This window comes from Lactuca serriola, chromosome 8, assembly GCF_051521515.1.
Source record: "Lactuca serriola cultivar US96UC23 chromosome 8, Lser_US96UC23_V15, whole genome shotgun sequence".
Lineage (NCBI taxonomy): Eukaryota > Viridiplantae > Streptophyta > Magnoliopsida > Asterales > Asteraceae > Lactuca > Lactuca serriola.
The window spans coordinates 108,568,379-108,640,467 of NC_136415.1; the positions used below are offsets into that span (position 1 = coordinate 108,568,379).

The 72,089-nt window shown below is 38.2% G+C and overlaps 4 protein-coding genes, 1 long non-coding RNA gene and 1 pseudogene across 9 annotated transcripts; 2 read left to right on the forward strand and 4 right to left on the reverse strand.

Moving 5' to 3' along the window:
* Positions 1–6,781: 6,781 nt before the first annotated feature.
* Positions 6,782–12,242, reverse strand: SLOMO (F-box family protein). Its single transcript, XM_079012759.1, has 17 exons — positions 11,419–12,242; positions 10,636–10,858; positions 10,417–10,549; positions 10,239–10,338; positions 9,957–10,154; positions 9,586–9,856; positions 9,349–9,447; positions 9,185–9,273; positions 8,997–9,096; positions 8,746–8,916; positions 8,497–8,649; positions 8,261–8,421; positions 7,981–8,179; positions 7,497–7,903; positions 7,340–7,403; positions 7,166–7,252; positions 6,782–7,084 (listed from the first exon to the last, which is right to left on the reverse strand). Exons 1-17 carry the CDS (start codon positions 11,769–11,771, stop codon positions 7,004–7,006), a joined length of 2,889 nt encoding a protein of 962 aa, XP_078868885.1. The 5' UTR covers positions 11,772–12,242; the 3' UTR covers positions 6,782–7,003.
* A 6,882-nt stretch (positions 12,243–19,124) lies between these two features.
* On the forward strand, positions 19,125–42,964 carry LOC145065432 (uncharacterized). 4 transcript variants are annotated; one of them, XR_013688422.1, is made up of 14 exons: positions 19,125–19,465; positions 19,641–19,725; positions 20,030–20,082; positions 20,148–20,235; positions 20,342–20,472; positions 20,559–20,729; positions 20,825–21,076; positions 21,190–21,236; positions 21,327–21,417; positions 21,504–21,696; positions 21,806–21,928; positions 22,022–22,635; positions 22,835–23,053; positions 42,477–42,964. XR_013688422.1 is itself a non-coding variant. In XM_079012419.1 (12 exons), the coding sequence occupies exons 1-12, from the start codon at positions 19,288–19,290 to the stop codon at positions 22,560–22,562; spliced, it is 1,953 nt and encodes a 650-aa protein (XP_078868545.1). In that variant the 5' UTR covers positions 19,125–19,287; the 3' UTR covers positions 22,563–22,810. The 4 variants fall into 4 exon arrangements, 2 of the variants coding, with proteins under 2 accessions (XP_078868545.1, XP_078868546.1); XR_013688421.1 differs by lacking the exon at positions 42,477–42,964 and having other exon boundaries at positions 22,835–26,601; XM_079012419.1 differs by lacking the exons at positions 22,835–23,053; positions 42,477–42,964 and having other exon boundaries at positions 22,022–22,810.
* A 2,508-nt stretch (positions 42,965–45,472) lies between these two features.
* On the reverse strand, positions 45,473–47,174 carry LOC145069373 (transcription termination factor MTERF6, chloroplastic/mitochondrial pseudogene; annotated as a pseudogene). Its single transcript, XR_013689465.1, has 2 exons — positions 46,839–47,174; positions 45,473–46,562 (listed from the first exon to the last, which is right to left on the reverse strand). The product of XR_013689465.1 is annotated as a transcription termination factor MTERF6, chloroplastic/mitochondrial pseudogene (transcript).
* Positions 47,175–52,624: 5,450 nt separating this feature from the next.
* LOC145067262 (uncharacterized) lies at positions 52,625–53,449 on the forward strand. Its single transcript, XM_079014442.1, has one exon. It carries the CDS (start codon positions 52,625–52,627, stop codon positions 53,447–53,449), a length of 825 nt encoding a protein of 274 aa, XP_078870568.1.
* A 13,993-nt stretch (positions 53,450–67,442) lies between these two features.
* On the reverse strand, positions 67,443–68,846 carry LOC145069153 (ran-binding protein 1 homolog b-like). The gene is made up of 4 exons (XM_079016115.1): positions 68,566–68,846; positions 68,335–68,486; positions 68,130–68,255; positions 67,443–68,036 (listed from the first exon to the last, which is right to left on the reverse strand). Exons 1-4 carry the CDS (start codon positions 68,709–68,711, stop codon positions 67,783–67,785), a joined length of 678 nt encoding a protein of 225 aa, XP_078872241.1. The 5' UTR covers positions 68,712–68,846; the 3' UTR covers positions 67,443–67,782.
* A 506-nt stretch (positions 68,847–69,352) lies between these two features.
* On the reverse strand, positions 69,353–69,713 carry LOC145069804 (uncharacterized). Its single transcript, XR_013689685.1, has 2 exons — positions 69,528–69,713; positions 69,353–69,445 (listed from the first exon to the last, which is right to left on the reverse strand). It is a non-coding gene; the product is annotated as an uncharacterized LOC145069804 (long non-coding RNA).
* Between the last annotated feature and the right edge of the window lie 2,376 nt (positions 69,714–72,089).

Below are 72,089 nucleotides of genomic sequence, written 5' to 3' on the forward strand. Positions count from 1 at the left end.
TAGTTAGTTAATGCTAATGGGAACTCCTAAAAGCACAAAGCAAGCAACATTTGAACATTGAGTAATCAGAATCAAGGCATAACCTAAACATGTCATCCTATCACCGACTGATCAATACTAGCATGCAAGTCTATAAGCTCATACAGTAGGCACATAAAAGAATCTCTCCTAGCATTCTATCATGTAATCCTAAGCAGATCCTTAGCCCTAATCTAGCATGCGATTCACAAGTTCACAATTCAAAGCATATCACAAAATCATGTATGGGTATTTTGGGAAAACTTACTTGGGTTTGGTCGATTACATGAACCACACCCCTTTATTTTATTATAAAACTCTTTTATAAAACATTTCTTTTTATTAAAATCTACCAAATCCTCAGTTTGAGTTCAGGCACACCCGAGAGTATGCCCAAATCCCTCAAACTAAGGCACTAATACCAACTTGTAACGTCCCAAAATGCAGAACCAACAATTTTCATTTTTATATTAAATAAACCATCAACCAAACATGTTTGTCAAAACCATAAAGTATTCATAGTAAATAAAATATCATCCCAAAAGTACATCAGAGTCAATAAGCTGTAAAATCATGGTGTGTGCAATGCGATCATTCTGATCCCTTCCCCTTCGATCTGGAAGCACCTGAAACATAAACTAAAAACCGTAAGCACAAAGCTTAGTGAGTTCCCCAGAGTACCACATACCATACATATATGGCAGCTCAAGGTTGTGTCGAGTCTATTTCAACCCGGAGTCTATTTCAACTCATGTGTCGACCCAAGGCTGTATCGGATCTATTTCACTCCTCAGTCTATTTCAACTCATATGTCAGCACAAGTCTGTAACGGGTCTATTTCACCCCACATACATATAGCAAACAGTCACAACACATACATCATGTGTCATAAAGACTACAAGCACATACAATCCCTATTGTCCTATAGTATAGTGAGCAAACTCACGTCAATCTGATGTCAATCAAATAGATGTTCAGGTTGCTGAACCGGAGAATCCCTACACTAACCAATCAAATAAAAATCTCAATTAATAATTGGGCCATAAACCATAACCGGGAATCTAATTCATTAGACCCAACACCCAAGGTAAAAGACCATTTTACCCTTCCCTTACTTGGCCTAATAATCGAGACTCAAACTCAATGGCACTAAAAGCCCAATAATAGCCCAAATCCAAAAGACAATCAAGGCCTGATATGGGCCCAATTCCAAGAAGTTCCCAGCCCTAGTAGTGGCCCATAATAAGAAAGACTTGTGCCCCAACAAGGGCCCAAAACCCTAAAGTCCAAGGACGACCCAACATCAAATCCCATGGACTGGTCGTGAACGCTAAGCTTCCCCTAGTACGCCCGACATACTAGTTCGCTACACCGATTCGGGGATCCAGGCGCGTACGTATAACGTACGCATTCGTACGCCCGACGTACACTGCTTTCAGGCATTTCCTCCATTAAGTCCTAATTGCTTAAGACCAAATGTTCAAACTTCAGATCCAGACCTTGGGGAACCTCTTAACCCATAAAGTTATTATCTTTATGCCTTTGCATGGCACAGAAGGACTCAAACCCTATATTTAGCATCCTACTTTCACCAAATTAACATAAACTCATGCATGGTTGATCCTCAACCATCAAGATGCTAACTTTATGGACTAAGGATCTCAGAAACATAAATCGGAGTAACTCCTAACTTTTGGAGTGAAAGAATCCCAATACATCTCCTTCATGGAACCAAAAAGTGTCCAAAACTTCACAACAACTAGATCTAAGCATAGAATGAGCAAGTTCCAAGCTTTATACCTCAACGAAGTTGGAAATGATGAATGAAATCTTGATCTACAAGCTTCCCCTTGATCAAAGCTCCTTCTCCATGTTTCTTCTTCTTCAAGGTTCACTAAACACCCACTAAAACACACATAAAGATGTCAAATCCCTCTAAATGAGCTAGGGTTTCGAAATGAGGCTCAAAAGGACAATGGAGGCTAGGAAATGAGAGAACCTTGAGACATAAAGTTTCTTAAATAGGTTCCAAACCCTAAAAATTAGGGTTTGCACTCTGGCCACCTACGCCCAGCGAACGTACCTAACTCCCAAAATTACGAAAATGCCATTTTGGCCCAATTTTGCAATCAAATCACATCCAAGGTCTAAAATGAAATAAATTCTCATGCTTAGGGTTTTAAATGAAAATACCTCTATATCGAGATGTTACAGATAAATGGTTGAATTGATAACACATGTTTGACACGTCTGTTGTTCCTCTAGGATTAAAGTAGAATGGGCTTCCAAGAATGTAGGACAAGTGGATCGATGTTGAATAAGTCTTGTGATGTAGTTATACATAAGGGACAAGCTATTGATCATATAGGTGAATGTATTCTTTTTAGGAATTGGATACCCGATGTTGTTTAAGAGATCTAATATTGTATTAATTCAAATTCGGTAGTTTGTAATCAAGAAATAAAAATTATAATATTTTTGAACTTGTTATCGAATTGAATAAGTTTTACGTATTCCTTGTCACAATTTTTTCAAATGTGTCCATACTTGTGAGTTATGGCGTTTCATTTGAGAATCATATGGAGCAAATATTGGGAAATTATACCATAGATACATAGTTTAGCGACAAAGTCAATTTTGTTCCACTCGTACCATTAGTTTTTATGTTTGGAGGCATCATAGGAGTTTTCAATGTGATCAAATACCCCAAATCTGATATAGTGAGTTTCAAAGAGTTCCTACCAAGCGTCGTAGTTAAGGTGTTCAAGATCAAGAATTAGTGGAATGTATGTTTTAGTGTTGGTGATCCCATAGCATTCTTCGAGTGAAATAAAAGAGGAAGGGTTGGTGCCCCTTGCAGTCGGATCTTAAGATGAGAACTCGAGGTAGGTGTAGGTTTCAAGAGCAGCTAGGGTTTCTTGAAAATGGCTAAATGTCATGTAAGTTTGTGTTTTCTCCATAAAATATTATATATATATATATATATATATATATATATATATATATATATATATATAATATGCTTTATACTCTATTATAAAGCATATAAGTCATATCTCGAATTTTAAGAGGTATAAATTAGAAAGTTTTGTGTACAAATCAATTATGTATAAATATCGTTAATACATGCAAACAAATTTGAAGACTTGAATTAAGTAAGGTTATTAAGAAATTTAATTTGGAGCAAAATGATAATATAAAATTATTAAATTCATGTATGTAAATTAATTTAAATTTCTTAAACTAGACATCAGTATTAATTTTTTATTGATAAAAAAAAAGACACCGGTATTAATTACTTTATATTAACCGTATAAACATACAACATAAATATAAAGTCTAAATAAACACACTGATATTAATTACTTTGCACGTTTGGTCCCTAACTTATTTTTTTTTAACTCGGAAGGTCCCTAGTATTTGTTTTTGTTGCGCGCTTGTTCTCTGTTTTAACTAAAAAGACTATTTGCCCTTGATTTTTTAATTTATTTAAATAAGGTGGGTTAGGTAAGTTAATGTAAGGTGAGGTGCAGGTGGGGTTGGGATGTGTTTATTTAAATAACTTAAAAATCAATGGCAAAATAGTCTTTTTTAAGTAAGACATGGACCAAATGCACAATAAAAACAAACAGGGAACCTATTGAGTTAAAAAAATAAGTTTGGGACCAAACGTACAAATTATCCCAAACCATAAGGACCATTCATGTAATTTAATATATATATATATATATATATATATATATATATATATATATATATATACACACATCTATAAAAATCATGCTAATTTTAAACTTTTTAAAACACTTCAAAACCAATGATTATTACAAAACTTGTTTTCAAAATAGTATAGTGTCAAAGTATCCCAGAATCAAAACATGAAAACATAAGGAGGTGTATGATCACGCCTTCGCCTTCCCGTAATCATCATAAGTACCTGAAAGAAAATCAACAACTGTAAGCCCGAAGTTAGTAAGTTCCCCCAAAATACCAACACCATAAAAACATATCAATAACATATAAGCAAACAACATGCATAATGAGCCTTCAGCCTGACTGGACTGCCTCACAGGCCTTCAACCTATATGGACCGTTCTTCGAGCCTTTTGCACGTCTGGACCGCCTCGCAGTGCCTACAGCTTATCCGGACCGCTCGTCGGGCCTTCAGTCTGAATGGACCGCCTCGCAGGGCCTATAGTCTATCCGGACCGCCCTGGGTATGTTGGCCTTCAGCACAAAGCAGGATCGCCTCAACCCAACCCCCAATCAAACAATCATGTGCACATAAATATCATACGCTAGCATATATAACAGTTAAATCGATCTAACAAATCACTAATCAGAGCAACATTCTATAACCAGGATACAGACCTAATCGGTCACTAATATAGCATCATCTTATATACCAGGATACCGACCTAACCAGGTCACTAAGCATATCACCATCCTAACTACCAAGATGTAAATCAATAAGTATATCATGCAATAACCCGGATACAAATCCGAAAAGGGTCGGCATTGGTGCCTTAGACCTTGTTGATATGGTGAGAAGAACTCACCTCACAATGTTGATCGGAACTGAAATATCAAACTCCCGCAACACGGTTCCAAACACCAACACCTATAACCACCAACAATCCACTCCCATAAATTCCCAATTTACTATAATTCCCTCGGAAGCCAAACTGGTCAACCCTTTGTCAAAGTACACGGTCAAAGTCAATGGTCAACTTTCCTCATTATTCCATCCTCACGTCGTGACCTTCCCTGGCTCCCGTCGTGAGAGTCAACTCATCTTGGGTCGACACAGCGAGTCGAATCGGTTCACTCATTTCAGGGTTTTAGATCGGGGCAAGCTCGTGCTCACGTCGTGAGACCATACATCTCACGTCATAAGAACTGTTCTGTGAGTATTAAGCTCTTAATCCTTTTTGATGCACGTTGGGGATTTCCAGGATACCATATCTAGCCTAAAGGATCATAAAAATCATATCTTTTCAGTCATGCATGACCCATGCATGGCTTAAACACTAGTTAGGTCAAAAGATGGGTATAAGCATCAAGATTCAAACTTTGAGTCCAAAACTTGCACCAAAATCCAGATCCAAAGGTCCTACCATGGATAATGACTTAATAGTCCATAAAGTTGCTAACTTTATGAACCTCAAGCATGATAACTCAAGATCCCATGCAAAGAAGGTAACCATAACCTAGATCTAGCAAGATTAGAAGAGAAATGTGGAATCTTTGAGACTTACAGAGGCTTATGAGCTCAGAAATGACACCAGGAGGAGCTTATCTCGTCCAAAGGAGCCTCCACAAGAGCTTCTTCTTCTTCTTCTTCAAGGAAATCCACCACCAATACCACCAACAATGGCTCAAGGGCTCAAGAAGGCCAAATCTAGGGTTTTTCAGTGACTTGGGAGTGAAAGAGGCTAAGGATGGATGACCCAAGCCTCCTCATTCCGTTTATACCCGATTTTTAGGGTTTAGGACCATCAGGCATGACTCACGTCGTGAGGTCTTATGCCTCATGTCGTAAGGTCCGAGAACACGGATCAAATAGTCAAGGGTCCTACTCATGAGTGTGACGACTATGGCTCACGTTGTGAGCCTCTTCCAATTGCAATTTAAATTAATATTTTTAATACCTCAGAATTCGGATGTTACAATATATATATATATATATATATATATATATATATATATATATATATATATATATATATATATATATATATATATATATACATAATTTGTATGTTTTAAAAAACATATTTAAACACGTCATGTTGTCAAGAAAAGTATTCAGGTCTTTTATTTTGTTTTAAAATAGTGACATTTTAGCATTTTGCATGAGAAAAATATCAATTTAAAAAATTAACATAATAGAACTAGTTGCATAGCCATAAGGGTGGAGAAAATTATGATAAGGCAAAATCTTCCACCTCAGCTCCACGTAAACTTAACATGGCAGAGGAAGAAAAGAAAGAGTGGGTGCCTATGGATGTCATGATAAGAGAGAATAGAAAGAGGTTGAAATAATTAAGAGAGTATGGAGAAGAAAGGAGTGAAGCCTGCCATGGGGATGCCGAGCTACGTTCATGCCACAAACCGGGACGTTGTCCGCCACATCCACATCAGCCATGCCAGTTTGTCTCACCCCACTCCCTTCAAGGCTCAAGCCGGATAAAAACTTCAAGTCCTCAAAATTTATGTTGAAAAAAAATATATCAATATTTTATTTATACCAACATAAGGAAATTTTAACATCATTTTGGATGCAATAATTGGAACATTTAGACGATACGTCTTGTCAATTAGATGTTTTTAGGAGGTTTTGTCTACATATTGTGTGGATTGAAACTGTCTCCTTCCATATGTACATGAATACAAATATGTTTCTATGTTTTTTATCTAATTAAAGGCGATTAAATCTATATTATAAAGCCTCAAAATATTCTCATGGCCTATAATTCTAATGAATCGACAAATTAATAGGCCTCCCTCAAAATATTATATGATATTAATTTTAAGCATTTAAAGTGAGAAAACCGTATAGAACTTATTTTTGGTCCCCTACAAATTATTTCTCCCATTTAACACCAATTATATCCCCGCATTTATTCATACTCTGCTTCTATCTATTCCAATCATTGCATTTCACATTAGATTTTTCAGAAAATACTACTTTAGATTAAAATATAGTTTTGATAGATCTTTTAGGCCGAACATCGATTATAACTTTATAAGCATTCAGACATGACAAAACTTAAAATCATTAAAATACGGAAACCGTTTATTACAACACTCTAGGTAACCATCACATCAAAGCTTTTATATGCTTTAATAAATTAAAAAGAAAAAAAAAACATACTTGAAACAAACAACACCACAACACTTGCAACATCCTTAATTTAATACTTAGAATGTTTGTAGAGATAATTCTTCCAGAATCCAGAGTTCCAGACATCTTGTAATCTGCTCAAATTGGCACAAGGCTGCTGAATATGCGCTTCAAGCTCGGGCAGGCTGCCCGCAATCTTCCCATACTCGATGGACTTATCTGTTAAAAAATATTAAACAATTCAATATCATAATTTTAAATACATTAAACTTAAGTATGAAAATAAAAAATATAATTCACCTTTTGACAAAAGCGGACATCCAGAGTCTCCAGCATGTTACAGTGTGATATAGCAGATTCAACCGCTTCTTCACTAATATTGCAAGACTGGTTGAAAGAGAGAAAAAAAAAAGGTTAAATTAAAAAAAAAAAATATCAGAAATCTAAATAGAAATATGAACATTTGATTGATACCTGGAGAAAGAGGCTAGTTAACCTCGGACAGTCGAGCTTCAAGATTTCCAACGAGCTGCAATTGCTGAGGTGGCAATAAATATAAACTTTATTTTAAGTTATGAGCATTTTATTATACAATAATAAATTATTAACAAGAGAAAGTAGAAAGGCATACCTTAAATTGAGGAAGCATAGATTACAACACGCGACATCAACTTCCTTCAAGTTTGCAGAGAGTGAAATGTTCAAAGATGACAAATGAGTAAAACGTGCAACTGAAGGGATCAAGACTTTCTTAACATTCGGACACCCAACACAGTTAAGATTTTGTAGCAAACGTTCAGGCTGCTGTTGTTCATCTTGAGAAGTACTAAAACTCCAATTCAAGTCATGCATATTGACACACCCGTTTAAACTGACATGAGTCAAATGAGTACAACAAGCAAGAAGCTCTTCAATGGAAGCCTGACACAAGCTTCCATATGACAAGTCCAGTTCACGCAAAGTAGGAAGGGCCCCATCTTTGTAAAGCGGCTCCAGTGACGTGTCAGTCAGATACTTGCACGCTTGCAGCTTCAAAACCTTTTTATACAACAACTTAAATTACATATCATCATAAATTCACAATACAAATATAAAAAGTACTGTATTAAACTCACCTTTAACTGCAGACATGAATCGAATACAGGCTGTAAGTTTGTTAAAAAGGTGTAGGAGAGATCGAGTGAGGTCAAATTTGGAAGCCAACGAAGAGATAGGAGGCCATCGGGGCCCACGGATGGGCATGACATTAAGATTAGTGAGTCGATCAGAGGACATGAAGCAGCGGTTGCGGATAAACAGTCGTCTTTCAGTTGGCTGAATTTTTTTTAAAAATAAAAATTTAGTATATTTAATTAATAAGGTGAAGAATAAAGTACATTTGATTATTTAAATGACCTGCAAAAGGAGGCATCGAGAGAAGTTAATAAAGGGCAGTTTATTAAAGCTTCTGATAAGACACCGCATCCTTTGAGTTCCAGTAACACCATTGTTGGTGCTTCGATTTTCAGGGAGTTTAGTTTTGGACATATTCCCAGATTGAGAGACCGAAGGCCAACCTACCAAAGAAAAAAGAAATTATAAATTACTATAAAATTTAATAGATAAGAGAAGTTATTGGTTGGTTTACTTACTGGACTGAAGGTGGCTCTTTCAAGATGATCACATCCGTCTAAAGAGACTTGTTCTAGATAAGGACAAGTTAGCTCAAGTGAAGTAATGGCACGACATCCAGCAAGTGAGAGACTTGTTAAAGAATTGCTACAGAATTCCACCTCTGTCAAGCTCTGAAACAATTTTTTAAATTATATAAACATTTGAAAATCTCAAACTGGTAGTTAAAAAAAAAAGTAAAAGACCTCATATGTTTATAAAATATGAACCTCGCAGTTATCAAGGATTAAGGATTTGAGCATGGGGCATCCACTGCCATCGCTAAAAACTTCACAGATTGAATTGGTCAAAGATTCACAGTCTGTGAGGTCAACTTCTTGTAGACGTTGACATTGCAGCTCTAAGGAAGTCAAGCTTTCTTGTTTTTGTAAGACTAGTTTCTGCATACAAATAACAAAAATTAAAGCAACTACAATAACATTATATAAAAACTATAAATCCAAAAGACTAAATCATATACTTGTAGTGAGTTTGATACGATGTTGATTCGCTGCAGTGAAGGGCAATTCGAGACTTTGATTGATGATAATACAGCACTTCTTAAACGTAAGTCCACAAATCTGCACCCAAAAATAGCAATCAATTTAATGATTCCAAAAGAGTTTTTTTTTTTAATGAGGGATTATAGTTTGGAATGGAGAATTATACTTGCGACAATGTACAAGTCTGATATTTTGCAAACGAGGAAGATCCAAGAAGACTGATGTCAATAAACTGCAATTATCAAGCTCCAAAACCTGTGGGGATACATTAAATTAAAGGATTTATTGAAGTTGCAGAAATTATGAGAAAAGATAAAAACAGGTGATTACCTCTAACATATAACTATGAGAAATAGCAGCCATAGAAGCAGAAGTTATGCCTTCACAGCTATGAAGCTTGAGAACAGTCAGCATTGGCAACCTTACAGACTTCAAGAAACCAAGAAAGGGCATATTAGGAAGAAAAAAAAACATGATTATTTATGATTTGAATTCATGAAACTAGTGTAAAGATTCCAACTTTGTTAACAAATTGATGGGATAACACCAATAATCAACAGAAATTACCTCAAGGGAGATGTTTGGGCAGTATGATGCATTCAGGATATGGAGATTGGCACAAGTTAATGAAATCTCACGAAGTGTCTCATCACTAACACAAGAACAGTTCGACATGTCCAAGGATTCCACAAGAGGACACGATGTTACTGCTGACCGAATTGCAGCATCTAGAAGCTTATGACAAGATGCTATATCAAGATCATTAAGAAGAGGACAGTTTAGTACAGCATGTGCCATGCTGCTTCTCTTCAATGACAATGTCAAAAGTTGGGGACACCTGTAAATGACACATTTTTACCCATTCTTAGCAAAATTATATCATGAAGCCATATAAAATACTTATTAATACAAGCTATAAGAGTATATTATAATAATACCTGACAGAAATACGGACCACGCGGCATTTAACAATTTGAATGTGTCGCAAAGTGTCATGGTATATGGGTATCTCCTGAATGCCATTTCCAAGAATAGCATCAGTCACAATCAAACTCTTTAGCATAGTGCAATCGGTTAAAGCTTGAAAAAATGTCTCCCCTAACTGTCCTTTTCCCAAAGTTAAGAATTCAAGATTCCTGAAAACAGTCGAATGCATAACCGGTTAATGTTACAATTCATGAAGGTATTGGATATGTTCTTGAGCAATAAAAAATCATCACCTTAAGGAAGAGATTGCTTGCATGACAAGTGTATGTATAGCAGGAGACCCGTTAATGTTTACTTGAGTAGCATTTGGATATCGATGACACATATCTTCAACTGAAAGAAGTCAAGAAGCAAAGTTTAGTAGGAATTTGGATATGGAAATTATAGAAGAAAAAAAAAAGGTCATCTTACATTGTAGTGGAGATATATTTCGGTTTTCAAAGTTCAAGATTCTCCAGAAATCTTCATGTGCACTAGCCATGCGCCACTGCCTACAGACCTCAGCTGCTCTACAGAGATCAATGTGGCCCAAGAAAGAAAAGACCTAACAAGCCAGGACAACAGCCATCAACATATAGTAGAAAGAAAAACAAAACAAAAAAGTAGAGGTGAAGAAAGAAGAATAAATACCATATGCAACAGGTCATCAGTAAGATCCATTCGAATTTCTCGATCATCCATCTCCTCTTGTACATTTTCATCTTCCTCCATTCTCCAAATATTAGACATTAAAGGACTTCCTTCGTCTTCAGATGCTGAACAAAGGTAGTTACCTAAGCTATTATGCATTCTCTCATATTCATCACTCATGTTTTCTTGAAAAGGCATAGATAGAAGAAAGCTATCACAATCCCTGAAAAAAAAAAAAAAAGACCCCATGATTTATTAAATATCATCGGGTCCCTAAGGTTTACATGTGTAGTAAGGTTAAATGTGTATTTTTTGAATGTGATTTTCTTTTCGTGAAAATTGTAAAAAGAAAATTCAAATAGGCCCAAAACGCTGACTTGACAGAACAAAAACAATTTGGTCTGTTTGGTTTGGAAATTTGTCAAATTAAGCTTTGCAAATTTGAAAAAATAATTGCCACTCAAACCAGCCAAAACCAAACCCTGCAGTAGGATAGAAGAATAAGCTTTTCAATTGACAAAAAAGATCTTGACTTGACCATCAGAAATGGCATTTTGTTTATTCTTTCATATATTTTCAGTGCTTCATCCACTAACTGAAGTAAATATCTGAAAAAGGCATTTACGCATATGACTTATCTTCATCCCACTAAAGCAAAAGACAGTCACGAGATTTAATAGAAGAATCAGAAAACCTACTACCAGTACCAAATGGTGATTGAGTAGTTAATTGATCAACTAAAAACAAATATTTCTTAATGAAGAAAAAGAAAGATGGTCTCACAGTGCAAGAGAATGAACTTTGGGACGTTTACTGTGACTATCACGATCAAGACCATCTCTTTCAAGCACTGCAGCAGCTGATGAAGACGAAGGGTCTCCTCCCAAGCTCAAATTCAAATTGACATCCACGTTACTACCTCTAGAAGTGCCCTCCCCAGGCTGCAATCGAAACTTTCCTCCGTCATCTTCATCCCTTGGTTTACCAGACCCTAATTCCTCGTCGTGTCTTATTTCTTCAGACTTACCCTCATCAAAATCAAGATTTCCCAAAATGCCCTTCCTTTCCCCCATCGTCTCTCGCTTCTTATATTCTTCTTCTTCTTCGCCGAAGCATAAACAACACCAAATCTTCATGCACAACCGAAGAAACCCCAAATTTGCAGCTTGAATTTATAAACCCTAGGTTAAGGTATTACACGTTTTTCTAGGATAATCCAAATTTCTTGCAGAATTAACCTAAACCTAAAAGACGCACAGAAATTGCATTACACAAACCAAAATCAAATTTTTTGACACGCTTCACTCATTCCATCGGGAGAATTGAATTTGCAACATAAATGGAGAAATGTATTCAAACATATGTAAAAAGGGAGAAATTTCCAGGTGAGATCAGATCGGATCAGATCAGATCGGATCTTCCTCCGGTAGTTGCTCCTCGTCGTTGACGGTCGATCGGCGGCCAGAAATAGAAATGAAAAGGTTGAATCCCCCTCGCTTTCTCTGTGCGAGAGAGAAAGTGAGAACTTCGTTACTTTCTACGTTGATTTCGGGCTTTCGGGTATGTCGCTGAGAAGACTGATGGAATCCAAAAGCGAATACTCGCGAATATTTATTTACTTACATTTATATATAGAAATGGAAAGAACTTGTCCAAAATATCCATCTTATCCTCGGTCACAATTAAAATATTTATCTATATTATGTTTATATTTTGTGGGTTTTATTTCTATGTGGTTTAGAACAAATAGCCATTTAAAAAATTATAAATTTTATTAACTTTAATTAAACTTATTTAAATATTACTAGATATGTGCCCGCGCACAGGCGCGGTGATAAATAATTTTTAGGCAAATAGTTTCTTACATAGAAATAATTATTATATTTTTTATTAGTTATTATGTAATAAAAAATTACAACTTTTATATAAAACATTTATGTTTATATTGTTTGTTTATACTATTAATGTAAATTAATTAATATTGGTGTTTAGTTTAAGAAAATATAAATTAATTTATGCATATGAATTTACTATTTTATAATCTTTATTTTGCTTCAAATTGAATTTCTTAATTATTTTTCTTAATTCAAGTCTTCAAACTTTTGACATGTATTAATAAATTATTTATGTATAATTGAATTGTACAAAAAGTTTTGTAACATATTGAAGGGTTATGGGCATAACTACAACCTATGTGTTCATCCAACCCTAATTGTTTTGAATCAAAGTTTTTCACTAGTTGAACATGTATGTAACATCCCAAATTTCGAGTCCAAAAAATTCATTTTTAATTAATTGATTTATAAAACTTCCATAAGAAAACATAATGAAGACATATCATTTCATAAAACTAATATATCATGTCTGAAACCAAACCATAAATATAACAATGTTAAAGTACAATCCCAAGAATCTCATAATGCGGAAATCCAATGTGTGTGTATGATGTGCAGCTACCGCACCAGTTTTTTCCCCTCCGTTGAAGAGGTACCTGAAACAAAACTGAAAATTGTAAGCACGGAGCTTAGTGAGTTCCTGCATCGTAGCGCATACCATACAATCACATAACATAGACATACTGTCAGGTATATCTGGGTGCCCGACCTACCCCTTCGGTCCTCTCGACCGGATACTGCCTAGCATACCTGGGTGATGGCCTCCCCTTCGGTCATCTCAACCAGATACTGCCTAGCATACCTGGGTGTTGGCCTCCCCTTCGGTCCTCTCGACCAGATACTAGGGACTATTTCACCCATCTACTAATACCACATAACATGTAACACATAATCATATTCTATCTAGCATGATTGGGTATGACTACCCCATTCGGCCCTATCGACTGGAAATCTTGGGGACTATCTCCCCTACTGCTACTAGCATATAACATTATATCATACTATCAAATAACATATTAGGTAGTAGAAAACCTAGATGAATATCACAAAGACAATCATCTAACATACGACTCCTACTGGTGGGTCGATATTGGTACCTTAGACCCACTTCTACTGGAAGGTAACTCACCTCGTAAGGTTGACTGCTGGAAAGTTGATTGGCAGATGTCTGACTGCTGCTCCGGTGATCCTCCGGCTATAAACCCATAAAACACTTAATCAGACACTGATAAATACTCTTAGGGTAAAATGACTATTTTACCCCTGACCAAGTCAAAGTCAAAGTCAACTTCCAGTTGACCTGACTCGTCGAGTTGGGCCGCCAACTCGTTGAGTCCCTATCCTTTCATATGTCCTTCTTCGAACTCCTGTTTGTCGAGTTTATGAACGACTCGACGAGTTCTCCTTCTAAAACATCCTCGAATGAACCTTCATCCAACTCGCTGAGTTGTATGAACAACTCGTTGAGTTCATCCCCATCCTATGATCAAGTATGCCCTTGACTCGCTGAGTTGTATGAACAACTAGTCGAGTTCTATGATTTCCAGGTCTATGGCTAAGTCTAATGTGTTGGGTCACTCCCCCGGACCCCTCTAAGACCACTCTAACACTCACTGGGTTCCTTCGAACCACAACAGAAAAGGAAGTCAAGCCAGGACTCGTCGAGTTGAGAATGACCAAGTCTCATTTCTCGATTTCTGATGTACAACACATGACCAAAAGATAGATCTAGGCTTCTAAGATCGATCTAGCACGTAAAGTTACAAACTTTACGTGCATGCATGGGATTATGAGCTTAAATGGCCCTAAATGAGACTCTTACGATGCATGGGGCTCTCTAAGGCTCCAAAATCAGTCCCTTTCTGGCTTGTAACCCCTCAAAGACCTTGGATCTGAAGTCTGAGCCCCCAATCATGTTGCACTCATGATTGGTCACCAAGAATGGCTCCTAAAAGCCCTAAATCACCCCAAAAAGGGATCTAAACCATGAAAGAGCAAGGTATCAACTTTATACCTCTAAAGAACTGCAGAGGGTGCACAAAATCGAACTCCTCTGGCCTCCTCTAGATTCCTCAAGCCTTTCTTTTCCTTCTTATGTTCCAAAATCACCAAAACCACCACAAAGGCCTTAGATTTTTACACAAATGATTAGGGTTTGATATGGAGAGTTATTGAGAGCAATAGGGACGAAGGGAGGCTGAATGAGATGATTAAATAGGGTGCAATCCCTTAAATTAGGATTTTGTCTAGTCAGGGCCTACTCGTTGAGTCTGGCCGCCGACTCGTCGAGTAGGTCATTAAACTCTCGGGTCCAAGTCGCTCTTACTCGTCGAGTTGGCCATCAACTCGCCGAGTTCTATGCCAAAAAAATGAATAATACGTGAATGAAATTCATACCAAGAACCGGGTGCTACAATGTAATTGAATACCAAAGTACTAAACCCTAGATCTAACATATATAATTCGAAAATTACATCATAAAAAGGGTTTTGATGTTTACCTCGCTTGTTATGTAGTAATAACAAGAACACGTTGTAGATCCTTGACTCTTGAAATCTTAGTGTCTAAAATGTTGCACCTCTAATGGCTTACAAGCACCGCTAGCAAGAGGATGAGAGGAAAAAGGTAGGTATACTTAGAAAAATCGGCTCCACTAGGGTTTTTAGGCATAGGGCCGAAAAATCTAAGGGTTAGATCCTTGACCCATGGTTTTTGATAAATAAAAAATAATCAAAATATAATGATAAACTAAATACTAATATTAAATAAATATAAATTAAAAGTATTTAAATTTTTTTAAGGGTTGGTAGGTTGTAAATGGGTTAGGAATTTCAACCATAACCCACCCCAATTAATTAAACGGGTTGAACCATTTAATTAAATGGGTTCAAAATCTCAACTCAACCTGTTATTTATTGGGTTGGGTTCGGGTTGGGTTGGGTTGGCGGGTTTGGGTTGACATTGCCACCTCTAATGGATATAAACCATCGAAAATGAAGTTTGTATGCGAAAGTTATGATTTTAAGAAAAATATTAAATTTGGACAACCCAAATGATAACACGCGTCAAGATCCGGTTGAACCAATTCTCCCTAAGTCTTGCAAGAAGATAGCGACACATAGCTTAAAGAGAGGCTGCCATGTCACCAGACACGATGCACCCCTCTTGAATTGCTATAAATAGAAGCAATTTTCTTGTTCATTCGTTGTTTAATTCATTCCTTTCTTTCTCAAACTTTCCCGAGGCCCTAAGGCCCATTCTTAGTAGTTCTTGGGTCTTAGCAGCAAAGTTCTGGAGGGCCAAAGAGCCCCGAGAAAATGGAGGTATCAGTTTCGAAGTTCTACCCATGTAATGTCCGGTTTTTTATCAGACAACCTGTAAGTTGAGTTATGCTTACTGTACTTTAAGTATAACTTATATTTATGTTTATATTTGTTATTACGAACTTATAAACAATATCTATCAATAATACTAGTCATTATATTGATCGATCTACTTACGGTAATGATGATAAGGCTAGATAAGCGAGGTGTTTCAAGTGGATTTTTCAAACAATATATATTTATATACCAAACGGACCCTACTTCCGATACGATCTTACCTGATTGTTTCTTATCAGCTACACGACAGTGTTTCGTTTAAAATTAATAATAACTCTAATAAAAACTTTATAACAATTAAACTTTATAAATACGAACAAATTCTAAATGCTTAGTAATATTTGTGTTTATGTCGTTTTAAAAGGGAGTGTGAAGTATCAGTCAAAGATCTAATTTTGTTGTGAGTCTTTCATCTATATCATGTGAATGCGAGGTTACTTTTATCTTACACATAAATACAATGTATTTAGACAATTAAATGTTATATGTGCTTATTATCTATGTTCTTGATACACGTGCTAGATGCAATAATTTGATATGATTTACTTGTATATTTATTTTTATTATATTTAAATTGTGTTGGGTAGTGAATGATTGTGGTAAAATAAAATAATGGTGATAGGCCATGCATAGTACTATTGTACAATTGAGACCAATCATTTATGAGAGTATAAATGACGACCACTGACTATTCCAGACAGTCTGGTGGAACACAAACAGACTTGTCACCCGTAGGTATCAATGATCATGTTTTTTTCAGAAAAAATAAAGAACGTTCATACATGTACTTCATCCTCATTAACACATGTTGCTATAGAATCCACAAAGCATCATTGTCTACTCATTGCTTGTAGTGATCCTTTAGGGTAGGTCTGTTGAGATCATCATATTAGGATCATGGAGTGAGACTATATGGAATGGGTATTTGGGTTATTTGTTGGGAGAAAACTATATATCTAAAAGATTACAATTATATTATTGTAGGTTGAAAACCCTATGTGCTCATCAAACTCATAAGCTCGACCCACTCAATATATTCTTCACAAACACGGACGTTGGAACAACAACGGATAAGATACGTAACAGTGAGTAACCCTAGAAAATATTAAGGGATTCTATTCATCAAAATCTAGTACAAAAACAAAGGCACAATGTCTTTAAGTTTTAGATCGGTAACAAAAAGTCGATTGTGGAATAAACATATAAGACAATGATGGAAGAAAGCAATTAATGTGACGATTAATAAGTTTCAAATTAGAACAACCACACAACGATATGAAACAACTGAGATGTTTATAGAAGGAAACAATTAAGGTGGTGGCGACGTAACGAAAGAATGATGACGGTGGCCATAGGTGTTCACTAATTAGATAAAACTAAGTTGTCTAATTAATTGAACAATTTAGATTTAGCTATATAGCTTGGTATTCTCATTTGGTTTTGTTTAACCAAATGTTTTACCCACTTAAATGAAATTTAACCATGGGAGAAATAATTAAATGTGGAAAACCTCTAAATTAATATAACAAACATGTTAAATGAGCTTGTTTTGAAAAAAAAAAGATGTAATTTGAGGATAAGATTATTACATGTTGAATTTTATTGCCTTTTAGACTCTATCATAGCCCATACTAAGAAATTGGTATTTTATGTTCAAAAATTTGGTGGTCAAAGATTTTTAACATTATTGTTAAATAAATCTCAAATGTGTTGTTATTATTTGAAAACCTTGAAGATATTAATGAATACTCAACTTATGATGTGCTATGTATATGTTGACATAACCACTTGTTTAAATTAAGATGCGATTTTTTTACATATATTAGTAAAATGACAAGTATCGAACAAGATTTTTTTTGGAAAACTTACCCAATACCAAAAAAAATATGACATGTTAGTATAATGATAAATTATACGACGACACTTAATAAAACATTTAAGTTTGATAAATGATAAATTAGATAATTTTAGAAAAAAAAGAACTTTCAAGGTTAAGAGTTAGAGATGAAATTTGATAAAAAATTTTGTAAAATAAAAGTTGGCGGAAAGATGATGTCACAATTTTTTTTTCTTTTTTTGAGTTTAACAATCGGAGATGCCCTTAATTAGTATAGGCACACCTCTATTTTTGATGAGTTTTATGGTTGATAAAAAATATTGTTAGGTCAATATGATTCCTTAAAAAATTGTTATTTTCGACAACTCATAGTTCTTTTTGTAGATATTGGCAAAAAGACGATATTTATGAAATATGGTCGACGAAATAAACTGATCAGATTATACATCATTTATCACAAACAATTATCAACACATTGACAATAGTGTCCATGCCTAATGACTTCGTGTGTTTTCATTACCATTAAGGGCAATGATTCCGCTCTCATCGTTCATTTTTTAAACTTCTCAATCTTTTTTTTTGTATGAACAACAACATTCCTATTCATTTTACAAGTATTGTGCGTCATTTTAAAATTATTAGTCACGATCGCCCTAATGTTTGCGTCTGTTTTCTTTACCATCAAGGGCGGGATTCCAACCTTAACATGTTTTTTAACTTATTTGTGTATCTTTTTTGTATGTTTTTATGCTTTATCTCCAATAATCTTCTTTATACACTTCTTTATATATATATATATATATATATATATATATATATATATATATTTGTCACTCTCCATGCTTTCTTTCCAATGGTATTTTTTATCCCCTTCATTTTTTGTCTGTATTTATCTTTTTTTCAACTCAACATCTTTTTTATTGATACAGATTAAATAAAGAAACTTTATATGAAAATATTACGATAATAATTTATCTTTAAAATTTTAATATGGACATGAGTTTCTTCTAGAAATGGATTCTTAATCTTAATTAGACCGATTTGTTACTACTTTCAACATCCAAGTCGATTTTAAAGACCGAATCAATTGCTTCTCATGGAATAAATACATTTCTATATCAACATCAATCTAATACTACTACTATAAAAACTCATACTATACATATTAGTTGTTGTACTAACCTTGCATTAAGCCCTACTTTGTACATATTTGGCAAATCACAAATATCTTTAAGGATGTGAATTATCTTGATATATAAATCTTCAAAAACGATTATGACACCAATCTCGCTTTGATATTTTTGTCATTATCTTTTTAAATGGAATGCCAAAGTATAGTTGGTCAAATGTTTGTTTGACGAAATAAGGTGCAACATGTTGCACGTGTCACGTGAAACGCACCTTAGTTCCCATCTCCTCTATCGACAAACTGAACAGTTCCTCTTCTTCATATTTCTCCTTCTTCTTTCCTCCTTTCTCAAGTTCTCATTCCAAATCGTATAGCGACATCGAATCGTACTCATCAGAAACAATATAGATTATGTCTATCAGATTCAAATTCAGAAGCTCTGTCAATTTCGATACAATCGAAATCGATGGTGGTAAACCCTACATATCGGTGGGAGCACTCAGATCTAAAATTCTGTGTCAGAAGAAGTTAAGCGGCATATGCCATAAAGACTTTGATCTCGTCTTCTTAGATGACCTCACTGGTCAAGGTTATTTTCTAATTCTATTAGTCTACCTGCTTTTAGTTTTCATATTCTTGAGCTACAAGTCCTCTTCTGTAAATTGTGTTGGCGTACAGGTGCAGCAGAATAGTGTGTTTTCATGTATCATTAATTGGTTTCGTTTTTTTATTTTTGATTCCGTGTTTTATTTTTGAGTTATTAGAGTACAATGACGATGAATTCAAGATTCCTAGTGGTTCGAGTGTTATCATAAAGAGAGTTCCAGCAGAACCGGTGCCTTTAGCTATGTAAGTTTTACGTTCTTCTATTGAATTGAATCTAACTCATAAAACCCTGTTAATATATCTTTTAGCTATATGATATCAGTTAATCGTTTGATGAGTTTTTACAATATGATTTCTTTGGTGTATGTGGGTGTGTGGGATTGTTCTGTTGGAAGCTGTGGGAGTATATGTAATTATGTATGAGTGATAAGCGTTTCACACTGTCTTCTATTTCATTAATTGATATGTACTGTTGATTAACTAATACTCTAAATCATCTTGTCTTTTCTTGTTATCAACTTGGCATCTGATATTCTACTTTCTTCAGGTTAAGACATCATAAACCTGAAGCAAGTGAGCTTAGTGAGGATATTCCGAAAGGTATATAACATTTTAAAGCAATACATTATAATTTTTTTGATGGGTGGCTCTAACTAACATCACAGATGCAGGTATCAATCGCAATAAACCTGAAGAAACAATTCTAGAGAAGAAGCCTGAACCTGTAGATGTTGAACACATGGAATTGGAAAAGTAAAGTTTGTGCCATATGATTTTTTTAGTTTCTGATAAACTAATTCCTTCAGATTATCTAAACAATCTTTTTGTTTCCTTTTCAAAATTTGACTTGACATCATAGAGTGGCGAACACAAAGGGTATTGATTTGGAAAAAGTTGACTTGCCATCAGAACTAAGATGTCCTATTTGCAACACATATTTCAAGAATGCTGTGATGATACCATGCTGTCAGCATAGCTTTTGTAAAAAATGTAAGCCCTTAAGTTGTTAATTATGTTGATATTATTGCTGGAACTAATTCCATATATTTTTGACATGTATTTTTGTGCTTGAACAGGCATCTGTGATGTACTTCCATTGAAGGCAAGGTGCCCTAAATGTTCTTCCACTAAGTATAGGGTAGAACACTTGCTACCAAATTTATCCCTCAGGCATGCGATTGAGCATTTTCTTGAATCCCAGATTCTTGCCACTGCTCCAGAAAATGATTTGCAGAAATATGTCCCAGGTGAGACTTTCTGATATTACCTGGCCAAAAATAATAAAAAAATAAAAATAAAATCCTCTATAGCTTATATATGATTCTTTGAAATTTTATTTCAGATGGAGAATCTGGTATTCAAGGAAAAGAGGTTTCCACTAAAAGGAAATTGGATTTGCTTTATTCTGAGAAAGGACCAAATCAGAATATGGGAGAGTCTGTGTACGAGTCACTAAACAAGAAAAATGATTTCTTGAATTCAACTCCTTTGCTTAAAGTTAAGAATAGAGATGCTCATAAAGATTTGACACCTTCTGTGGACTCTGAAGGTGAAAACCAACCTGTTATGCCTCAAGTTTGCATGCCAAATGAAGGTTTTTCTCATTCCATATATGTTCACAATTTCAAAACACCGACTTTTTAAGTTATTAGTATTAACTCAACCCCCATCTTTAACAAAATTTCCTGAAATGACTTACGTTGTCAGGTGGAGATCGAGGCTATGCAGTTAACAATAGAAACAACATCAATATGGTACTTATTTCAAAATCCATGATTTTTCATTTTACAATTAATAATCATACATACGATATGAATTATGAAATCTTATCTTGTTGAAATCAGGGAGGGCGAACTTGCTACATGTGTGGCTCTCCAACCCATTTCATAAGAGATTGCCCTATTGCTTCCAATGAACATCATATGTATCATAAAGGTAAATTCTTTTTTTTTTTTCTTTAACATGTTAAATTTTTTCAAGACTATCTTTTGATGATCTAGTTTTGTGAATTTCATTTTCAGGAGATCATATGTTTCAAGGAGGTGTGTCAGGCTACCCGATGCCCTACTGGAACACTCCCACTCCCATGTTTCCTCCATTCAATCCTTACATGAATATGTATGGAAATCCAGGGATGCTCCCTTTTAGTCCTGTCACACCTTATGGAGTTCCACCTTATGTTGCATCTACATATGCCGCCTTTCCTGTCCCTAGGTCAACTTTCTTATATAAACATTTTTGTTGTTCTTACTTCTTACTTCTTACTTTTATTCATTATATTCAAGATCACTCTACAATTTCATGTTACCTTATTTGGTTGCAGTGGAGTTACAAGAATGGGAGGTATGGCACCTGTAGGACCCAGAGCTGAACATTCCACAAGACGCCCTGAGAATTTGGATTTTCAGAACATTGATAACCGAATGAAATATGGCCATGAAAAGAGGTAACTTTTTAGCCATATAACATAAGTATTGGCCTATTGGGATCAAATATAACAATCAGAAGTAATAAGAGCTTTTTTTTTTAATTATTATAGACAAAGGTCTTCTGATTATGAAGATGATGGAAATGGAATCCCAAAGCGCCATGAGTCTCACTCCCATGAGCTTTCTAGATCATCAGAATATAAATCCCATAGAAGCAGGGGAAAGGCTGTGAGCAATTCAGAAGAAAGCCATGGCAGAAAGTTACAAAAAGATCATCACTATGACAAACATCAAGATCTAAACATCAGATCTAGTCATAATAAAAGATATGAAAAACGTTCTCATTCCACAAACGATGGTCGAGAACATGGATCATATCATACAGATAGATCGATTTCAGGGGTAGAACTAGAAGTAGAAGATGTGCATAGTGGTAACCATAGGTATGATGAAGCGAGGCATAAAAATGACAAAAGGCATCATCATCATCATCATCATAGTAGCAGGGATCAATCAGACAGTGATTGTAGCTGTAGCCGTCATTCAAGAAAAAGAAGGGATGATAAAAGGAAGGACACGTGGCAGATGGTGAATGGTTCTTCAGATAATGACTATGATCATCATCAGAATAAGAGGAAAAAGGTGCATTAGAAGAACAAGTTGAAGGTAAATATGTATTTGAATTTGAAGCTGCAGAATGGGCCCACTTAGGCAATCTTACCCGGTACACTTCTATTTGCTTTTTTTTTTGTTTGTATCAACCTGGTTTTGGTTAGCGGTTTATGATTTTATAATTTTATAATTTTATATTCATACAACAATAATATAAAGTATAAACAGTTGGTTGTGTCGACCAATGGACAGAAGAGACATACATATATATATAGGCTGATTTTTAATCTTGTTTTGCTTTGATGCTACAGATTTAATAGTGTGGTGAGCTGTTGGACATTAAAGCCATCACTAGCTTTTTTAACTTTTGTTAACTAACGCTTTTGATGCCTTCACCACAAATACAAAAAAAAAAAAAAAAAAAAAAAACTTTAGACCCTCTTCATATTCTTGAGTATGAAGTGTGGATGAGGCACTTATGCATTGCTGGACAAACATTCTGAAGTGAAGACTTATTGGAGCCGATTGAGGTATGTTTTATATAATATGCATCTCTTAAAGCTTTCTTGGCATATCCTCTTTTTTCTAAAATGGTTTTGGGTTACATATTTGATGGGTCAAATGTAGAAACTTAAAATTACCCATTTGACCTTATATGTCTATGAATCACCAAAAGACCCCCTTTTGACCAGTATTAAAAATTACCCATTTGACCTGGCCATTTTGCCATCTCTGTTTTGGAACACTATAAAATGGAGGTAAATCAACTTAGTTTATATTGTTAACAAATAGTTATTTCTAATCATTTTATTTCATAATATTATATTATGGGGCATAATGGTTGGGAGGTCTATATCTACTTTAATATTTACCTACTTAAAATGAAGCTCAAAATTTTAATTGGGGGGAAAAGTTCTCAACTTGAGTTCACCCATGTGCATGCCTTTGCACACACACACACACACACACACACACATATATATATATATATATATATATATATATATATATATATGTGTGTGTGTGTGTGTGTGTGTGTGTGTGATGTGCGCACATATTTACCGTATGTATCTGTCTGCAATCTGCATACATATATGTGTGAGTGTACATATATACCCGTATGCTTATCTTTCACACAAATGTTTTTGGGTAGGGACCACATCAAATTTATTAGTGGTTTATTAGGTTAGGTTAAAATCGATGAATATTATGAATCATTTAAACAACAAAATGGTATTACCTCATGGCTATATAGTGACATCAATTTAATATGAAAGTGATACTTAAGATTTTATCAACCAGAAATGACAACAGTTTTATTAACAAATATTATAGAGATGTACACATATATTCATTTTGATTTATAAATTATGTTTTTGCAAAAAAAATAAAAATAAAAAATAACCATATTATCAACCTTGTAGAAAGAGTAATTTTGACCAACTTATCTGTAAGTAAGTTGATTCTGATTTTTGCTATATTGTAAACGGTCAATGAAGTAAAACTAAATATTGAGTAAAAAAATTGACCAAAATAAAGAGGCATTGATGGCTTTTCCCTCTCACAAATGTCGTTTTTGATATCAATTTCAAAGTTTTACAAATAGCTTGCAAATTAACCATACCTATCTATTATGGGTAGTTTTTAGCTAAGGTGACGTTAGTTTACTTTGTGCGACTCCTTTATTTGTTGTGAGATGTGAAGATTTTAATCATGCCATGTATTATCTTGGAAAATGCAATCATATTTTCTTGAATCTTGAAACGTTTTGGAGTATATGATGTTAGGAATAATGAAACGTTTTCTAGATTTGCCCTTTATTTGGAGGAGAGAAAGCTATGCTTAACGTATCATAACATTAAGTTTAGGTTGTGTACAAAATTCGTGCTTGTAGTTATGTTGTTTAGCTAGCGGACAAAAATATTATTTTGGGGGTTAGAAGTATTGTTTGTTATAGAGTACAAGAAATAGTTTTTCTCTATACTATTGTGACTTTAGATTGTGTGTAAGAAACCCTCGAGTAGCGAGTAGGCTCTTTGATAGAAAAAATAAGCATATTCATGAGTACGAGGCCACATTTGAGTTTGGTGCTTCAAAAAAGCCTATTATGGTTTTCAAATCAAGGTATGATTATGGAGATAGAATGATTTCAGTTCAAGATTCGAAACTATTTTCATAACACTGAAAACAATTTGGGGTTAATATGAGCATGGATAAGAGGGTTGTTAGGTAAGAGATGTCACGGGGAAGGGGAGGGGGAGGGGTTACTTTTTGCACAAAATAGAAAAAAGTTAAATCATTACCACAAAATTTCGCTTGAAAAACACTATTATATGTGTTAAATCCACTTACACAAATATATAATATTGTTATTAACATCTAAATTGTTATGGACTAATTGCACCACCAAAGGGTGTTGAAAAATATACCCCTCAGTTACCACCAAAGGGTTGAGGATTCAAGTCCCTTTTAAGCTAAAAGGTGTGGATTTATGAGTATAGCATGAGGTATGTGAGTTGTTATAAAAAATGAATGACTAACATAAGCAATTGGTAATACTAACCAAGTTTTTGTATTTTCAACAACTAAATACAAATGTTTGGAATTTTAAGTTATAAGGGAAAACTACTTTGTCTAATCACATTGCATAAGTAGGAAATCACTTGCTATTCGATACATGAATAAAAAAAGATGAATCCCTTAAAGATAGGTTTAAAACCTTAGTAAAGGGCCTATAAGACCATCGCCCACACAACACTATTTAATATTTTTACACCAAAATAATGTGAAAAATGATGCAAATAATGTTCATCTTTGATCCCACACCATTTTAAAGTATATTCCTTGCCTCCTCGGTGTATCCAATTTTTTATAGATCGTCAAAAACATTTTTCAACTTATTTGATTTTACATTCTTATTTATATCTTTTTTGTTCTATAACTTTCTAAAATATATTATCACAAAACTTATAACCAAAAACCAAAGTACCAATATAACATATCAAAATTGGTGCTATAGTATTCTTTTATACCAAAATAGCGTAACATATCAAAATTGGTGTTATACCAAAATAGTGTGAAAAATAGAGCGAGGTAGAAAATCAAAATAGAGTGAAAAACAATCTTTGTAGTGGGGTTGGTTGGAGATGCAATGATAACCTTTTTCCAACTGTCACAAACGTAAAAAAAAATTCTCACACATTTATTCATGAGTGCATTGTTATTGTCATAAAGCACAAAAAATAAATAATTCTCACGTTTATTCCTTTTTGATTATTTTTCCCTTTTCATCGTGTGGTATACAAAAAGGGGAAAGTGACTTTCGCGACTCCCCCTATATTATGAGGTTTTGAAGTAAGGGATCACCTTTGGTGATTTTACTAGGCACAACTCTTTTTAGACCGTGTCACACACATTTTCCTATTGAACCACAATGCATGAACTTGAGACATTTTATATGGGACGCCTAACCCTCACCTGACGAGTCACCGCAAAAATATTAATATTATAATTAGGGGTGAGCAAAAACCGAATCGCAAACCGAAAAAACCGCATAAACCTAAACCGAAATAAAAACCGATGATGCGGTTTCTATTCTTGCAAAAACCGCAAAAAACCGAACCGCACCGCACGTGCGCGCGCGCGCGCGCACACACACACACACATATATATATATATATATATATATATATATATATATATATATATATATGGTTTGTGAGATTGTTATTTGCTTTAACAATGTGCTTTAAAAAAACCTAAATATAATTTTCATTGTTAATCTCTTATTTTTCTTATTATAACTCTGACAAAATTGCAAAAATTGTCATGTTAAAAATAAAATATGTGGTTTAGGTAAAAAAACCGATTGGTGGTGCATCGGTGTTTCGATTTTGAATATTTTGTGCATTTTTATCTATATCCTGCCAATTTTAACAACTCGGGTGTAAACTTTTTTAAAATGATAATTACCGTCAACGACTATTTTTGAAATTGTGTCTTCTTACCAAATTACACAGACCAATTTTGTATCTATTTTTTTTAATTTTATTGAATTATTATATATTATTTTTTTTAATTTTCTTTTTATTGGATTATTCTTTATTAATAGATATTATTTATTGGTTTGTTAATTTCTTAATTTCTTTATATTGGATAATAATAATAATAATAATAATAATAATAATAATAATAATAATAATTATTATTATTATTATTATTATTATTATATAAATAAAGATTATTTTGTTGGACTATTAATTTCTTTTAATTATTTTTCTAAGTTTTTTATTGGATTATTATATATTAATAAATATTATTTATAACTTAATAAATACTTCATTGGTTCCATATTTATTGTTCATTTTTGACTTTTGAAATATGTTTTTTTTTTTTTTTTTTCAGTTTTTTCCTTAAATATTTTTATTTGTGTTATAAATTACTTAATGAAACTTATAACAATGAAAAGACATTTAAAATGCAATTTATTAATAACTTTTGCATCAGGTATTATATATCAAAAACAAAAATATTTAATGTTAAAGTTGAAAAATAAAGACTTCAAAAGTTAAAAGTGAACTAAAGATATGGTATAGAGTGAGTATTACTTTATTGGACTATTAATTTCATTTAGTTATTTTTTTTTAAAATTTTATTTTTATTGGATAAATTCTTTTAGTTAAATCCCACCCACCTACCTCTCTTACTTTATTTCAAATATTTAGAAGATAACCTAGTTTAGACAACACCACCACCAACATTGGTCCGACAATTGTGTAGTTGGTGAGATTTTTTAAAATAAATTACGATGGTGGTATTGTCCAAAATATGTTATCTATCAAATATTTAAATAAATTAGGAGAGATGGGGCGGATGAGATTTTTTTTTTGAAATTTATAAAGAAAACAATTAAAAGAAATTAAAAAATAAATTTAAAAAATTAGTAATCCAATAAAATAATATTTTTAATATATAAATATTATATATAAATAAATATTTGTTAATATATAATAATAATTAATCCAATAAAAATGAATTAAAAAAAGTAACTAAAATCAATTAATAATCCAATAAAGTAATATCTATTAATATATAAATACTATATGCTAAAAGTATTATTTATTAAAATATAAATATAATATATTAAAAGTAAATTTATTGATATATAATTATCCAATAAAATAATATTTATTAATATATAATAATCCTATAAAAAGAATTTATAAAAATAAGCAATTAAAAAAAATTAATATATAATAATTCAGTGTAATGCAAAAATTGTCGTTATAGTTTGTCAAAAAGATAAAATGATAGAAGTGGCCCCTTATGGTAAAATTATCTTTTTAAAAAAGTTAATAACCAAGCTGTTAAAGTTAACGTGGTAGGGACCAATATTGCACAAGGTATCCAAAATTGGACAATTATAACCATTTTTTCAATTTTGTCTTGTAAGTATTACATAATTTATATAAAAAAGGATGTGGCCCCATGCATGTTCATGTTTTTTTATGGGTTGGAAATTTCTATCATACTTTCAATAATTTTCTGTGTTTGCTTATTTAAATGTAGACAAAACCTCATAAATGGTCATGTGATTTTCTAAAATCTTGGATGCAATCCTTAATTTTAAAAATCCCATAGATGGTCTATGTGGTTTTCAATTTATATCATGGTTGGTCTGTCATCCACCTAAAAAGACTTCTCTTTTTCTCTCTCTCTCTCTCTCTCATAAGAGAACTGATGAACCCCAAGGAGGTGGTAGATTGGTTTGAATGAATCTTGCTTACATGCAAATACTTTCATCACTAGCCATAACCAAGGACCTCAAGCAATGAATGCATCTATTGGATATCCTAAAAAATGGAGAGAATTTCATCGAGAGAAGAAGATGAAAATGCATGAACTAACTGAATACTTGATCTAGGAACCTTTCAAGTTCACGATCCAGTGGAGATTTAGAATCGTTCGCCTCCTCCGTATGAAATTTGATAATGATCGTTTCTAAATCCCAAGATTGATCGGAATGCTCCAAACGACATACTAGATCTTCTTGTACACAACATTTCAATTATATATCGCTAAATTGATTCTATCGACGAATAATAACCATCACGAACAAGCAAGCAACTTCAGATAACTCAATTTTACCTGAAATTATACAACGAAAACAAAGTTATCTTGTAAAACCGTAGCTAAACAATTCTCAAAAAATTTCAGAAACCAATAACTCCATCACACGATCACGCATTACATACATACAATTCAAAGCATGTTTAACAACAAATTCCTAACTTCTCTTGTATATTAACAATCGGTATAGAACGATTTCAGAAAACTAGATGAATACTACTAGAAAAATATAAGAAAATGTATTCCGATGTGGGGGAAGAAAGGGGATAGGGAAGAAGATTGGTAGCGGTGTTATTTATTTTATTTTATTTTTTCTTTTTAAATATTTTAATTAAAGAAAAAGATAAAAGGAATGAAAATGGTATAAAAGTCTTTTTAGGTGGGTGAGGGACCAACCGTGATATAAATTGAAAACCACAAAACCATTTATATAAGGTTTTTTAAACTTTAGACTATATCCTAGATTTCGAGAAACCACAATTACCATTTATGAGGTTGTCTTAAATGTATATTATTGTTGATATTTTTTTGTAATCGAATTAATATGAAATTTATAAATAATAATAAAAAAGATATTTGAGCTAAAACCATATAATTTTAACTTCTTAAAAAGCTAATCGTGTAACTTATAAGATTTTTTTTTCCGAGTCATATTTATCTGTTTTTCTATATCAAAACAAGAACATCTTAGGTTAAAAAATGTTTTACTTGTTCCTTATTTTCGCCCACCTCCTCTGTAGATAATTGTTTTGATTGAAGCTTTTTTTTTTTTTTTTTTATATTTTCGAGGTATCGCCATCATGCTATATGTAGACTGTTGATATTTGTAAATCGCACCATGTAGACGATAACAAAAGGGTTACCCTTGTTTGTTGGGATGACAACAAAACAATTTATGCACTTTTGACAAACATCAAACAAACTTTGATGAAACTTGCAGAATAAAACTTCTTAAAAACTTAAATAAAAAACTGAACACAATATTTAATGTGGTTTGGTCAAGGTGATCTATATCCATATGTGTGTGTGTGTGAGAGAGAGAGAGATGATTTTATTAAACTTCCAAGGACAATTACAATCACACACAAATGTTACACCTCATTTGAGCTCTCAAAACAAAAGAAACTCTCTCGATTACTAACTACTCAGAAGGATGTGAACTCAACCTCACAATGAGTGTTCTTTTGAACTTATTGTATACAAGCACTCACACACACTCGCACAAAGAATATTGAATGGGGATATGTGCCTATTTATAGACAATCATGGAAAACCCTAATTCTGACGGGCCAAGCCATCCATAATTAGCCCATAAAGGGGATACCCTAATTTTCAACCAATCACAGAAGGCCATGTAGACGCTTTTGGAATCTTCAACCTCATGAACATCATCCGTAAGCATCTTCCATAAGCATCACTCGTGAGCATCATCACATGAGCATTTTCCATAAGCATCATTCGTGAGCATCATCACATGTGCATCCCTAGTGAGCATCATCCCACGAGCATCATCCGCGAGCATCTTCCATGAACATCACCTGTGAGCATATCTCTTGAGCATCATTCGCGAGCATCTTCCATGAGCATCACTCGTGAGCATCTTCTAGGAGTGGCTCATCAAATGATATCATGGCTAAACAAAGAACACATGTGACACACCTTCATCATGCAACATCACAAGATGCTCCATTCCATTCTTAGGTGCTCCATACCCCTTATTAGAAGATCTCATCCTTTGTCTGATGACCCATTTCCTTCTTAAATGGGTCGTTCCTTTATCACATGCTCCATGAACTCCAAGTGCTCCATGTTGATTTCTGATGCTCCATTGCAACTCCAAGTACTCCATGTACCTCCAAGTTCTTACTTGTGATTCCTGATGCTCACTTGCAACTCCAAGTGCTCCATGTGTTGGACACGACTTCATACCCCCAACAACCCTACACATTAAAGCTAACTTTTTTTGTCTGTTACATAATTTCTTTTTATGGTTTTTGTTTTTATAAGTGCAAATGAGTTCTCCGCGACAATGCACAAGACAAGTTCAATACTTGTTTATATTTAGTTTGCTTATTTGACCGTAATTTGAACACACACACATTTAGTATTAATTTCTTGCATCAAATGCCCTCGATTTTTTTACGATGACAAATATCATTATGTTTATTTTGATAAAAATGATTTTATAAAAACATCAACCACAACCGAAAACATTAAAATAATAAGATGACACTTAACTTCCCTTGTTGAACCCAAAATATGGGAAACATACTCCTTATACGGGAGTAATTTGTACAGAACACTTTTTAGCCGTACACAACAATTTATGCTTAAAGGAATGTATTGTACTACTATAAAGCATAAATTGTTGCTTATGGTTAAAAAGTGTTGTGCACAAAATTATCACCCTCGTTTATGGTTAAAAAGTGTTGTGTACAAAATTACCACCTTATACAGATATGCCTACCCTCAAATGGAGTACCTCACAATGATGATGTAATAAAAATAGAAGTATGCAGGGTTTAAATAACAATCAAGGAGATCATATATAAACATGTCTTTCACCATTTTGAAAAATAACCAACTCCCAAAGACAATTAAAAAAAACTCATTTTGCAAATATTTATGCAAAAAAAGTGAAATCATATACATCCATATCAATAATCTTGATAATAAACCACTCATAAGCATGCATAATAAGCATAAATGTCAAACATGCACATGAACTCATGCAAATTCTGGGACAATTTGAACAACACAAGATGAAAATGGATGAGTTCGTTTTTATCTCAAGTGTTATAGACAAGTTACCCCCATCATGGAAGGATTTCAAGCACATTCTAAAACTATAAAAGGAAAAGTTGTCTGTTATACAACTTGGCAACCACTTATGAATTGAATAGGGCCTTCGGGTTTAAGAAAGTGGAGAAATTAAAAGAAAAGGATGATCATGGATCTTCTTGTTAATATGATGGAAGATGAAAAAAAAATAACAAAGGAAAGAGAAAGAAGAAAGATGACCATCACAAAGGTTCCAACAAGAAACCAAAACTCGTGTGTTGGAATTACAACGAACCTGGTCACTTGAAACATGATTGTGGTTTGAGAAAGAACAAGAATTGTGCAAGCACATAAGGACAATGATCTCAAGATTAAGGTCTACAACCACAACAAGGTTAGAATTTAATTTTTAGAACTACTTTTTTTTATATATCATGTAACATTGATTCTTGAAGCATATTATGTGTAGGATGATGATCACACATGGTGGATAGACTAGGGGGCGACGAGTCATGTATGTAAAGTTTGTCACTTGTTCAAAGATTATGAAGTAGTAGATGATGGATCGGTGCTCTATATGGGAGACCATAATAAAGCTCCGATTTTTTGTCGTGGTTCAGTGTGTCTAGTTTTAAGTTCTCGAAAAAGTCTTATTTTTAGAAATATTATATATGTTCCTAAGATTAGGAAGAACTTGGTATTAAATAAGTATGATTATAAACAAGTGTATTAATATGATAAGTATATCTTATCAAAGCGTGGTACATTTGTAGGATTTAGATATTTTATTAAAGTGTGATACATTTATATGACAATGTTGTAGAATCGATATATATGGCTTGTTCTAGTATTAATGAGTATTCTCTTTGGCATGCTCGCTAAGAACATGTACATTATAAACAAATGTTTGAAATGTCTGAAAATGGCTAAATACCAACTTTTGACATAAACATAAAAAAGTACAAAACTTGTATGCTAACTAAGATTAATAGACATGATTTTCCAAATATAAAAATGAATTATGTTATGCTTCAATTAATACATAGTGATCTATGTGATTTGAATGCAACTCCATCCATAGGTAATAAGAAATACATTATTACATTTATAGATGATTATTCTCGTTTTTGTTTTGTATACTTATTACATTCTAAGGATGAAACCCTTGATAAATTTAAAATTTATAAAACTAAGTTGAGTTGCAACAAAATTAATTATTAAAAAAGGCTTTGCACTGGTAGAGGAGTAATCATTTGCATGTATATGGATGATATGTTGATCTTTGGAACTGATCAATGATAAGTTGACATGACTAAAGAATTTTTATCATGTTAATTATCTATAAATGTTACTGGGGAGGCAGAAGTGATTCTTGGAATAAGAATCAAACGTGAACACCAATGAATTTCTATATCACAATCTACTTACATTGAGAAGGTTCTTAAGAATTTCAATTGTTCAGAGTATTCACGAATGAGTACTATTGATCCAAGTGTGAAACTTATGCCTAATATTTGTCAAACAATTTCAAATTTTGAATATTCAAAGGTAAAACGTTGTTTGATGTATGTTATGACCATCACAAGGCCTGCTATTGCATTTGTTGTAGGAAAGTTCAATCGGTTTTGTAACGTCCCAAAATTTAAGACTAAAAATTTCTTTTAATAAAACATTACTTAAAGCAAATTCATCATTTCAAAACATAAGCAGAGTATTAGTTTCCAAAATACATGTTCGTTATTAGAGTAAACATTCCCAGGCTGTCTAATTTATGGTGTGTGCCATGCGATCACCCCGAGCTCTTCCCTCCGCTACCGGAAGTACCTGAAACCAAAACTGAAAACCGTAAGCACGAAGCTTAGTGAGTTTCCCACCCTACCACATACCATGCATAACCACATACTGCACATATTAAGCCACGCCCGTTATCCTGGGCCTCGCCCGCTACAATGGCCCCGCCTGGCTTCAAGCCCCACTCGGATACGGATCTGTTTCACTTATGCCTCGCCTGTCACAGGGCCTCGCCCACAAACATATAATAGCACATAAACATATCACATCCCCACTCGGATACAGATCTGTTTCACTTATGCCTCGCCTGTCACAGGGCCTCGCCCACTAACATATAATAGCACATAAACATATCACATCTCATCACATAAGCTAAACACATACTAACGGATCTTGTCCTAAGGCCTCGCCTATCTCTGGGCCCCGCCCTTGTCCTGCTGCTGATGAGTCATGGAACCCGTCCATACTCCTACTGATAGTGAGGTACGGGCCCAGCCCACCCTCACTCCTTCCCTAACTTGGGCCTCGCCCCTGATCTGCTGCTACTGAGATGTGGAACACCATCCACACTCTGCTATTGGTGAGATACGGGACCTCGCCCACACTCACCTCCCTACCAGGCACATACAAGTATCACACAGACAACAAGTATAAACTATCACATAAACCATTCCTTGGGCACCCGCCCGCTATCACTGGACCTCGTCCTGAATATCATACTAGCATACTGTGCCTAGGGCTAACCCCCGGGTCTTCTACTCATAACTACATGGGCCGGCATTATGGCCGTAGACCCATTCATACAAAAGGGAAACTCACCTGCACTGGCTGAACTTGTTGATGATCCCACTAGCTGCCGACTGGCAACTCTCTGAACTCCTGCTCCACTAGCTCCCCGAGCTACCAATATCAATGCAACACTGAGTCTAACTGACCCCCGAAAGACAACCAAGTCAACCCTGGTCAAAGTCAAAGTCCTGATCAAAGTCAACCTTCCAGGTCAACCCTACTCGCCGAGTCACCTTATTGACTCGCCGAGTTCATATGTTCAGAGTCCTTCTATTCGCGACTCGACTCGCCGAGTCAGTCCATGACTCGCCGAGTTTACCGATTTTCGAGTCCTGACCTGTCCAACTCACCGAGTCTCCATTCGACTCACTGATTCGAGTCTCAACTCGAAGGGTTTGGGGTTTCGCGACCTGACTCGCCGAGTCCAAGACAGCCTTCAACAGACTCGCCGATTTGTTCATCCAACTCGCTGAATTCCTACCCAACTTCATCTGACTCGACGAGCTGTTCATCCCACTCGTCGAGTTCCTCCTCATCTTCATGCTACTCACCGAGTCCACTCAAAGGACTCGCCGAGTCCATTCAGATCTCTATACATGCAGAGGACTTTTGAGTCATGCATGGACTCCAAACTGTAGATCTACCCTTCCCAAGCCCATTCCTCACGTAAAGTTGCAAACTTTACGTGTAGAGAAGGAGATCTAGGCAAAATACACCATAAACTAGGGTTTAAGGCAAGGAGGCTCCATAATCAACTCAAGGGCTGAAACTTTATGCTTCCCATGACCAAAATCGGCTTAGATCTGAAGTAGCAACTCCAGATCCGGCTTCTAACTCAAATGGACAACTAATCATGGCTTAAAAATCCCCAAATCTCACAACCATAGAAGATCTAAAGGAAGGAAATGACTTAATACCTTCAATACCTCAGAAAGGCTCCACAAACTCCAGATCTGAAGCCAATCCTTGAAGCTTCACTGATTCCCCTCTTTCTTCTTCCTTCAAATCACCCAAAAAATGGCTTGGAAGCTTGAATGCACAACAATGGAGGCTTAGGGTTCGTTCTCTGTATGAGGGAGGCTCTAAGGAACCCTAATGGAGAGAATAAGGAGCTTAAATAGCGCCCAAAGTCCCGGATTTAGGGTTTTCCTCGAACAGACCTGACTCACCGAGTCTCCTTGGCCGACTTGCCGAGTCGGTCACTTACTCCTCGACCCGGATCCCGCTTGGACTCGTCGAGTTCCTCCTTGGACTCGTCGAGCCCCCCCTTAAAGTTAGGGTTTTCTTTCCTTTCTTGGCCTTTAAAACTTTGGGTGTTACAACTCTCCCCCACTTAAACTAAACTTCGTCCTCGAAGTTTGCTATGGCCCACCGTCTGCGCTCTGCTTCCAAAATCCACCAATTACCCCAACACCAGCTGCCTACCTTCGCTGGTCTTCCACCCGGTCATTCTGACTAACATAATCCTCGCGGATAAAAACCTCGGGTCAAACCTGACCCTGAACAACTTAGAAACACAACTTACTCAACCGACCATCCTTCTGGTGCTCTCCGAGTACTGCACTTGAACTCATAGGGGTTGACCCCTTCTTTCCTTTCACGATTCTCTTGCCTTCCCAAGGCGATGCTCCACAACCAACTATTTCCTCTGTCACTGTGAAGATCCTATCTTCACCAATCCATCATCCCCGCTATTTCCAGTACGGGTCATCACCGTCAGTAACCACTGACACTCTTCTCTGTCAAAACTTGGTGCCGAGCACCCCTCGATTCAACTAACTGAATTCCACCATACACTGCTTACCCGCAGTACTACTGACTGAAAATTCCGCTATTCCTTGTCTGCCTTCTTGATGAACTGAGACCACCCTGGTCCCTACCAACCTATCAATGTCTGGATTACCGGCTCCCACCGGTAGCTAGTCCCAACACCACCACTAGTCGCTCCCAGCGACTTCCGAAGAAACTCCGACCACCTATAACTGCTCAATCTATTCTGCCACTCCGGCACTACAAACCTGGGATCCCCGATCCCCTAGCTTGACACTAAGGTCCCTACCAGGTCCCACCTGCGCTGATAAAATTCACGGGCCTCGCCTACGAGTCCCACCCGCCTTTATCCTTTTAGTCCCACTAGTCTAATCACTCTCGCTCGGGCCTCGCCCACGAGTCTCACCCAACCATATCCTGGGGCGGCCTCTCCCAAGGTTTCACCTCTCTAGGGCTACATAGGCAAACTCCCTATCATTCTCATCCACTACCCATTCCTGATCCCTGACTGATCACTAGGAGGTAAGGGCCTCGCCCCAACTCCGCTAACGAAGCTACTAAGGAATGCTACGGCTTACCCGTAGTCTTCAACACTTCCATCACTGACTGCTAAAACGAAGGCACCCATGTGCCATTAGCTCTCAAGATCCTCATTCCGACTCCCTCGAGTCCTACGGGCGATCCACAACCTGAATTCCCAACCACGTGCTAACCATTACCATCACACGCACTAGCTGATGGGGGTTTCTCAAACTCCCAACCCTGAAATCCTCGATCCATCAAACGCTGAACCACTTCTTTTCCTTCTCGGAGATCGGACACTCATTCAGGATCTGCGTGCTCCTACCTTTGCAAACTCGGAGGATTCTCCCCCACTACGATCCTGCTTACCCCTCGTTGCTCAATACTCAAAAGAAATCTTTGCTACCATTCCATAATCAACCTGCTGAGGAACCCAAGCTTACCATAGCTAGGGATCTGACCAATCCATCTCTAACACTATACAACTCCGATCTAGCGAGACATACCAAGTCCCTCCCAAGCATGTTACAGTTACTGCATCCTATGTAGCCTTCTCCAATAGGGCACATCCCCTCACTACCATTCAAATATCCAAGGTATGCAGATGGCATATAACTCGATCACAATCAACTGCTCAAAAATAAAATACTCATACCGATAATGATGCAGAACCATAACAATATAATTATGCACAAATAAAAGAATTGAAAACAGAAATCGCATACCTGCAACGTCTGGTGCTGATCGCGCCTCCAAGGTAGTCATCTGAAGAGCTCTGCCTCCTATCACAGGCGCCTCTGCACGGCCCTGACGGCCGTCTGTGATCCTCAAAGTTGCAGGGGCAGGTGCCATCACCCGTCCTGCTGAAAACAAACTGGGGCACTGGGCCTTCTTGTGGCCCCGCTGATTGCAGTGAAAACATAACAAGTCTGATCCCTGCTGAAATGACCAGCCCGACCGCACTTGAAACAGCCAGACTCACCACCGCTACCACTCCTGCACGCGCCCCGTGCGCCCTGCCACACTTCCCGTACCGACTGCGGTCCTGATAATCCCTCGATCTCGAATCTGATCCCTTGGGCCTTTTGCCCAAACCTGCAGTTACCTGAACCTCATCCGGCTTCCTCTTTCAGATCTGCTCCAAATCAATCTCCCTCTCTCTAGCCCGAGAAATCATATCTTGCAGCGTCTTACAGCTGGATCTGCTCACGAACTCCCTGATGTCATCCGTCAACATCTCATGGTATCGGGCCTTCTTCATCTCCTCACCCGCGACATACTACGGTACAAGAAGAGCCCTCTCCCTGAACTTGGCGGTGATCTCCGCCACAGTCTCAGTGGTCTGCGTCAAATCCTGAAACTCACGTGCCAACTGCTGCACCTCAATAATCGGCGAAAACTCCGCCCTGAACCTGGCCAAGAAATCGCTCCAAGTCATCGCGTCCAACGCGGCATCATCCCCCAAAGCATGACCAATCTCCTACCACCAATCCCTCGCTCTGTCCTTCAGAAGACATGAAGCGAGTCTGACCTTGTCCCCTTCAGGACACCGGCTCGTACGGAATGCGTTGGCAACATCAGCCAACCATCTGCTGCTAGCGATAGGGTCCCTAGCCCCATGATAATCTGGTGCCTCGCAAGCCCTGAACTCCCGAAATGGCAAGGTACGCGCTCCCATCAATGCCATCATCTCAGTACGGAAGGCTCCCAGCCTCTCATCCAAAATCTCCAATATACCCTCCTTGACCGTGCCAAAGATCACAGAAGTCTGATCTAGAATACTACGCGTAACCTCGGCGGATATCAACTCCCTCATTCGCTCCTCGAGCTGCTCGGCCCCTGAACCCGAGCCTGATCCCTCTCCGGCGCCTGATCCGCCCGCTGGTCTCTCTCGCAACGTCACCATGCTGAAAATATACCACAACCACTATCAGAATATTCATCACTGATGTGAGACCAAACACACCCTACCAGGTTCCCGGTCTTGTCTCGGCCTTTCCCGAATCGAGTACGAATCCTCTGCTTTCAGTAGTACGGGCCCATACTACCTTCCACATCTATCCGTACTTTCCTCAGGAATTGCTTCGACTCCACCAGGTCCCTTATCCACTACTACTGCTCCCAGCCCTATCTCATCCTAGGCTTACCCTGGGAAAACCTCTGACTCAACTCAAACCAATCCTCAGCTGCTGAAGGTCTCCTTGTGATGCCAATTAGCCATCACCTGGATACCATCACATGTGACGAGGCTCAGATAATCCTTCAAGTAAAAGACTCGTCCCTACAACGGTTGGACTCAAACAAGAGCTGCGCAATAGGACCAAATCCAGCACTCTGAGATTATTCAACCATGATCACATGTGACGTGTCGTATCCACCTAATGGCTAACTCCCATCAGTTAGTATCCAACAATGCACAAAGCAAGCAGCATTCAGACAAGGGAAAATCTAACCACAACATACTCAAGCAATCATATCCACATAGCAAGAAACTGAACTAGCATGCAACACAAACTCATAGACCCACACAAACTCAACAACTCAGGCATAACCTAAACAGGCTATCATACCACTGTCTAATCAGCACTATCATGCAGCTCAAAACACATATAATAGGCACATAAGGCATCATCCCTAGATCCTTAGTCCTAATCTAGCATGCTGTTCTATCAACTGATAATCATAACATAAATTGTATGGGTATTTTGGGGTACTTATTTGAGCTCGGTTGATTGCATGCACCACACCCTTTTTCTATTTTCAAAGTTCTTTTCTTTCTAAATTATTCTTGCTTTTCTAAAACTGTTTTCTTTCCCAAAACTCTCTTTTAAAAAACTGTCCTCTTCATTTTGAAAACTTCTATACCAATTCCTCAGTTTGAGTTCAGACACACCCGAGAGCATGTCCGAATCCCTCAAACCAAGGCTCTGATACCAACTTGTAACGTCCCAAAATTTAAGACTAAAAATTTCTTTTAATAAAACAATACTTAAAGCAAATTCATCATTTCAAAACATAAGCAGAGTATTAGTTTCCAAAATACATGTTCGTTATCAGAGTAAACATTCCCAGGCTGTCTAATCTATGGTGTGTGCCATGCGATCACCCCAAGCTCTTCCCTCCGCTACCGGAAGTACTTGAAACCAAAACTGAAAACCGTAAGCACGAAGCTCAGTAAGTTTCCCACCCTACCACATACCATGCATAACCACATACTGCACATACTAGGCCACGCCCGCTATCATGGGCCTCGCCCACCTACCTCAGGCCTCGCCCGCTACAACGGCCCCGCCGCTCCAGGCCCCGCCTGGCTTCGAGCCCCGCTCGGATACAGATCTGTTTCACTTAGGCCTCGCCTGTCACAGGGCCTCGCCCACTAACATATAATAGCACATAAACATATCATATCTCATCACATAAGCTAAACACATACTAACGGATCTTGTCCAAAGGCCTCGCCTATCTCTGGGCCCCGCCCTTGTCCTGCTGCTGATGAGTCATGGAACCCGTCCATACTCCTACTGATAGTGAGGTACGGGCCCAGCCCACCCTCACTCCTTCCCTAACTTGGGCCTCGCCCCTGATCTGCTGCTACTGAGATGTGGAACACCATCCACACTCTGCTATTGGTGAGATACGGGACCTCGCCCACACTCACCTCCCTACCAGGCACATACAAGTATCACACAGACAACAAGTATAAACTATCACATAAACCATTCCTTGGGCACCCGCCTGCTATCACTGGACCTCGTCCTGAATATCATACTAGCATACTGTGCCTAGGGCTAACCCCCGGGTCTTCTACTCATAACTACATGGGCCGGCATTATGGCCGTAGACCCATTCATACAAAAGGGAAACTCACCTGCACTGGCTGAACTTGTTGATGATCCCACTAGCTGCCGACTGGCAACTCTCTGAACTCCTGCTCCACTAGCTCCCCGAGCTACCAATATCAATGCAACACTGAGTCTAACTGACCCCCGAAAGACAACCAAGTCAACCCTGGTCAAAGTCAAAGTCCTGATCAAAGTCAACCTTCCAGGTCAACCCTACTCGCCGAGTCACCTTATTGACTCGCCGAGTTCATATGTTCAGAGTCCTTCTATTCGCGACTCGACTCGCCGAGTCAGTCCATGACTCGCCGAGTTTACTGATTTTCGAGTCCTGACCTGTCCAACTCACCGAGTCTCCATTCGACTCACTGATTCGAGTCTCAACTCGAAGGGTTTGGGGTTTCGCGACCTGACTCGCCGAGTCCAAGACAGCCTTCAACAGACTCGCCGATTTGTTCATCCAACTCGCTGAATTCCTACCCAACTTCATCTGACTCGACGAGCTGTTCATCCCACTCGTCGAGTTCCTCCTCATCTTCATGCTACTCACCGAGTCCACTCAAAGGACTCGCTGAGTCCATTCAGATCTCTATACATGCAGAGGACTTTTGAGTCATGCATGGAATCCAAACTGTAGATCTACCCTTCCCAAGCCCATTCCTCACGTAAAGTTGCAAACTTTACGTGTAGAGAAGGAGATCTAGGCAAAATACACCATAAACTAGGGTTTAAGGCAAGGAGGCTCCATAATCAACTCAAGGGCTGAAACTTTATGCTTCCCATGACCAAAATCGGCTTAGATCTGAAGTAGCAACTCCAGATCCGGCTTCTAACTCAAATGGACAACTAATCATGGCTTAAAAATCCCCAAATCTCACAACCATAGAAGATCTAAAGGAAGGAAATGACTTAATACCTTCAATACCTCAGAAAGGCTCCACAAACTCCAGATCTGAAGCCAATCCTTGAAGCTTCACTGATTCCCCTCTTTCTTCTTCCTTCAAATCACCCAAAAAATGGCTTGGAAGCTTGAATGCACAACAATGGAGGCTTAGGGTTCGTTTTCTGTATGAAGGAGGCTCTAAGGAACCCTAATGGAGAGAATAAGGAGCTTAAATAGCGCCCAAAGTCCCGGATTTAGGGTTTTCCTCGAACAGACCTGACTCGCCGAGTCTCCTTGGCCGACTCGCCGAGACGATCACTTACTCCTCGACCCAGATTCCGCTTGGACTCGCCGAGTCCCCCCTTAAAGTTAGGGTTTTCTTTCCTTTCTCGGCCTTTAAAACTTTGGGTGTTACAGGTTTACTAGCAATCCTAGTACTTACCACTAGTAAGCAGCAAGGCGGGTGATGAAGTATCTTAATAAAACCATGGATTATGGTTTGACTTATGTAAGGTTTCCTTCAGTCATAGAAGGGTATTCTGATGCTAGTTGGATTACAAACATCGAGGACCAATTGTCTACAAATGGTTGTGTTTTCCTTCTTGGAGGAGGTGAGATTTTGTAGGACTCAAAGAAGCAAACTTGCCTCACAAACTCAACTATGGAATCTGAATTTGTAGCCTTTGTAGCCGCTAGTAAGGAAACAAAATGGTTAATGAATTTTATTTTTGAAATCCCTTTGTGACCAAAGCCTATATAACCCATTTCTATACACTGTGATAGTGTTGCCACCTTGACAAAGGCCTATAGCCACGTATATAATGGAAAGTCGCAACATTTAGGTGTTAGACACAATATGGTACGTGATTTTATAACTCAAGATATAGTTTATGTTGAATTTGTTCCATCTTAACAGAATTAAGCTGATCACTTGACGAAGGGGTTAGGTAGAGACTTGGTAAGAAAGTCAGTGATAGGTATGGGTTTAAGGACCACTTGAAATCTGTATGAGTAAGATACCCAATTCCCTTATAATACAATGTTAGATGATGAAATCAATGTGGAAAGCTTACTTGTGGAGATTGAAGCGCATTCGTTTATAACATCTCAATGTATGTGCTTGAATATGTAAGACTTACGTTAGGTTTAAGTAATTTCTTAATATTTCATTTGAAAAATGCATATATAGGTGCATGATTTAGGAAAGTTACCTATGTGAGTGTGATGTTTTGCCACTTCAGAAAACTTAGGCTAAGCTTTTATGCACTCATGAATGGATTGGACACATGACTTGTAATAGTGTCAAGTATAAAACTTTAGAATTTGTGTAAAGCGTATGTGTATAATATCTTCAGTTACTCAAATGAGTTGAGGGTTCAATCCACAGGACACCTAAATTCTCGAGTGTTTGAAATGTGTATTATACTAATATGAAAATTCACTCTTCAGGAGATTTTCATTTATCCATGAGTTTGATTTTGTGGAATCAAGGATTACACTATAATGGGAGAGAAATGTTGGTGATTTTAGTATCATCGATATTTTAGTGTAGTCAACATTCTATTTGAGAGAAGTCGAGTACCTTTGAGATTGGAGGTGTGGAGTGCACACTCGGATAACTTAAGAGGAATCGAGAAGACGGGGGTCTGAGGCAGCGTACCTGGCGGTGTTCCAAGGGTCCTCGCCCTTAGGTAAATCTAAGGGAAACACCCCCAAAGGGCAGATTCCCCGGCGTAGTCAGGGGCTTTAACTTGGACTTTAAGAAGACCACAAAATGTGTGGTGAACTTGAATCTTGTTTTGATGTCTATTGTTAACAATCTCGCTAGTTTTCAAACTTGATTAAGTAAACTATTTTGGGACCAAAGTGTTTTTCCGTTAATCATTAACTATGAATTTTTGGGAAATTTTCTATAAATGTTTTTCATTTTTTTTGAAGTGTGATTCAGCTGGGCCCTAGCAAGGGTGTTACACTATGGCAATGAATATAAAGACAATTTGCATGATCATATTGCTAATCAATTATTTATAAAGTTTGAACTTTAAAAAAATGTGCAAACTATATATATATATATATATATATATATATATATATATATATATATATATATATATATATATATATATCCATTCATATTTTTACCACTTATCTTTTATTTCTTTACACATTTGTCACAAAACTTTCACTTTTACTTCTTTACACTCTTGACATTAAAGTTTGACGATTCTTTACACTAATGCCACTAAACTTTGACAATTTACAACATTTGAACAATAACCTTCTTCATTTGTGACTGTTCTCCCATATTTTTTTACATTTTTCCAAAAGTGCTTAGAAATTTTTAACATCTAGACTTTTGCCGCATGTTTTATAAAAAATTGTTAAATTCAACCTTTTTTCTTTATTATTTGTCATTTTCGTTTATCATATTCTTCTGCCCTTTATTTCTTTTCTAAGACGATTCATTTGTGACTTTTTCTCATATGTTTTTTATATTTTCCCAAAAGTGTTCCATTTATTTAAGCCATCTATAGTTTAGCCTCTCATTTTTCAACATTCTTCTATTTTGATACTTTTTCCATCTTCTATTACCAACATGAACTTTTTAACATTCAAACTTCCGCCATATGTTTTCTAAAAGGTTGCTAAATTCAACCCTCTTTTCCTTTATTTTTTGTCATTTTCATCTAACATATTCTTCTATCATTTATTTTTTTTTCTAAAAAAAATGACCCGTGCAACGTACAGACATTTTCCTAGTTATGCTTAAATTTTAGTATGATTTTATGGATTGCCAACTTTTATGTTTAACATAAGATTTTATATGATGTCTTGTAATTTTTATATTTTTCCAACTAATTTATTTATATGTTTTATTAAACAGGGATAATTCATTTAGTACAAAATGGTTAAGAATATTAAAATCATAATTTTTGTCATTTAGCAAATATGTCCATCAACATTTGATTATTATCAAATAACATAGTTTTCATTCAAAGTTTGTGTTCTGAATAATTTATTCCGATATAAGTTCGTGAAAAAGTTAATTATATATTAAAAGGTAATGTCGGTAGATATTTCCACTAACATTTCCTATCCCTATACCTTATAAAATGATATTTTTATATATATTTTTTCTTTACATTGTAAAATGATATTTTATACACCTCTACTATTTAAAATGTCATTTTGATCCTTTTTAATTTTGACGTTTATAAAATATCATTTTCATCTTTCCATGTTTCCGTCGATATTTCCTACACATCTACTTTATAAAATGACATTTTTCATCATTTTATTTTTTCTCTACTTTCGTTCGTTAACTTAAAAAAAACTAATTCATTTACATGCTTATTTTTATGTATGTCCCGGTATAAATTCGAGGTGGTCAATATTTCAATGTAAATCGTTCGTTGTTATTATTATTTTTTTAATTTTTTAAACTTACTTGCTTTTTTATATGTACATGATATAAATTCGAGTTTGTTTACGTCAAACGTTTCGATGTGTGTATATATATATATATATATATATATATATATATATATATATATATATATATATATATATATATATATATATATATATTTTATGTTTTCGTGCTTAATTTTATATACACTTCCTACGTATGACTCAAGTCACATATAATACATTTTTGATTATTTGAACTTCCGTTCGTTGGCTTAAAAAAATAATCTTACATATTTTTATGTACGTTTCAGTATAAATTCGAATTTGTTTACGTTTTGATGTGAATTTTGTGTGTGTTTTTACACATGAGTTTAGTTACATATAATACATTTTCATACGGCGCTATAAATTGAAGTTATTCAGTGGTACCAACCTTTTGTATTTATGTGTCAACAAATGCAAGAAGATACCTAACTTTTATCAATTCAATTATCAAAATTCAACTTATAAAACAGATTGAAGCTTTTTAAGTAGGAGTTCTAATGGGTCGAGCTTTTATAGAGATTTAAACTCAGAGCTCGTTCGAATCTAATTTAATAAGTTCAAGTACAAAATACAAGTTGAACCACATACATTCAATCGCTATTTGCTGCTAATTCCTTACAATCTTGAAATGCTTAGTTAGTAGTTGCTAAATGCGCATTACAAGGGGATTTTGAGCTGGATAACTTGCAGTCTTGCATAAGAATTGAAATCCAAGTAGCATCAAATTGAAGTTTCCATCTTTTAACACTCAAACTATGGTTAAAAACATATCGTTAATCTTTTAAGAATGAACCTACTGAGCCTTCTCCCACATACATATAAATCAACTTAAAATTGACTAATCGAGGCAGCCGCTTTGTTAACTTGATAGTTGATTATCTTTGCGATAGTTAAGGATGAGAATAATGAGGATCTGAAACAGAATCAAACTGCTACTTTGTCTGGATAAAAGAATCTAACATATGAAACTTCATTTTCTTGTTCTCGGCTTTCTCTATTAAGTCGTTAAAACTCTCATATATAATTAAAACTTGAAAACAACTACATACATATTACATATAGAGAAGATGGAAGGAATAAGTTAAACAATTTTGGCAACGAGATCAAATCTTGAAAGAAACTTGTTATGATTACAATCAAGCATTTCACTCAAACTGCAAGAAACATTCTTCTGTTTCAAAAGCTTCTCACGTCTCTCAAGTCGTTTCTTGAAACCATGGTGAAAAAACTCAGGATAATCAGCAGCTTCCTCAATTCCTCGATCCATCACCTCCACCAAAAACCTAATCCTCGGTTCCAACGAGTTCTTAACACTCTTAATCAAAACCGGTGGATATCGCCCCACTAAACTCGCTATTTGACCCGAACCAAACCCGCGGGTTTTCAAATAATCAAGATTCGGTTTCAAAATCTTATCCACATCTCTACATATAACTTCAGGGAAATTAATCACTACCTTTTGTAGATCTGATTTCGTTAACCCTAACGAAAGTAAAAACTCGGTTGTGGGCCGTAGCCGCTTCTCAACATTGTACCCCATAATGGACGGGTATTTAACCAAGATTTTCCCGATCATTCCGTCTTTGGTCAAACCGATGTTTACAAGAAAGTCAACTACCCCTGAAAGCTTGGAATGGATGCTGTAGCTTATGATTCTAGGGTTATGGAGGATGAGTTTACCGAGTTGAGTTCCTGACACACCGAGTGACTCGAAGAAACCGAGGAGTGGGCAAAGTTTTTCTTCGATGCTGTGGGTTAAAATGTGGGGGAATTTGGTTATGGCGGAAGGGACTTCATCGGGTTTTGTTGAGAGAGTTGTGAGGCATTGGATCATTGGGATGAGTTTTTGGTTTAGATCGAGGGTCATGATTTTGGGACATTTTGTGATGATTGATGGAAGCTTTCGTTCTTGGATGCCGATGGATTTTAAGTAATCCCAGTTTTCTGATAGGTTTTGTTTTTGGACAGATTCGAGGCGTTTGCATTTTCTCATTATTTCGTTAATGCCTTTCTCATGAAAACCTTTCTGCTTGAAGAACCATAATATGTGGCTGTTGCTGTTGCTGATGTCCATAAGACCTGAAATTTAGGGTAGAGGGAAATGGAAATCAACAAAGCGTTTATACCTTAAATCAAACTAAAAATAATATCACAAATTCAACCCGTTTAAGTGAAAATGGGTCATTAAACAATCACACTGTAAATGTTTAGAATTCATTTCAAAGAATCAGCACATTGTAAACAGCTACTAAACAATCACAAATTCACAATCAGTAAACATAAACGGCATCATTAAATCAGTAAACAGAATGTCATCATTAATCAGTAAAGATGTTCTGAGTTATGAGTTCTGACCTGTAGAGTCGGGGAAGGCGTCGTTGGTGTGCCGGATTCAAAGAAGGGCGTCACGGTGTGCCGGTGGAAGGTGGCCGTGTGCGATTCTAGATGGTGGAAGCGATTGAATGTGTCGTCGATCGATTTGGGACTTGGCAGAATCAGAAAAAATGAGAATGGGATTGTGATTATCGGCGATGCCGTCGCTGCTGCGCAGGAGCTGGCTAAGGCCTCGCCGGTGGACTGTGACGTTATGCGATTGAACGGTGGGTTCGTCCGTGCGATTGAACGAGTGAGCGAGAGAGAATGGATTGTACCCTGGTTGTCTTGTGTGTTTGTGATGTCGGCTGAGAGATAAAACCTAGCTAAGTTTATTTTAATTTTGTATATAATTTTTTTTTTCAAAAAACATATATAAAATATATATATTAAATATATAAAAGACCAGCTAAGTTACTGGACCGGCTTGTCACGGAATGACTCTTTTAGACTAGTCAATACCATGTGCCACTTAGTGCTTCTCTGACTAAGTCAGACTAACTTCAGCGATCTAGATGTATTAACGAACTTAGGAAGCAAGAGTTACGACAAGGGACACTTCAAGAAAGCTTCTATTATATAACTAAACTTCTTTACAAGGCAACTTCTTGATGGTTTGGACAAATGAGTTTACAAGACTCTAGAATATTGTAAACTTGTATAGATGTCCGTGGAATAAAGGAGAAAGATCAGGAATAAATGAAAAAGGCACTAGACGAAACTAGAATGACCCGGAAGACTTTGGAAGGATCTAGAACACGCTAGATCATACAAGAACGATTTGGATAATATCAGGAAGACTTAGAGATTTCTAGAGCATCGTATACAAGTTTACAATATTCTAGAGTCTTGTAAAATCCATGTATATAATAGGAAGAGTCTAGATTAGTCATGAACGATCGGGACCTAGAAACTTCCATTTGAGGAGGTGTAAGGTTCCTATTATAATATTATTATAGGAACCTTACACCTCCTCAAATGGAAGTTTCTAGGTCCCGATCATTCATGACTAATCTAGACTCTTCCTATTATATACATGGATTTTACAAGACTCTAGAATATTGTAAACTTGTATACGATGCTTTAGAAATCTCTAAGTCTTCCCGATATTATCCAAATCGTTCTTGTATGATCTAGCGTGTTCTAGATCCTTCCAAAGTCTTCCGGGTCGTTCTAGTTTCGTCTAGTGCCTTTTTCATTTATTCCGGATCTTTCTCCTTTATTCCACGGACATCTATAATATTCTAGCACCTTCCAGGGTTTCGTAGAGCATTCTTGATCTCTCCGGAGATTTCTCGAGTATACTTGATCGTTCCAGAGTTCTCTAGACGTCCTTGGAATTTTCCAGAAACTTGGTCCGTGACAGGCGGTTACCCAACGGATAGAGGTTCTAAGATAAGGAAAACAGAAACCGGAACTACTTAAGGTAGTTCTAAAATTTTAGGAACAAGTTCGACGTTGACATCACAACGTTTTTTATTTATTTTATTTATTTATTTATTTATTTTTTTATCATTCTCTTACAATGTTGTGCAAACCTGACATTGTTGTAGATATTCTTGCTAAACTCATGACCCGACTGTCATGCGATGTGTTTTGGTAGATGGTTACATATTCAAGTAGTAATAGAAGGGGATCATTTGCTTTTACATTACGTATTCAGCAAGAAAGTTGTGACAAGCCCTCGAAGCAAAGTGCAAGAAATAGTTTTTTGAAATCGAGGAGTCCAAGTTGACATTTGGGAAGAGGGAATTATGCTTTGTGACCGGCTTCCATTTTGGTTAATATTTGATTGCCTCAAATTATGGTTATGCTTTTCGATTACATGTGTTTCCTATATGTTTCCTATGGTGAAGACAACTAAATCTATAAAATTGCAACATGTTATTAATGTATTTGAAACATCTCTTTATGAATAATCAGACGATGATGCAGTCTGTGTGTCTATTATATTTGTTTTAGAAGGGGTTAATGGTCAGTTAGCTCACCAATATGTGAAGGAGAAGTATTTGGGTTTGGTATCCAACTTTGATGATTCAACATGTATCATGTAGTCGGGGGATAATTTAGGATCAATTGTACACTCAGCTAGAGATGTTATTCAATAGGCGTTATAGGCTTATTCATCATGTCAAAGAAAAAATCGTCAAAAGTTAATGTACAACCTCGATGGGTTTTCATACGCTTTTAAGGTAAAATACATGATTATCATTTTAACGTTTTCTATTTGCTAGTATCCTGATATATGATTCTTTTAGATATGGATTCTAGAGAGTTTTCTGGTCAACATTTTGTTTGGTGTGCGCCAAGTGAATGTGATCCCTCATGCTGTTGAATGGTCCAGGCTTAGGAAATTACAAAAACATCAATGTTATATGTTTCTTGATGTTGAGCGAGGATGCTTATTTATATAAATTTCTCATTTTCCCCGTATGTATAATGATGTTAACAGTTAATGTACAATTATGTTAGGAGGATAATAAGCTTTTAGAGAAGTTGCGGTCAACAATAGATGAGAGTCATGCGACATGGTGGTCTTTTAGCTCTGCATGGATTGATCTCAATGCTTTACTTACTACCTACATTCAAAGGGAACCATCTCTCACACCATCACCTCACATGTCACCTAATTATGAACCTCCAAAAAATTGGTACGACGCGATACTAACAAAGGTTCATATGCATCCGACCTACCACCACAAACTGGACCAACAATAAATTAGGACCAACTCGTTATGGATTTGCAAAAGGAGCTTTAAGAATGTCGGTGTCAATTGGTGGCACATGAAATGTGTAATATAAAACTCGAAGTTGTGGTAGGTATACACGTACTTCATAGTAATAAGGGTGCCACACATGATGATGATACCTCACAAGGGTTCGAGGTATATTGTTAATTAACTCTAGCATATTGTTATTTAATTTTATGGTATATACCCGTTATTGCATCATTGATATTTTAATAGTATGGATTTGTTAAATGATTATAGGGTGACAAGGTTACCCCCCTTAGAGCAATTTATCATAGAGGATTGTGTTCTTTTACAAGATGATGACTTTTGGACACATAAGTTTAAGGTACATAAATAACTACATATGTGCTATTATACGTTGTTGTATTGTTAAAAATTTAATTATATTTAATATTTTCTTTTTGTAGGATGAAACTATTAAAACTGTAAAGTAGTCGGATGACGAACCTGTGATAGAAGTGTGAAACATCCCAAAAATACCAAAAAAAAGTTTTCATTTTTTAAGTAATAAAACTCATTCATAAACATCACAAGTCAAGTAATCCAAAACATGAGTATATTATTTTCATAAAAATATCAGAGTAAATCCCACAATCTTGTAGTGCGGATATCATCGGTGGATGCAATGCAATCAAGCTAACTCATTTCCCCTGCTACTAGAGATACCTTAAACATTTAAACTTAAACCGTAAGCACAAAAAAATCACGACGGATTCCACCGCCACGTCATGATGAGCATGTCACCACGTCGTTGTATCTCATCAGAATCAACTCAACGGATTAATCCCTTAATCCATTAAGCCCCATATCCATACCTTCCAGAAAGCTTCCTTAGACTCATATGTATCATAAAAATCCTTGCTTTGAGGACATGCACGTATAATGCATGTCTTTTACTCAACTTAGGTCAAAATGAAAGGAATGGGGTTATGCATGAGCTCAAAATTACATAATACTTCAGATCTGGAGCATCTAATCTTCTTGGGACCTCAAGGATCAATAAAGTTGGCAACTTTATTGGATCCATCCACTCAAACCAACATAAACATGAAGAAATGTCCATAAAAACCTAGATCAAGAAGATTGCATCAAAAAGGTAAGAGCTTGAGGACTTACAAAAGCCTAAAAGATACACCAAGGGATGAAGATGAGCTTGCTTGATGAAGCACATTCTTCTTTCTTCAAAGGCCATAAAACCACAAATCAGCTCCATGATGATCACAAAGAGGCTAGGGTTGATTTCTGGTCTTTCGGGAGTAAGGGAGGCTAAGGTGGACAAACCCTAGCCATCGCATACTTTAAATGGGGCCCAACGCTCGAAATCTAGGGTTTTGAGCCCCAGACGTCACCATGTGCCACTTAAAAATTATCGCGACTCATAAGATGTCGTGTCATGGTGATCCTGGCACCACGTCATGGCCACCAAAAATTCACAATATTGAAGTAAAAAGCTCATACCTAGAAACCGGATGTTACAAAGTGATTCCCCAATTAGATTTTAAAATGTCACCATAGGTTCTTAGGTGTACAAATCAAGCATCACATATTTACGACTGAAGTCTTCGTGGATACATATGAAAAAGAAAGACGTTGCACGCCTATGACCACCACCATTAGACAATTGTATAGTCCGTAACATTCACATTCTATATGAAAATAGGGGAGTTGATCCGTACACAATAATTTTTCTCCATGCACAACAATTGGTGCTTTAAAATGTTGTATTGTACAACTATATAATGCATGAATTGTTGTGTATGGCAAAAAACTGTTGTGTACGAATCACTTCCCTTTCGCTATTGTTTGTTCATCGGTTTCTCACGTATATAATGGCAATGGAGTTTTGGATGTGCATATATTGGGACATAGACTTTGGGTTGGTTGGAATGTGATGTAAGTTATATGTGTATGATCATTACACATTAAACATTCAGTTAGGTTACTTACTTCATTGTATACATGTGTTGATTGACATCATATCATGCAATGGATTTTATTTTCGGTAGAGCGAAGGTCTGATGCTCCACGTACATTTGTACCGATAACTTTCAGCACATATGTACATGATTTTATTGTCAATAGAGCGAAGGTCTGATGCTCCGCGTACATTTGTACCGATAGCTTTCAACACATATGTAAACGATTGGAGTGACATGGTTGATGGATCTATTACGAGCTTGGTATGAGTGTGATACGGTATAAATGTATTTCAATTATATTACACAAGTAACAATCACTTATGAGAAAATGTTTATCTATTGATTATATAATTCCAACCTTTATGTAACTATACATCTCGATTAATTTCCTGGAAAATTTTCTCCCAAAGAAAATGTTATCTATTGATTAGATAATTCCTACCTTTATGCAACTATAGATAATTTCAATTATATTACACAGTCTTTGGGAGTTCTGGATTTCCAGACTTCACATTTACTATATATGATAGTTTCTTGGACGATGATTATTTTTTTGTTGAATATTACGAAGTTATATTTAGTAGATTTTATTCCTTGTATTTATTTTTAGATAGGATTAGAATTGATTTGAGATTCCTTTAATCTAGGATCTGATTAGTGTAGCCGGCCCTAAACTTGTTGTATATATTCCCTGTATGTTTTCATTTCAGTAAGAAAAAAAACACAGAGATAATTTTATCTCAAAACACTCTTTTAATTTCCGCATGGTATCAGAGATTTCATAGTTCTCTCGATCTTCATTGTTCAAATTTAAACTCAAGTCTTCACAATGACGGGCACATCTTCAAACTCTGAATCCAGCACAATCACGTTAGTACCAGGATTAACAGGAAATCCTGATACAACTCCTACAACCAGTCATAAACTCAATGGTTAGAATTTTTTCCAATGGTCTCAATCAATATTTATGTTTATCTGTGGTCGTTATAAAGATGGTCATCTTACCAGAGAAACTGTGGCTCCTGATTCTAAGGATCCAAAATTTAGGACCTGGAGAACCAATGATCATTTGGTTATGTCCTAGTTAATCAACTCTATGACAACAGAAGTGGGAGAAAACATTATTCTTTACAAGACTGCTCAGGAGATCTGGGAGGCAGCCAAAGAAACCTACTCAAGCACTGAAAACTCCTCTGAACTATTCAAATTCGAGACTAAGTTGTATGATTTGCGCCAAGGTGATCTTTCTGTCACTCAGTACTTTCATCTTCTATCCCGAATCTGGCTTCAACTAGATTTATTTGAGACCCATCCCTGGAAGTGTGTTGATGATGATGCCAGTTATCGTTCTGTAGTCAATCAGAAAAGAACTATCAGATTCTTACTTGGCCTCAACAAAGATTTAGACGGTGTTCGCAGTCAGGTCATGGGAACCCATCCTCTACCTACATCCCGTGAAGCCTTCTCTACTGTCCGTCAAGAAGAAAGTCGTAAAAAACTTATGATGCCCCAGTCCAATAATCTTATCACCGAGGGATCTGCCCTCTTCACCAACACTTCTACTCATCATGGTAAATCCCAGAAATCTCAAGGGCGTCCATGGTGTGAACATTGTAAAGTCCCTGGTCATTGGAAACATGGTTGTTGGAAGCTCCATGGAAAGCCAGCAGACTGGAAACCCTCAAGTGCTCGTTTCAATAAAGAAAATAGAGCCAATCTTACTACTTATCCCGAGCCTTACAACAATGAGATCCAGACTATCAAAAATCAGTTGGAGGCATTGACAAAGATGATGCAAAATAACTCAACCTCTGATCCAAACACCACAGGTACTACTGAACAGTCCACCAGCTTACTAGTTCATAAAGGTAAAATCATTTATGCTCTTCATACTTCTTATGGAAATGGCAATGCAACCTGAGGGGCTACCAACCATATGACATCAGATATGAGCCTTTTCACATTTCTTCAACCTCATCACCAGTCCCATGTTCGAATTGCTGATGGATCCTTTTCTCCTGTAAAAGGAATCGGATCTGTTACATTGTCAAATAATATCACTCTTCACTCGGTCCTTTTTGTACCAAAACCGGACTGCAATTTACTTTCAATAAGTAAACTTACACGAGACTTGAAATGCATAATTCGTTTTTCTGATGACTGGTGTGATTTTCAGGTGGCGGGATCGGGGAAGGTGATTGGCATTGCTAAGCAGAGAAAGGGATTATACTTGCTCCAAGAAAACTCACATTGTGGCTCAGAGTCCAGTAAAAGTTCAGCTTTTGTCTCTAATTCCATTTCATTTTCAGATTCCAGCATACAAAATAAAGTCATGTTATGGCATCTTCGCCTAGGTCATCCCAATTTTATGTATTTAGCTAAGTTGTTTCCTCAATTATTCATAAATAAAATGTAGCACCCGGTTCCTGGTACGTAAATCTTATTTGAGTATTTCCCTTCTTTTAGCCTTGGACTCGGCGAGTCATAGGTCCGACTCGCCGAGTGGATGCGGGACCCGGGACACGTTTAAGTTGGCGACTCGGCGAGTCCATATCCTGGACTCGGCGAGTCACAGCTGTTGGATGAAACCCTAAGTTTCAGGGATTTGCACCCTATTTAAACGACTTATCCGCCCCAACCTCGCCCCCATTCACCCTCAGAGCCCTGTATCTCTCTCTAGCCTTGCTTCCTTGTGAGTTTGAAGTGTTTTGTGGTGTTCTTGAAGTTTCTTTGAAGGAAAAGAAGAGGGAATCAAGAAGAGGAGAAGGAGGCCAAGCATCTCTGTGTCATTCCAACGTTTCCCCTAAGGTATAGCTCGTTTCCCCTCTGTTTTTAAGCTTATTGTCCCTTATAGCTCCATTAAAGTCCTTTTTGAGCCATTTCCAAGATTGTGCATGCTTGAGGGTTTGCAATAAGTCGATTGGCCTCTAGATCTAGGCAAGATTGAGCTCCAGGAGCTCAGATCTGTTAGCTTTATGGCCCCATGTTGCTTGTCCACCCTAGATCTACCCTTTTGAGGCATTTTGAGCCCTAAAATCCATATTGGTGAATATCTACACGTAAAGTTGGAAACTTTACGTGTGATTCGTGTCCTAGAAGTCCAGATCTGTGAATGGAATGGACTGGAATCGAGAAAATCCGTGTATTTAGTGGGTGCATGGCAACGACTCGGCGAGTCGCTCATGTGACTCGGCGAGTCTATTCGCGAGTCTCCGAGTTTGTCCCCTTTTCGTAGTGTCGAGTGAGCAGTGAGTCATGGGGTGTGACTCAGTGAATCGGAAGCTGAACTCATCTTTGGAGGTACTCGGCGAGTTAATGCCCTGACTCGGCGAGTTCAAGGCAATCTCCTTAGACCAAGAACAGACTCGGCGAGTTGTTCATACAACTCGGCGAGTCTTAGCATAAGTGTTCATCGGATGAAGATGAACTCGACGAGTTGTTCATACAACTCGACGAGTAGGATGAAGGACTTGAATATCAGTTTAGAAGGAGAACTCGTCGAGTCGTCGCCTAACTCGACGAGTAGAAACGGGATCCAGGACAATCGTTTGGGTAGGGACTCGGCGAGTTGGAAAGCCAACTCGGCGAGTCGGGTCAATTGAAAGTTGACTCTGTCTGTGACTTAGGGCATGATCGGGGTAAAATGGTCATTTTACCCAAAGGACAGTTAGCAGTGTTTGATTGGGTACGTTGTGGGAATTGCAGCCGGAGAATTTCCGGAGCAGCAGCAGCAGCAGCAGACAGTCAGTTCCCGATCAGATCAGCAGCTACTTCGAGGTGAGTTACCTTCCAGTAGCGGTGGGTCTACGGCCACAATGCCGGCCCACCGGTAGGAGTTGTATGTTAGATGATTGTCTTTGTGATATCATCTAGGTTTGCTACTACCTGATATGTTATATGCTGGCATGATATGTATATGTGATAGTTGTATAGTTCGGTTGTTAGGACCGAAGGGTAGGTCAGACACCCCAGATATGTCTGACAGTACGTGATGATATGTTTGCATGCTGGCTTGTTATGTTATATGCGATAAAGGTAGTAAGAGGGGACTAGTCCCCGAGGATCGGTTGTTAGGACCGATGGGTAGTCAGCACCCCAAAATGGCTTGACACGGGTAGTCAGCACCCCAGAATGGCTTGACACGCGTAGGACGGCACCCCAGAATGGCCGTACCGGGTAGTCAGGCACCCCAGAATGGCCTGGCAGTATGTATGTTATGTGTTTGTATGGTATGTGGTACGATGGGGGAACTCACTAAGCTTTGTGCTTACGGTTTTCAGTTTTGGTTTCAGGTACCTCCTCAGCTAGGGGAAAGGAGCCGGCACGGTAGCAGCATGTCACACACACACTCTCTGGTTTCCGCATTTACGGGCTTCGCTGGGATTTGTACTCTGATATTTTGATTGGTTGTATGATTTGGCTTTTAGACATGGTTCACGTTGTGTTATGGTTTGATCAACAATGTTTTTAGTTATTAATATTTTCTAAAGTAAGGTTTTAAAACAAAATTTTTGGTCGTGAAAATTGGGTCGTTACAAGTTGGTATCAGAGCCCTGGTTTGAGGGATTCGGACACACCTTCGGGAGTGTCTGAACTCAAATCGAGGGATTAAAAGATTTTCTAAAAGAAAATGTTTTCTAAAAATTGAGAAAAGAGTTTCGAGAAAGAACGAAGTGTGTGATGTGCGCGACCGGCCGAGCTCAAGTAAGTATTCCCCAAAGTACCCATACAAGTTTATGTTATGTTTATCAGCTTTTGTAGAACAGCATGCTAGAATAGGACTAAGGGTCTAGGAGTGATGCCTTATGTGCCTGCTTTATGTGTTTCAGTTGTATGAGAATTGCATGCTAGATATTGAGTAGGCAGTAAGTAGGATAGCCTGATTAGGTTATGCCTGATAGTATGAGTTTAGCACTTTATGCTAGCTCAGTTCCTGTAAGCAGAAAGAGTTGATTGAGGTTGTTACCCTTGTCTGAATGCTGCTTGCTTCGTGCTATGCGGAACTCTGGTTAGTGGGAGTTAGCCATTAGGCGAATGCATCACGTCACATGTGTGCAGGGTTGAATAATCTTAGAGTGCCGGGTTTGATCCTACTGCGCAGCTCTTGTTTGAGTCCAACCGTTGTAGGGACGAGTCGGGTACTCGAAGGATTATCTGATCCTCGTCACATGTGATGGTATTCGGGTAATGGCTAATTGGCATTACAAGGAGGCCTGCAGCAGCTGAGGACTGGATAGAGTGGAATCAGAGATTTCCCTAAGGCGAGCCTAGGATGAGTATAGCAGTGATCGGCAGTAGTGAAAGGGATCTGGTGGAGTCGAGGCATTCCTTAAAGAAGGTACGGATAGATGTGGAAGGTAGGATGGGCCCGTACTACTGAAAGCAGAGGATCCGTACCCGAACCAAGGAAGGCCAAGATAAGATCAGGGAACTTGTAAGTAGCAGTGATCCCTCAGGAAGTATAAATATTTCTAATGTTTGTTGTGATGTATTACAGAATGGTGGTACTTCGATCGAGGCCGGTAGATGGCGGTTTAGGAGAGGGGTCAGGTTCGGGATCATGTTCCGAGCCGGTTGATGAGGGACTACGTGAGTTCATCGCGTCAGAGATCACCAGAGGCATCCTTGAGTCGACCCCCATCCTCTTTGGGTCGATCAAGGAAGGGATCATGGAGTTGATGGAGGATCGCCTTCGGGCATTCCGGAGTGATATGGCATCTAGCCAGTCGGGATCTCGCACACTGTCCTTCAAGGACTTCAGGGGCAGTGGTGCGCCGGACTTCCATGGGGTGAAGGACCCCATTGCTGCCAGGCGATGGATTGCAGACATCGAGTCTGCACAGTTGACTAGCTTCTGCCCCGAGGGGTCGAAGGTGAGATATGCAGCAGGGTGTTTACGGGATCGAGCCCGGGATTGGTGGGAGTCAGTGGGTGACTCGTTGGGAGCCTCAGCTATCGAGGCTATGACCTGGTCGGACTTTGTGACCAGGTTCAGGGCAGAGTTTGCGCCGGCTGTCGAGCTTCAGCAGCTGGCCAGGGAGTTTCTAGACATGAGACAGACGACGGAGACTGTGGCGGAGATCACCGCCAAGTTCCGGAAAAGGGCTTTGTTGGTGCCCCAGTATGCTGGTGACGAGGACATGAGGAGGAATCGTTATCATGATATGCTACGAGCTGACATCCGGGAGCATGTTAGCTTTTCGGCTTGCCCTACCTTGGACTCTATGATTGCCAGGGCAAGGGAGAGGGAGATAGATTTGGAGCACATCCGGAAACGGAAATCAGAGGAGGGTCAGACAGGAGGGGCTTCGGGGAAGAAGCCCAAGGGATCGGATGGTAGGCCGAAAGGCCAGTCAGGACCGAGCCGCTGCAGGAAATGCGGCAGGCCGCACGAGGGGGCGTGCAGGATGGGATCATCAGGCTGCTACAAGTGCGACAAGACTGGGCACATCAGCAGGGATTGCACTGCTCCGGCAGCAGTTATTTAGACATCAGAGTTGTTGTGTTTCCACTGCAACCAGAGGGGCCACAAGAAGGCCAATTGCCCCCAGTTGACAGTTTCAGCGCCGGTAAAGGCGCCAGCTCCAGCGACCCTGTGGATCACGAATGGCCGGCAGGGCAAGGCAGAGGCTCCAGTGGTGAGGAGCCGAGCATTTCAGCTGACTACCGAGGAGGCACGCACCACACCCGATGTGGTGACGGGTATGATTCTTTCCCTCTATCTTATTTTTATGATGTTATGTTATTGATATGTGCTCCGTATGTATATGTATGCATTAGGATCGTTCCATGTGAACGGCCTTCCAGTTCAGGTGTTGTTCGACTCGGGTGCGTCCCGATCATTCGTTTCCCTTCCGCTTAGCAAGAAGTTTCATGAGTCATCAGGCGAGTTAGATTGCCCTTTGGAGGTGGAGATTGCTGATGATCGATCGGTGCGAGCATCGATGGTATTTCGAGATTGCGTGCTGCGTTTGTTTGAGGAGCGCTACTTGGTAGATTTGGTTCCTATTCCGTTGCGTGGGAACAAGGTGATTATAGGCATGGATTGGCTGAGCCCTAATGGGGCGGTTATAGATTGCGCGCAACAGCTAGTGCGGGTCAGGACCCCAGGTGGGGGAGAGTTAGTAATTCATGGCGAGAGGCCGCAGTATGGACCCACAATATGTTCAGCAGCGAGGGCGAGGCGCTACCTTCAGCAGGGATGCGCAGGATATGTCGCGTATGTGATGGATACCCGGGAGGCGGGTAAGGCGACAGTGAGCGAGGTTCCGGTGGTTCGAGACTTTGCAGATGTTTTCCCGGAGGAGCTTCCTGGGATAGCTCCGGAGCGACAGGTGGAGTTCAGGATTGACCTTGTTCCTGGTGCGGCTCCGATAGCCAAGGCGCCGTATCGGTTGGCTCCTCCCGAGATGCAGGAGTTGTCTACGCAGTTGTAGGAGCTGCTAGACAAGGGATTCATTCGACCGAGTAGTTCACCCTGGGGAGCCCCGATTTTGTTCGTGAAGAAAAAGGACAGGTCGCATCAGATGTGTATAGATTATCGGGAGCTGAACAAGGTAACGGTGAAGAACCGTTACCCACTCCCAAGGATTGATGACCTCTTTGACCAGCTTCAGGGAGCATCTTGGTTCTCCAAGATTGATTTGCGTTCGGGTTATCATCAGATGAGGGTCGGGGAGGAGGATATGCAGAAGACCGCGTTTCGGACGCGCTATGGCCATTATGAGTTTGTGGTGATGCCGTTTGGGCTCACCAATGCTCCTGCCGCGTTCATGGACCTCATGAACCGCGTATGCAGACCGATGCTGGATCGGTCTGTGATAGTCTTTATCGATGACATCTTGGTTTATTCCAAGACTCGGGAGGAACATGAGGAGCATCTGAGAGAGGTGCTGGAGACCTTGAGGAGGGAGAGCTTGTATGCCAAGTTCTCCAAGTGTGAGTTTTGGTTGCGCGAGGTGCAATTTCTTGGACACCTTGTCAACCAAAACGGAATCCTGGTCGATCCGGCCAAGGTCGAGGCCGTGATGAGATGGGAGGTTCCGAAGTCTCCATCTGAGATTCGGAGTTTCTTGGGATTAGCAGGCTACTATCGGAGATTTATTTAGGATTTCTCCAAGATAGTCGTACCCCTGACGCGGCTGACGAAGAAAGTCGTGGTCTTTCGGTGGGGACCTGAGCAGCAGGCTGCGTTTGAGATGCTGAGACAGTACTGTGCGAGGCGCCGATCTTAGTCCTGCCAGAGGGCGTGGAGGATTTTATGGTATACTACGACGCGTCCATTTCTGGGTTGGGCACGGTACTGATGCAGAGGGGGAATGTCATTGCCTACGCTTCGAGGCAGCTCAAGCCTCAAGAGGCGAACTACCCGACGCATGATTTGGAGTTGGGGGCGGTGGTTTTTGCCCTCAATATTTGGCGGCATTACCTCTACGGGGTTCGGTGTACCATCTACACGGACCACAAGAGTTTGAGGTACCTCATGGATCAGCCGAATCTGAATATGAGGCAGCGTCGGTGGTTGGACGTGGTAAAGGATTATGATTGCGAGATCCTCTACCACCCGGGCAAGGCCAATGTGGTGGCCGATGCGCTTAGCCACAAGGCGGCGCCGATCAGGGACGTTTGCATGAGGATGACCGTGGTGACTCCCCTGTTGGAGCAGATTCGAGGGGCCCAACATGAGGCTATCAAGGAGGAACATCGGAAGAGTGAGCGTGTTGTGGGTCAGGTTTCCTCCTTTGATTATGATAGCTGATGACTTTTGACACTACACCGTAGGGTGTGGGTACCGTATCACGGAGGCGTGCGCCAGATTTTGATGGAGGAGGCGCACAAGTCCCGATTCTCTATTCATCCCGGGGCGACGAAGATGTATAGGGATCTTCGTTTAGATTATTGGTGGCCCTGCATGAAGCGGGATGTGGCATGGTACGTTGAGCGTTGCTCACTTTATCCCGATTCAGGAGAGCATATCAGCCGAGAAATTGGCCGACATCTATATCAGGGAGATTGTGGCGCGGCACGGGGTGCCAGTTTCAGTTATCTCGGATAGGGATGTGCGTTTTACTTCCAGGTTTTGGAAGAAATTTCATGACCAGTTGGGCACTCGTTTGCATTTTAGCACCGTTTTCCACCTGCAGGCGGGTGGTCAGAGCGAGCGGACCATCCAGACTCTGGAGGATATGTTGCGGGCGTGCGTGCTAGACTTCGGTGGTAGCTGGGATACCTATCTTCCCCTGGCCGAGTTCTCCTACAACAACAGCTACCACGCGAGTATTGACCGTTCCCCATTTGGGATGTTGTACGGTCGGAGGTGCAGAACCCCGATATGCTGAGGTGAGGTTGGCCAGAGAGTCATGGGGAGCACCGAGGTGGTGCTCAAGACGACTGAGAGGATCCAGCAGGTCCGGAGCAGGCTTCAGACTGCTCAGAGTCGGCAGAAAAGCTATGCCGACAAGCGTCGATCCGACTTGGAATTCCAAGTCGCGGATATGGTCCTCCTGAAGGTGTCGCCTTGGAAGGGCGTCATTCGATTCAGGAAGCGAGGCAAGTTAGGTCCGAGGTTCATCGGACCATTCAGGGTCGTAGCCCGGGTGGGCAAGGTGGCGTATAGACTGGATCTGCCAGCCGAGCTCAGCCAGATCCATAGCACTTTCCATGTTTCCCAGTTGCGGAAGTGCTTAGTGGACGATTTAGCGGTAGTGCCTTTGGAGGATATTCAGGTTGATGACAGCCTGAATTACATTGAGCGCCCAGTCGCAATCCTCGACAGGAAGTCGAAGGATTTGAGGAACAAGAGGGTGGAATTAGTGAAGGTGCAATGGCAGCACCGCAAGGGTTCGGAATGGACTTGGGAGCCGATGGACAAGATGATGGAGCATTATCCCGAGCTATTTCGGGATCGAGCAGCAGACTTCGAGGACGAAGTCTAAAATAAGTGGGGGAGATTTGTAGCACCCGGTTCCTAGTACGTAAATCTTATTTGAGTATTTCCCTTCTTTTAGCCTTGGACTCGGCGAGTCATAGGTCCGACTCGCCGAGTGGATGCGGGACCCGGGACACGTTTAAGTTGGCGACTCGGCGAGTCCATATCCTGGACTCGGCGAGTCACAGCTGTTGGATGAAACCCTAAGTTTCAGGGATTTGCACCCTATTTAAACGACTTATCCGCCCCAACCTCGCCCCCATTCACCCTCAGAGCCCTGTATCTCTCTCTAGCCTTGCTTCCTTGTGAGTTTGAAGTGTTTTGTGGTGTTCTTGAAGTTTCTTTGAAGGAAAAGAAGAGGGAATCAAGAAGAGGAGAAGGAGGCCAAGCATCTCTGTGTCATTCCAACGTTTCCCCTAAGGTATAGCTCGTTTCCCCTCTGTTTTTAAGCTTATTGTCCCTTATAGCTCCATTAAAGTCCTTTTTGAGCCATTTCCAAGATTGTGCATGCTTGAGGGTTTGCAATAAGTCGATTGGCCTCTAGATCTAGGCAAGATTGAGCTCCAGGAGCTCAGATCTGTTAGCTTTATGGCCCCATGTTGCTTGTCCACCCTAGATCTACCCTTTTGAGGCATTTTGAGCCCTAAAATCCATATTGGTGAATATCTACACGTAAAGTTGGAAACTTTACGTGTGATTCGTGTCCTAGAAGTCCAGATCTGTGAATGGCATGGACTGGAATCGAGCAAATCCGTGTATTTAGTGGGTGCATGGCAACGACTCGGCGAGTCGCTCATGTGACTCGGCGAGTCTGTTCGCGAGTCTCCGAGTTTGTCCCCTTTTCGTAGTGTCGAGTGAGCAGTGAGTCATGGGGTGTGACTCAGTGAATCGGAAGCTGAACTCATCTTTGGAGGTACTCGGCGAGTCAATGCCCTGACTCGGCGAGTTCAAGGCAATCTCCTTAGACCAAGAACAGACTCGGCGAGTTGTTCATACAACTCGGCGAGTCTTAGCATAAGTGTTCATCGGATGAAGATGAACTCGACGAGTTGTTCATACAACTCGACGAGTAGGATGAAGGACTTGAATATCAGTTTAGAAGGAGAACTCGTCGAGTCGTCGCCTAACTCGACGAGTAGAAACGGGATCCAGGACAATCGTTTGGGTAGGGACTCGGCGAGTTGGAAAGCCAACTCGGCGAGTCGGGTCAATTGAAAGTTGACTCTGTCTGTGACTTAGGGCATGATCGGGGGTAAAATGGTCATTTTACCCAAAGGACAGTTAGCAGTGTTTGATTGGGTACGTTGTGGGAATTGCAGCCGGAGGATTTCCGGAGCAGCAGCAGCAGCAGCAGACAGTCAGTTCCCGATCAAATCAGCAGCTACTTCGAGGTGAGTTACCTTCCAGTAGCGGTGGGTCTACGACCACAATGTCGGCCCACTGGTAGGAGTTGTATGTTAGATGATTGTCTTTGTGATATCATCTAGGTTTGCTACTACCTGATATGTTATATGCTGGCATGATATGTATATGTGATAGTTGTAGAGTTCGGTTGTTAGGACCGAAGGGTAGGTCAGACACCCCAGATATGTCTGACAGTACGTGATGATATGTTTGCATGCTGGCTTGTTATGTTATATGCGATAAAGGTAGTAAAAGGGGACTAGTCCTCGAGGATCGGTTGTTAGGACCGATGGGTAGTCAGCACCCCAGAATGGCTTAACACGGGTAGTCAGCACCCCAGAATGGCTTGACACGGGTAGGACGGCACCCCAGAATGGCCGTACTGGGTAGTCAGGCACCCCAGAATGGCCTGGCAGTATGTATGTTATGTGTTTGTATGGTATGTGGTACGATGGGGGAACTCACTAAGCTTTGTGCTTACGGTTTTCAGTTTTGGTTTCAAGTACCTCCTCAGCTAGGGGAAAGGAGTCGGCGCGGTAGCAGCATGTCACACACACACTCTCTGGTTTCCGCATTTACGGGCTTCACTGGGATTTGTACTCTGATATTTTGATTGGTTGTATGATTTGGCTTTTAAACATGGTTCACGTTGTGTTATGGTTTGATCAACAATGTTTTTAGTTATTAATATTTTCTAAAGTAATGTTTTAAAACAAAATTTTTGGTCGTGAAAATTGGTCGTTACATAAAAAGCCACAATTTTATCAATGTGAGGTTTGTCAGTTTGCAAAACACACTCGAAATGTTTACCCTAAAATTGAGTATAAGCCCTCAAAACCTTTTTCTTTGATCCATAGTGACATATGGGGACCCTCACGAGTCAAAAATCTTAATGAGGCTCGGTGGTTCATCACCTTTATCGATGACCACACCAGAATGACTTGGACATATCTCATGAAAGAGAAATCCGAAACATCTACTATTTTTCAGTCATTCTACAATTTGATTCATACCCAATTTCACTCAAAAGTTCAAGTCTTGAAAACTGATAATGCTCGTGATTATTTCAACACCATCCTTGGACATTACCTTACAGAAAAAGGCATTGTTCACATAAGTTCTTGTGTTGACACACCCCAACAAAATGGGGTGGCTGAGCGGAAAAACCGTCATCTCCTTGAAGTATCTCGGGCTATTATGTTCACTAACAACATGCCTTAGTATCTCTGGGGAGAAGCCTTACTCACTTCTACATACCTTATCAATAGGATGCCCAGTCGAGTGCTAAAGTTTCAAACTCCATGAGATGTTCTGTAAAAATCTCATTCCCACATTCTTTCATTTACATCAGACCTACCATTGAAAATATTCGGGTGTACAACCTTTGTCCATATCCAGAAACAACGGTGGTCAAAATTAGACCCTCAGGCACTCAAATGTGTATTTCTTGGGTATTCTTCTCGTCAAAAGGGCTATAAATGCTATTCACCACTCACTCGGAAAATGTACACAACAATGGATGTTACATTTTTTGAAAATCAGTCATATTTCCCTAAAACCAATATTCAGGGGGAAACTTCTAATAATGAATATCCGTTTTGGGAAACTCTTCAATCCTCACAGGAGGATTATCCTATTGCAGAACAAAATCCGGTCTGGGAAACTATTCAATCCTCACAGGAGAATTATTCTATTCCAGAAAACACTTCTCCTCTTGAAAACACTTCTGCTCCACTTCGTGTCTATTCTAGAAGGAATTGTCTGCCACAACAAGTAGAAGCCACTACACCACAAAGCAATGACCATGATTCCATCCCGATCTCTGTCACCGATGATACTCAACAACATACGAACTCACTTGATGACGGTAATTCCACTGTTGAACCCATTCTTGATGATTCGGAATTACCAATTGCTCAACGGAAAGGTGTTCGCTCATGTACCAAACACCCTATTGAACGATTTGTTACATACGGTAAGCTTCACCCTTCTTATACATCCTTTGTGGCTAATCTCGATCAAACACATATTCCAGACTCCATTCATGAGGCTCTCAAATTTCCAAGGTGGAAATTGGCAGTTGAAGAAGAAATAAAAGCCCTTGAATCCAATGGCACTTGGACAGTTACAAAATTACCTAAAGGGAAATGTCTTGTAGGTTGCAAATGGATATTCTCTGTCAAATACAAAGCTGATGGGAGTATAGACAGATTCAAAGCGAGATTAGTCGCTAAAGGCTACACTCAATCCTATGGTGTTGATTACCAAGAGACATATGCCCCTGTTGCTAAACTGAATACGGTTCGAGTATTGCTCTTTCTAGCTGTAAATAACGATTAGCCTCTATAACAACTTGATAGAAAAAACGCTTTTCTAAATGTAGATCTGGAAGAAGAAATATATATGTCAATGCCACCAGGGTTTGAAAACTCCAAAGGCAATATGGTGTGCAGATTAAAAAAATCTCTCTATGGCCTTAAACAATCACCTCGCGCATGGTTCGGAAAATTCAGTCGCGCCATCACTTCCCATGGTTATGTTCAATGCCAAGTTGATCACACATTATTTACCAAGACTGGTTCTACCGGGAAGAAAGCCATATTAATCGTATACGTTGATGATATCATTGTAACAGGAGACGATATTGAGGCGATTAATCTTCTGAAAAGAAACTTGGCATCCGAATTTGAAATTAAAGATCTTGGACATCTCAAATACTTCCTTGGAATGGAAGTTGCTCGGTCCAAGGAAGGTATTGTTATATCTCAAAGGAAATATATCTTGGATCTTTTAAAAGAAACCGGCCTTCTTGGATGTAAGCCAACAGAAACTCCCATGGATCCCAACAAGAAAGCATGTAACAGAGAAGAACAAACCCCTGTGAACAAAGAACGGTATCAGCAGCTTGTTGGCAAACTCATTTACTTGTCTCACACCCGTCCTGACATTGCGTATTCTGTAAGCATTGTTAGTCAACACATGAATGAACCTACCGAAGGTGATCTAGAAGCCGTGAATCGTATCTTAAGGTATCTTAAGATGACTCCAAGTCTGGGCCTACTGTTCAAAAGGACCAATACTCGTGATGTTCAAGTGTATACCGACGCAAGCTGGGCTGGTAAGGAAACATACCGAAAATCTACTACGGGTTACTACTCGTATGTATGGGGCAATCTTGTTACATGGAGGAGCAAGAAGCAATCTGTTGTGTCTCGCAGCAGTGGTGAATCTGAGTATCGAGCTCTTACGCTAGGAATTTGTGAAGGAATGTGGATTCAAAGACTTCTCAAGGAACTTGGAATGAAGAAGGAAGAATCAGTAAAGATGTTCACTGATAGTCAGCCTGCTATTGACATAGCAAAAAATCCAGTTCACCACGATCGTACAAAACACATAGAAATTGATCGACATTTCATTTCTGAAAAGGTTGATAACAGAACTGTTCATCTAAGCCATGTTCCATCTCGTCTCCAGATAGCTGATGTCTTAACTAAAGCTTTGCCAAGGACTTACTTCGAAGAACTTATTTCCAAGCTTGGTTTGTTCAATATCTACAACCAAGCTTGAGGGGGAGTGTTGAATATTACGAAGTTATATTTAGTAGATTTTATTCCTTGTATTTATTTTTAGATAGGATTAGAATTGATTTGAGATTCCTTTAATCTAAGATCTGATTAGTGTAGCCGGCCCTAAACTTGTTGTATATATTCCCTGTATGTTTTCATTTCAGTAAGAAAAAAAAAACACAGAGATAATTTTATCTCAAAACACTCTTTTAATTTCCGCATTTTTGAATCTTCATCTTGCTTTATAGTTATGTGAGCCCTATCTACAAACTGTTAGTGGATATCAACTATTGTGGTATCAAACTCATTGATATAATGGAGTTTACACACCCTTTTGTAAATGATATAATGGAGTTTACACACCCCTTTGTAAATACGTACCACAACAATCTCATGATAAAGAGATCGTGGAGTGTTCTTGTGTTACTTTCTAGAGAGCTTGATCAATTGATTGGTGGCAATTTTTTGAGCATAGAGGGTTACACCCAAATCTGAATCAAGTCATATCGAAGGTGATTTGTGAAAATTGTATATGATACAAAGAAAAAAAAAATACAAATTGGTTCTATCAAGGAGGTATTGAAACTCAAACATATACTAACGCGTAGTTGTAAAAAAATCCATTTATATTATTATTTAAACATATTGAAGTTTATGTAGTTATTATTTTTTACAATATATTTACGTATTTTCACGCAATTCATTATTTATAACAGTTTTTTTTTTCAAAACTAAAAGTTAACAACCACTTAACCAACTATAAATTTAAGCTTACATAAAAATACAAAAATACTTCGGATCGGTATTATGCCATTCCGAAAACTCTGGAATGTATAATTCCAAACAATGCAGCCAATTAACAAAACAAAACAAAACAAAAAAAAAATGATTATTTTTGTCAAAATGACATTTATATTAGTTAGATTACTCAATCTCCCATAAATTTTACAATACAATGCAACAAACCATACACCAAACAATTGACAAGCCATTCAAGCAAACTACAACACACACAATGATTAAAGATATCAAAATTGAAAAGTTTTAAATCAAGGTAACAAATGATAAAATGTTTTTATACGACACTTAAATCACAAACTCATGCAAGCATATCCCTCAAACAGATGTACACTAATAATACCATCCGTAAAAACCCACCAAAACCAAACTATATCAATGACACAAAACAAACACATGCAATATGATGACAAAATCAAAATCAAAATCAAAACCAAAACCAAATGTTTTCACCAAAACCCCAAAAGACCTAATTCAAATATAAAACCACCCATCAAAGTTCTCTTTGTCTGGACACTTGATCAAGAAGGAATACTTACCCTCTCATAAGGCTACATCTTAAGTTGAGGAAGCAGGTGAAGATTCTTCCTTCTTCTTATCCTCTGACTCTGCCGCCTTTTCAGGCTCTTTCTCCTCCTTCTTTGGTGCATCAGCAGATGCCTCTTTGACTTCTTTTCCTTCTTCTTCTGTCTTATCTTTAACAGTCAAATTCTCCAGCAGTCCAGCAGCATCTGAGGCATCTTTGTTCTCCTCCTTCTCGGGATGCTGTGACTCTGCCACTTCTTCAACTGTTTCCATGAACTTTTTGCAATCTGAAATAAAAAAAAAATAACATCACATAATTACATTGACAGAGCAAAAGATCCAAATTAAACACATTTGACAGAAATTAAACTTCAACTTACTATCAACTGATCCAAATCTAATGCAGAAAAGTTCGTCTTTAAGTTCACCATCAGAAAAGTCGGCAGCATGCCACACGCATGACTTGTCATTGCCAGCGTGTTCTTGAACCGATGTCGTCGGTAGAACTAGAGCAATAATATCACATTGCATAATAAGCATATGAAAATCCACATATGGAAAACGACAATTGTAATTTACACATACCGAGATGATTGGCGCAGATCTTTAGGGTTTTTGATTGACGCATAACAAGACGAACTTTTCCAGTTTCTTTATGCTTTAGAAGCTTAACGGTTCCGGCGCCTCGTTCTTTCCACTGATTCCCGTCCTTGTCGAATCTATACAACTTCGACTTACTGAAATCGTGAAATATGAAGTTATAATATAGAATAAATCATACAAACGTGTAAACTCGGATCAAGATCGAATACTAACAGATCGAGTATTGCATCCTCGTCTTCTTCACCGTTAATGACCTCGACAGCTTCAAGCCTGACGATCGGAGCAACTTGCGCTCCGGTGTCTTCGTCCTCGGCGGCGGCTTCCTCCTCCTCTCTGTGTTCAGGATCATTGATAGCCATTGTAGTTGAGGATCGAAGATGCTGAGACCTGAGAGCGTCTGTTAGGATGAAAATCGAAGGCGGGGAAAGGGTTTATATGGGAAACGCTGGAGAGGCGTCAGGGTTACGCAGCAGACGGAAAAGACGCCCTGTTATTAACAAAGCAAAATTGGAACCAGATAGTTGCCCACCGGTTAGAAGGGTTAGAATTTCTTACTAAGGGTAAACCTTCTTACTGAAACTTTTCTGTTTGTTTTTGTATCCGATAATGACTATATTATCCTCGAATATCATTTTTTATAATACTTAGGTGGGGAACCTTCGCGTTGCGGGGTCGGATTCGACAATTTTTTCCATTGTTTGTTCTTTGTAAATACTATTTGATCAAGTATCTGTTTATAGTTTGAGTATTGTTATGGGACAGTAATATTGTTTTGTCATGGATAATTTTTTTGTTGTCGGATAAGTTATTTATCGAAATATATATTTCATGGGTTTATCCTTTGGTTGATGGGATGGAACTGGAGAGCCGGATTCCACGGATCAAATATTTCATGGGTTTTTCCTCATTAAGTGTTGTTTAAATATAACATTGGCTAACTCAAAAAACATTTGATAAAATGATAACACACATATCTGATAAAAGCAAAGTCACCACAACAAACAAAAAAACAAAAAAGAATCAATTTGTTGATCAGTGTGTGTTACAGTATGCTAATAAGTTCAATCGTCGGCTTTCTTAGATTCCATAAGCCCTGAGCAAAGAAAAGAAGAAAAAAAACATATAAAAACTTTGAAAAACAAATAAATACAGTCAAGAAATGAAGTACAAGACACCTAAGACGAATCTCCTGCATTCTAATCTTTTGAGCTTCTTGGTTAAAACGCTTCCATACAACTGTAAACAGGTGAACTGTTTATGTTAAAGCTTCCATATGTCACCTTTCTTGTGGATCATCCTGAAAACCATTTGTTGAATCAACCGAGGATCTCCCCATCGGCACATCACCTGCAAAAAATAAAAAAAAATGGAAAGTCAAATAAACAGTGAAACAACAAAAAAGGAACAAATTAACATGAAACAGATTAAGGACTAAATAAAGTTTACTTACAATCTGGCAATGATGTAATGGCATAATCAAACATCCATGGGATAGTAGCGAGCGAATTAAAAAATCATATTTATTAAATTGTTAAACGGTGAGTAGTTTACCTGGTGACGTTGCCACAAGAAATTGATTTCAGAAATAATCAAAATCTCTCATATAAGTCAGTTACATTAGGTAATGAACACAATTTTTTCATAAAAAACTCAGATCACTTCAATAAATTTGACCGGAATCATTAGACAAAAAATTTGATAATAAATTTTCGAAGACTTTTGAACCGAAATAAAAATTAACATCCACTCACCTGATTATGTTTTCTTGCTTCTTGATACCAATTAACTACGCTGAAAATCAAAGAGTCTGAACTCAATTAACAATTTCCGTTTCAAAAACCACCAATAATAATAATAAATACTATAAAAACTTAATTATTTACATCTGTTCAATGTAAAGCGCCTAGTAAGATCAAACATGAACAACATTGCTACAGAGTCTTTACAGGCGGCACAAATTGCTTCCATTGAACCACCGTTATCTGCAATCGCAACAACCCATTTCAATTTCATGAATCCCTTTCCAATAATGGAAAAAAATTGTTCAGAAAAATAATCGAAATTCATGTTTTTTACCTGCAGAAAAAAAAAACAATATATAAGGGTAGTTTAGTCACAAAACCGTTAATGATAAAAAGAATATGTATTTTTTTACTGCTAAAATCAGTCAATTTAAAAAAATTGCATTTAATTTGAACATAAAAAACCGGCCTTTCAACAAAACTGAAATATGAACAAAAAGAACATTTCATAAGGGCAGTTAAGTCAAAAAAGTATTAATTGAAAACCGGTATTTCAACAAAATTGAAATACATCTTTAAAAAATCTTTTTTTTTCTTACATACCTGTCTTATTTTCCTGACTGATTTACCCCTTAAGTGACAACATAAAAATAAAAGTATATTGTTAGTTAGTGTTTTTTTTTGAAAAAAAAAATAAAACATATTTAAAAAAAAAGCGAAAAGTTGTTAATTGAAAATTGGCCCCCAACATAGTTAGTGTTTTTTTTTTTGAAAAAAAAAATAAAACATATTTAAAAAAAAAAAAGCGAAAAGCTGTTAATTGAAAATTGGCCCTAGCATAGTAGTTCGACCTGCTCCCTTGAGAGTGCACATCCCTCATATGTACAGGTTCTTGGCACCAGTATTGTCGGCGCAATTGACAGTGGCAGCCACTGGCAAACCAAGTGACATACGAAATTTGTTCCCAACGGTACCTCCGCAACCTGAAAACCATGAACCACATATCAAAATTTGTTGATGTTTTCATAAACATAAGAAATTCCTTAACGTCTCTGTAGTTGTGCTCTAAAATCATTGCTTTCTCCACCGCCGATTTCGATTGTCGATAGCGCCGACTATGTTATAGAACAGTTCCTCGACCCACATCTCCGTTGGCGGCAGAGTCGACCTGTAACGTCCCAAAATTCAAGACTAAAAATTTCTTTTAATAAAATATTACTTAAAGTAAAATCATCGATTCGAAGCATGATCAAAGTAATAGTTTTCAAAACACATGCTCATTATCAGAGTAAAACATTCTCAGACTGACTAATCTATGGTGTGTGCCATGCGATCATCCCGAGCTCCATCATCCGCTACCGGAAGTACCTGAAACCAAAACTGAAAACCGTAAACACGAAGCTTAGTGAGTTCCCCACCCTACCACATACCATACAATCACATAACATACACATATTGTCAGGCATATCTGGGTGCCCGACCTACCCCTTCGGTCCTCTCGACCGGATACTGGCTAGCATATCTGGGTGTTGGCCTCCCCTTCAGTCCTCTCGACCGAATACTGACTAGTATATATGGGAGCTTACCTCCCCTTCGGTCCTCTCGACCGGATACTGACTAGCATATCTGGGTGTTGGTCTCCCCTTCGGTCCTCTCGACCGGGTACTGGGGACTATTTCACCCCCTACTACTACGACATAACATATATATCACATAATCTATCTAGCATGGTTGGGCACGACTGCCCCTTCGACCCTATCGACCGGTAGTCTGGGGGACTATCTCCCCCTACCGCCTCTAACTCATATAACAGATCATGCTAGCATGTAAACATAATATCACATACTGTCAGACGTATCTGGGGTGTCTGACTACCCTTCGGTCCTAACAACCGATCTCTACTGATGAGTCATGAAACCTCGTCCATGCTCCCACTGATAGTGAGATACGGGCCCAGCCCACACTCATTATTTCCCTAACTTGGGCCTCGCCCCT

Excerpts from the sequence above, each read along its gene's own strand:
- SLOMO (XM_079012759.1), bottom strand. The coding sequence starts at position 11,771 with ATGAAGATTTGGTGTTGTTTATGCTTCGGCGAAGAAGAAGAAGAATAT. Across the intron at positions 9,448-9,585 it reads GCCCAAACATCTCCCTTGAG|TCTGTAAGGTTGCCAATGCT; the intron begins GTAATTTCTGTT and ends GGTTTCTTGAAG. Across the intron at positions 9,274-9,348 it reads CTCATAGTTATATGTTAGAG|GTTTTGGAGCTTGATAATTG; the intron begins GTAATCACCTGT and ends GTATCCCCACAG.
- LOC145065432 (XM_079012419.1), top strand. The coding sequence starts at position 19,288 with ATGTCTATCAGATTCAAATTCAGAAGCTCTGTCAATTTCGATACAATC. Across the intron at positions 21,237-21,326 it reads ATAGAAACAACATCAATATG|GGAGGGCGAACTTGCTACAT; the intron begins GTACTTATTTCA and ends TGTTGAAATCAG. Across the intron at positions 21,418-21,503 it reads ACATCATATGTATCATAAAG|GAGATCATATGTTTCAAGGA; the intron begins GTAAATTCTTTT and ends TTTCATTTTCAG.
- LOC145067262 (XM_079014442.1), top strand. The coding sequence starts at position 52,625 with ATGACAACAGAAGTGGGAGAAAACATTATTCTTTACAAGACTGCTCAG.
- LOC145069153 (XM_079016115.1), bottom strand. The coding sequence starts at position 68,711 with ATGGCTATCAATGATCCTGAACACAGAGAGGAGGAGGAAGCCGCCGCC. Across the intron at positions 68,487-68,565 it reads GAGGATGCAATACTCGATCT|TAAGTCGAAGTTGTATAGAT; the intron begins GTTAGTATTCGA and ends TCACGATTTCAG. Across the intron at positions 68,037-68,129 it reads TAGATTTGGATCAGTTGATA|ATTGCAAAAAGTTCATGGAA; the intron begins GTAAGTTGAAGT and ends TTTTTATTTCAG.